Source organism: Doryrhamphus excisus, chromosome 18, assembly GCF_030265055.1.
Source record: "Doryrhamphus excisus isolate RoL2022-K1 chromosome 18, RoL_Dexc_1.0, whole genome shotgun sequence".
Classification (NCBI taxonomy): domain Eukaryota; kingdom Metazoa; phylum Chordata; class Actinopteri; order Syngnathiformes; family Syngnathidae; genus Doryrhamphus; species Doryrhamphus excisus.
The window spans coordinates 17,661,403-17,730,240 of NC_080483.1; the positions used below are offsets into that span (position 1 = coordinate 17,661,403).

At 44.8% G+C, this 68,838-nt stretch overlaps 6 protein-coding genes across 9 annotated transcripts; 2 read left to right on the top strand and 4 right to left on the bottom strand.

Annotated features, from left to right (window-relative positions):
• Positions 1-24,387: 24,387 nt before the first annotated feature.
• Positions 24,388-30,773, bottom strand: LOC131106152 (rac GTPase-activating protein 1-like). The gene is made up of 17 exons (XM_058054959.1): positions 30,626-30,773; positions 30,246-30,349; positions 29,685-29,887; positions 29,108-29,262; positions 28,893-28,962; positions 28,752-28,805; positions 28,301-28,375; positions 28,121-28,238; positions 27,872-28,020; positions 27,561-27,725; positions 27,384-27,479; positions 27,112-27,310; positions 26,923-27,028; positions 26,717-26,849; positions 26,065-26,173; positions 25,843-25,951; positions 24,388-25,420 (listed from the first exon to the last, which is right to left on the bottom strand). The coding sequence occupies exons 2-17, from the start codon at positions 30,328-30,330 to the stop codon at positions 25,351-25,353; spliced, it is 1,896 nt and encodes a 631-aa protein (XP_057910942.1). The 5' UTR covers positions 30,331-30,349; positions 30,626-30,773; the 3' UTR covers positions 24,388-25,350.
• Positions 30,774-31,313: 540 nt separating this feature from the next.
• On the bottom strand, positions 31,314-38,706 carry LOC131106198 (major intrinsically disordered Notch2-binding receptor 1-like). Of its 2 annotated transcripts, none has more exons than XM_058055042.1 (4): positions 38,471-38,706; positions 35,909-37,895; positions 34,012-34,230; positions 31,314-33,937 (listed from the first exon to the last, which is right to left on the bottom strand). In XM_058055042.1, exons 2-4 carry the CDS (start codon positions 37,883-37,885, stop codon positions 33,743-33,745), a joined length of 2,391 nt encoding a protein of 796 aa, XP_057911025.1. In that variant the 5' UTR covers positions 37,886-37,895; positions 38,471-38,706; the 3' UTR covers positions 31,314-33,742. The 2 variants fall into 2 exon arrangements, with proteins under 2 accessions (XP_057911025.1, XP_057911026.1); XM_058055043.1 differs by lacking the exon at positions 38,471-38,706 and adding an exon at positions 38,313-38,365.
• Positions 38,707-39,855: 1,149 nt separating this feature from the next.
• On the bottom strand, positions 39,856-46,367 carry LOC131106345 (evC complex member EVC). 2 transcript variants are annotated; one of them, XM_058055305.1, is made up of 20 exons: positions 45,958-46,367; positions 45,773-45,889; positions 45,619-45,705; positions 45,269-45,495; positions 45,089-45,173; positions 44,844-44,942; positions 44,042-44,170; positions 43,801-43,959; positions 43,508-43,724; positions 42,943-43,091; positions 42,693-42,791; positions 42,389-42,598; positions 41,971-42,080; positions 41,522-41,723; positions 41,012-41,236; positions 40,801-40,933; positions 40,575-40,677; positions 40,369-40,495; positions 40,196-40,292; positions 39,856-40,121 (listed from the first exon to the last, which is right to left on the bottom strand). In XM_058055305.1, the coding sequence occupies exons 1-20, from the start codon at positions 46,135-46,137 to the stop codon at positions 39,970-39,972; spliced, it is 2,907 nt and encodes a 968-aa protein (XP_057911288.1). In that variant the 5' UTR covers positions 46,138-46,367; the 3' UTR covers positions 39,856-39,969. The 2 variants fall into 2 exon arrangements, with proteins under 2 accessions (XP_057911288.1, XP_057911287.1); XM_058055304.1 differs by having other exon boundaries at positions 40,801-40,936.
• A 194-nt stretch (positions 46,368-46,561) lies between these two features.
• On the top strand, positions 46,562-56,563 carry LOC131106344 (limbin-like). 2 transcript variants are annotated; one of them, XM_058055303.1, is made up of 23 exons: positions 46,562-47,044; positions 47,138-47,207; positions 47,429-47,595; positions 47,689-47,745; positions 48,383-48,569; positions 48,658-48,755; positions 48,855-48,920; positions 48,999-49,133; positions 49,336-49,475; positions 49,643-49,967; positions 50,231-50,470; positions 50,773-50,948; positions 51,030-51,189; positions 51,994-52,170; positions 52,258-52,550; positions 52,627-52,801; positions 53,013-53,159; positions 53,377-53,604; positions 54,469-54,686; positions 54,767-54,854; positions 54,951-55,126; positions 55,921-56,010; positions 56,162-56,563. In XM_058055303.1, exons 1-23 carry the CDS (start codon positions 46,820-46,822, stop codon positions 56,544-56,546), a joined length of 4,023 nt encoding a protein of 1,340 aa, XP_057911286.1. In that variant the 5' UTR covers positions 46,562-46,819; the 3' UTR covers positions 56,547-56,563. The 2 variants fall into 2 exon arrangements, with proteins under 2 accessions (XP_057911286.1, XP_057911285.1); XM_058055302.1 differs by having other exon boundaries at positions 46,563-47,044; positions 48,655-48,755.
• An 888-nt stretch (positions 56,564-57,451) lies between these two features.
• On the top strand, positions 57,452-60,491 carry LOC131106346 (cytokine-like protein 1). Its single transcript, XM_058055306.1, has 4 exons — positions 57,452-57,594; positions 57,668-57,712; positions 58,472-58,618; positions 58,689-60,491. Exons 1-4 carry the CDS (start codon positions 57,454-57,456, stop codon positions 58,788-58,790), a joined length of 435 nt encoding a protein of 144 aa, XP_057911289.1. The 5' UTR covers positions 57,452-57,453; the 3' UTR covers positions 58,791-60,491.
• Positions 60,492-64,851: 4,360 nt separating this feature from the next.
• msx1a (muscle segment homeobox 1a) lies at positions 64,852-66,646 on the bottom strand. The gene is made up of 2 exons (XM_058055001.1): positions 66,144-66,646; positions 64,852-66,075 (listed from the first exon to the last, which is right to left on the bottom strand). The coding sequence occupies exons 1-2, from the start codon at positions 66,559-66,561 to the stop codon at positions 65,657-65,659; spliced, it is 837 nt and encodes a 278-aa protein (XP_057910984.1). The 5' UTR covers positions 66,562-66,646; the 3' UTR covers positions 64,852-65,656.
• Between the last annotated feature and the right edge of the window lie 2,192 nt (positions 66,647-68,838).

Genomic DNA, 68,838 nt, shown 5'->3' on the forward strand with positions numbered 1-68,838 from the left:
CTCCATTCAGATGTCTTCTCTTCTCTTGGCCATCATTTCTTTATTTAAGATCAAAGCAGGAAATAAAAACTAAGGATATTTTTTTATTAAAAACTCTTATACATCTCCTGTAACATCATATTTACCCATCTTGCCATCTCCAATGCAAGCGTGCATTCCTGTCTTGGTTCCTAACGAGATGCACAGCAGAACATCTCCACTCGGTTCTTTTGCTGATTGGCTGAAGTCTTAAGGATAAAAATAATGTTGACACTCTTGATGCACTCAACAATCTCGCTGTGTGAACTAATCAGTCGCTATGGTGGAGGATGAGGAAGGAGACGTAGGAATACATTACAGTAAGTACGCGTGGCTTCCATGGTGGCCATATTTAAATAGATGCACAGAAGGTCCGCTTGCTAGAGTTTCTCTTTGGTAAGTTGGAGATAAGATCTTTACTGCAGTGATGTGGGATACCACTGATTCCTTTACCATCCTATACTGCAGGGCTGAGCAAACTACGGCCCGGGGGCCACATCTGGCCCGCCAACTGTTTGAATACGGCCCACCTGTTCTTTTCAAAGTATTCATTCATTCATTCATTTTCTACCGCTTATCCTCATGAGGGTCATGGGGGTGCTGGAGCCTATGCCAGCTGTCTTGGGGGGTCCACCCTGGACTGGTTGCCAGCCAATCCCAGGGCACATATAGACAAACAACCATTCACACTCCCATTCATACCTATGGACAATTTGGAGTGGCTAATTAGCCTAGCATGTTAATTAACCCAACATGTGCCCATCCTTGCTTTACGGAGTAAAATTCAAGTTGGTATTGGTGGTACCCATCCAAAACTCCCCTACGACGCCAGAAAAAGTGTCTAGATTTGTGGCCAGTTGCTATGGGGGTTGGAATGTCGCCATGTGGAGATCAAATTGCCAAGTTGGGAACACTGGGACCGACTGACGGAGCACTGGGCTGCTGTGGTTATCCGTTACGGACTTGATGGATACGCACGGATGAAAAAGTAGTTCCCACCAGGTTTGGATTGTGAAGTCATGTGAGCATGAAGTATTAGTGTACTGTATGGATGTAGTACCAATGTGTACTGTACTGAGCTAGCGTTGATGATGATGATGATGATGATGACAGACATTCTTTTTCACTTTGCATCAAAAGTCATTGATTTTCTTTCGTACATAAATCAAGGACGACAAACTAGAGTGGTTTTGATTTTAATGAAGTCTCAGATGGGGTGTTTTAATTCACTGTGGGGGGGGGCGGGGGGGGGATGAGAAGAAGTGTTTTATTTATCTCCCATTACTGACAGTTGGATCCATCTGGATGGAACCATTTAGCCACAATAAAAGCCAGGACTTGAACAACACGTGTTTACAGCGTAACCCGCGTTTGATACTAAGTGTACTTACCAGCGAAGAGATCAAACCCTTGGGACATTGGAAAAGCCGTTTGTGTTCTTCCAACTCCATGTCACCATCATTTCCATATTCCCCCAAGCAGTTGAGAGACGACATCCCCTTTAATACTCTTTTATTAGCCAGCAGCCAAGAGGTGACATTCCTCCATCACAAACGTGCCTGGGGACCATGTTGACTTGCTTTTGACTTAAGGCTGCACAGGAAATAGAACCTACCCAAATGAGCTCCCTCAACTGCTGGCTTTTAATGCTAGCTTCTGTGGGCTCTAAGTCGCTAATAAATGGCGGCCTGGAGAGGGATCGACCCTCAACGTCCATGATGAGTGCACGGAGGAGACAGACAATAAGGTGGCTAATCTCGCCATCATCGTGGACGCCGTCTCACAAAGGACGAACAAGACCAGCAAAGGAAATGAAGAAAGTCCACCACGGCTATTCCGTAATTACTTGAGCCAACACCAGACTCAAAGAAAGACAGACGACGACTAGTGGAGTCGACATTTGTCATGATTGAACGTATCAGAAGAGCAGATACAAGAAACGTTGATGCATTTTCTGAATGTTTGACGTATCAGAGTGTGGACGCTCGTAAGTATTCGGCTGCGTGGACGGTCGTACAGTAAGCTCAGCAGGACGGGGATTTCATAGCCAGACCGATCACATGGTCCTGGTTGTTGTCAGATGAAGTGAGGAAGAGGAGGAGGAGAACATCAAAGAGCAGGCTGATTGATGGATGGACGCCATGTTTACATCACGGTCGGTTTAGCCTAGCGGGGCTGCCCAAGCATGACGTATTTCAGCCAAAAAAGGGAATTGGGAGAAATGAGGCGGAGGATAAAGTAACGCCACGGAGACGGAAGAGCAACGGGAGGCATTGGTCATGGAAAACGTATTGATTGTGTGGTTGGATGTGTGGTTGGATGTGTTGGTTGGATGTGTGGTTGGATGTGTGGTTGGATGTGTGGTTGGATGTGTGGTTGGATGTGTGGTTGGATGTGTGGTTGGATGTGTGGTTGGATGTGTTGGATGTGTGGTTGGATGTGTGGTTGGATGTGTGGTTGGATGTGTGGTTGGACGTGTGGTTGGACGTGTGGTTGGATGTGTGGTTGGATGTGTGGTTGGATGTGTGGTTGGATGTGTGGTTGGATGTGTTGGATTCATCAGCCAATGATGGAGGAGACCAGGCTGACTATCTGGGCTGTCAAAGTCAACACAAGTTTCCTTGAAATGTTTAGTCACATGATGAATGTGCGCACATCCTGTTTGATCCTGGCCAACGCTGCCGTTTGAGGAAGCGGAGCAGCGTGGCGGCTGATGAGAAGTACTTTTTATTGTCATTTGTACAGTGGTATTTTGGCATAGGAGTGTGTTTTTTTTAGATGCGAGCCGTCTCTTGGTGTGTTTTTGTTGAGGAGTCATCAATGCGGCTTGTTCCCATTGATCATTTATAGCGGAATGAGTCATTTCCTTATCATTGGAAGAATGAATACCCGTATATACCAGCATGTACAAATCATCATCAAACCCTAATTCCCACATAGTATCAGCATTTGTGACTAAAGAAAAAGCGGAAAAGTAAAGTAAAGGAAAAGTAAAGTAGTCTTACCTGTGCATTGGGGGAGAAGATGCAGTGCAAAGTTAAATGGTGCGTTCAAGGCCACTCAGATTACACGTGCAAAAAATGTGGTATTTCTAATTGTATATCATATTATTTTTTGAATAGAACGATGATCCATTTCTCCAAAATGTGTACCCCTTCACAAAAAATGATGTGTTTATTTTATTTGTATTTCATTTGTATTATTTTTTTAAGTCATCGCACCTGAATGTTTCCCGCGACCCGGTGATTGGGGACCCCTGCCTTATGGCATGCTTGGGGCCATGATGTGCTCGTTTACATATTTGGAATTACTATTAAAATGACACTATTATACAAGGCTTCATTATCTTATAACGTAAGATTACTGTCTACATCGACAAATGTATTCGTTGGCGGAAGTATCAATACTTCGGTAAGGAGTGAATCAAAATGGCAAACAAATATTTGGGGGTTCACTGTAGCGGAGGTTCGTCTCTCAGAGCTTTTCTAGGTTGCTGCTAAGATATTTTTAATTTACACATGCACAAGCGCAGCGGGGGTCTCGTTATAATTCAAATGTCTAGCAGTGCCCCCCCAGGCCATCCCATCACCTGGCAGCTACACCCCCACCAAGTCATCCATCAGCCATCGTTAGTTTTTAGTATTAATAGAACAAACATAATATACACGAGGACTTGACCAGCCGTATATTGCTCTGATGCTACTGTCAATAATTGCTAATTGATATGCTAGCATGGCGCTGCTAAAACCTCCCAGACACAACATGAATTACACCCAAGAGTCTGGTGTCCACTTTCCAGTTCTTAATGTGGTCTGGCCGAGGATGTTGGACTAGACTTTAAGTAGTTGGCTATTTAACAACGCAAAAAGATCATAGACGTCCGTCCATAAATAAAATATTATTATTATACGTGGACAACTTTATGTTCTTGCTGGCCTCCTCATCAGACGTGTACATTTTAATCTAACTACAGCTCCACGCAAATATTTATTATTATTAGTCAACATATTTTATGGTTTGGGCTTTTGGATCATTTCTGGACGTTGGTGCGTGTTTTCCCGTTGGCCAGACATACGAGTCAAGAGTCAAGAGTCAAGAGTCAAGAGTCAAGTCCATCAAGCTCGTTAGCATTGCTGTATAACACGTGTAAATATGTACAAGCGTAAAATATGCATGAGATACACCAGCACGGGCATCCCCCAAGGGTGTGTTCTCATCCCAATGCTCTTCTCCCTCTACACTAAGGACTGCACCTCAAGGGACCCTTTTGTGAAACTCATTGGTCTCATCTTGGACCTGGTCCTCTGGTGTGGCCGGAACCATCTGAGGCTGAACCCACTCAAGGCTGTGGAGAACAGTCATCATCCTCAAGTGTGGACACCTTCAGGTTCCTGGGAACTACAATCTCCCACGTAGACACTGTCCATAAAAAGGCTGAGCAGAGGTTGGACTTAACACGACAACTCAGGAAGTTCGGTCTGCCCAGGAGCTTCTGATCCGGTTCTACACCGCCGTTATGCAGTCTAGTCAGATCTACAGAAAGAATAATTGGAGCCCCAGGCCATCATGATCACCAACACCTGAACACATCAGTGTTGACACCTCCAAAAATCAGTTGGATGTAAATCCAGTATGGAAATATTAGATTATTGTCCTATGAATGCAGATAGTGTCCTGGTTTATTCATCACACACCCACTTACTGGAATTGCACTGTCCTTGTACTATTAGCCCTTTGCTAATTCAACCAAAGTCAAATTCCTTGTTTGTGTCGGCATACTTGGCCAATAAAGTTGATTCTAATGTCGACACGCAAAACTTTGTTTTCCTCAGAATGACCTGCAATGATTAGTCCAATTCTACACCGAAATTATTATTTGCCAGCGCGTACATAACCTTGCTGTCAATCATCATGTGACGAGACTGCAACGTCCAGACTCCACCCTCCACCAAGCTGAACTCCCTGCTTTTTGTCAACAATGATGTCCAGACTAGCAATGCAATTCATACAATTCATCATCCCAAAGAAAATGCTTTTTTATGCATTAAAATAAATTAAAAAAAACATCTTTACTCACATTTATCATGTTGATCAGCACCTGAAGCCATGGGTTACTACTTTGTATTTCACTGGCTGCCTCCCCAGCATCCCACTCACACCCCTCTTAGCAAATTAGAGCGTTTAATTGGGAAAAGCTCATTTGTATCAAAGCGTTTCCATAGTTCAAGGATGGCCTAATTGATTATTGTTGCCTGAGGATCTAGAAATAAATGACTTTATGGTACTTTATGGTACATAAGGTGTCTTATCACCATCTGATTGTTGGAAGTACTGCAAAGGTGCAGCGGCGGGAATCACAATAATAATCCACACTTTCTGTCTTTTATGTATTTTGTATTTATGGCAATTAGAGCGGCTTGTGCTATTGCTAATCTTTCTCTCAATCAAACACGCTGCTTCTCTCTGCGCTCTTAGCGCCTCTCTTAGCGCCTCTCTTAGCGCCTCTTAGCAAACTCTTGTGGTGACACACGCCATTCAATCATCTCCGTACGCCACAAAGTTCCTTGATGCCTTTCATGAAGCTCTACTTCGTGATCAAAAAGCCTTCCCAGCTACTTCCCCTCTGAGACTAATAAATGACCAGCTGACGAGGCCGCCCATTCAGCCTGGCACAAAGCGGGGCCAACGACGGCGAGCGGAGCCAACGGAGGCTTGGAGGAATACGGGATGAGGAGCATCCGAAAGGGAGCGGATCATCAGAGTTCAACCAACGGGACGAGGAGACGCCTTTCCCTTTCTATTCAGCAGATGTTCGCTAAAAAGATCTTAAATGACTCAATGAGATGGTTACCATGGCACCCCGTGGGGGGGGGGGTGTTTCCAATACTCGTCTTTCTTTTCATAGCTCTTGCTCGTTAATGGTATTTTGAAATAATTGCTTCCTAACAGGAAGACCAGTTGAAAGATGTTAAAAATATTAGCGTTAATTAAGTTTTTATGCCGAGGATAATAGGATGGGAAATGGATGGATGGGAAGTTTGGATGGAAAAACCTGGAAACCAGGAATAATAAAAGGCTAAAATAATATTCCAATAAGATCCATTAAAGTTGTCGTTTTGAGGAAAAATGTGAACTGAACTGATGAGGCCGAGCTGTCATTCAAATATTTGTCGTGTCATTCAACGAGTGACCCCACTGAGGAGTAAAGGAACCCAACACGTTAGCTCCTGCAGCGCTGCGGAAAGAAAGCGTTCCGATTCATGCACCTTAGAGCCCCCCCACCCTGACTGTCCTCCCCCCGAGGTATCTGAAAGCGAGATAGGAGGAGCTATCTAATGGAGGAACACTTCTCCACCTTTCTTCTTGTGAGCTGCTGTTGGCCTGAGCAGATCAGTGGAGGAGACTCAGGCCCACAAGCTGGAGAACTGAGCTGAGGAGGAAGTCAATGAGGTCTCCAACCGCTTTGGGATCCCCTCAGAGAGACTCGGGTGGAACCGGAGATGATAGAAGACCTGCAGAAGCACGAGTAATACACGTGCGTGTTGACGTATTGACCTCCAGCATACCCCCCCCCCCCAGTGATGAAAAGCAGCATAGAAGATGGCTGGATTACGCCATTGCTGGGGGGGCCTTAAGTGAATCGGTACTCAAGACTGAAATATCCAAATCGTATCGCAAATGAAAATCATAGAACTTCCATCCTCAGTGAAAAAAAGTATTTTGTGTAGTATATTTTTGTGTTTTTGAAAAGTGTCCATGGAACCCATGCCAGTACTGTTATGTAATGAGCGGTGAGCAAGTCCTGGCTTTGGGGCTCCGACAAGCAACAGGTGTGGTTTCTCTGTCCATCCTGGTTCTTTGTAGTCAAGACTACCAGCAGACCAGGTTGGTCTCCTCATTGGCATTCAGGCAATATTCAGTCAGCCGCTGTATGAAGGTCGATACTTTGAAGGAGGGCACGAGAGGAACCAGCCAATCAGAAGGCAGAGATGAGAGGAAACTGTGATTGACTGGCATGGGGGGGCGGAGGGGCGAGTGCACCTCATAGAATATGCATACCAACGAGGAGTCGGATAGATGGAAGGTCTTTGTTGCCATGGCAACACACCTGCCGTTGTGGCGTGTCGCTGGGCTTCATTGATTTGAGGCTTAAGACGCCATCGTCAGCCTAAAACCAGGCTGGGGAGGCCGACTGGGACTCAGCAACAAGTAGCTCATGGGCGGCCATTTTGGAAATAATTACCTCCCCCAAGAAGTCTGTTTGCTTGTGTTGGAGTTAGCAGGAAAAGTACCTAACCAAGTACCTAACCCAATAGTTTACAGTAATACCTCAAAACTACCAACTATGCCGCAGTCCCATCGCAAAGGATGTTTACCAAAACTTGCTTTAGTGGCCCTGAAATGACATCAAGTGATGTTTTCCACATGAGCGTGGAGCTTAAACGCTTCGGCCAAAAAGCCCAAAGACTCGGCTGCCGGCAACGAGGGCCTGATTCTATGCAAGCAGCGTCAGGCAGGAACTTCCTTTGCATGCAGGATCAACAGACAGATGACTTTTCATACGTAGAAGCAAATTCTTCAGCATACGAGAAGGACAACCACTGGAAAACGGAAAACGGGAAAGGTTGACTTTTTAAGAAACCAAGAGCTTGGTTATGTAACGCGTTACTAACGGTTACTGATGTTACTAACGGTTACTGATGTTACTAACGGTTACTAATGTAACCGTGCTCACTGATCAACCACCAATGAAATCAGTTGGCTCCATCCAACCTGTCTCCTGCATCTGTCTCAATGGTTTTTAGAGTTTATCCATATGTGCCCCGTGATTGGCTGGATCCCGCCTCTGGGGTAGGCTCCAGCATACCCTAGTGAGGATGTGGATGTATTTATGGTTTTATACAGGCTGTTTTTCCAGTGCATTCACATCATTAGCTGCTGTGTGTAAAAACGTGGAATTATCTGAGATTGGTTTCACTTGCTGTGCGGGAATGTTATCCAAAATGTTCTCCATATTCCGTTTTGATCCATATCTACATCAACAGAAGCGATGGCGATAGCCTGGTCAGCCCTAATACAGACGGATAAAAACCAGAGAAAAGGGGGGGGGGGCTTAAGATTGCTAGGAGATAGAAAGAGAGATATTAGGACAAATATTTCCCATATGGAGAAAAGGCCTCATAGTCCGACTCCCCCTTTTTACGTCTCCCCTTTTTACGCCTCCCCTCCTCTCTCCTTCTCTCATTTATTTCAATTTGTCATGCTTTACTTTCCCCTCAAGAGAGCACGCTAGCCCCATATAGGCCGCAAAATTGTGTCTGCGCTCAGGCTGTAATGAAACATTTAGATGCAGGAGGGAGCCATGGTTACGCATTAATGCAAGCGGCGGTGGCGGCGGCGGCGGCGGCGGCCATGCAAACCCGCGCTCCGAGCTCCCGGCTCGGCTGGCCACTCCAAACATCACCGTGGTGGCGAAGGGGTTCTCATCAGCTCCTTTTTCCCCGCCCAACTTTGGGTCAAGTGGTTTCCAGCGGTGCATGATGCTCGTGGGGGGGGGGGGGGGGGGACGTACACCGCACGAGCACAACTCCAAGCAAATTCCACTGAAAACACAACGTGGAAAGGAATGATTTCACAGTTAAAATCATTTGAAATTTTAGGCTATGAAAACACATTTGGGGATATTATTGAGTTTATTATATATTTATTATATTATTGATATTTGAGTCATCCCTTCTTCATCACGGTCTTCTTTATCCTCAACAGTAGTTGAGGATCATTTAAAAAAAGATTTAAACATTATTAGGGCCCTCAAGACATGAAACACCGCGTATTAACATCACCTTTACATTGTATTAGCCAATAGATTCAATATCTAGACATATTAAACATAAATAAGATAACATAAACTCACATGTTACAGTTCCTCATTTTGCTTTCTTGACAGCGAACTTCCTGCGGTGGCAGTTGTCTCGCCAATGTATTTTGATGGCGGCTTTAAAGTGGTATTACCCAATGTAGTACACATTAGAGTCCTGTTCATGAAGTGGACAGGAAGTGATGTCAGAGGTTCAGAGTTGAGTTTTAGCTTAGCTTAGCTTTAGTTATGGGTTGTGGTCCAACAGTAGCCTGTGTTATTATTATGATTATTAAGCTATTATTTTTATTATTGTGCCGTTGTAAGATCATTTAAACTTGCAATAAATGCCTTTTCTGGCGCTCAACATCGACACCTAGTGGCCAATGTGAAATACACTACTAAATACACAATTACGTTGCTTTATCTGCAATATTTGTATTTGAGTTAGTTTAAAATACTAACTTCAGGCCAAGAATAAGTACAATTTGCTTCAAAATGGAGTTCATAAAGGGCTGCACGATGGTCGAGTGGTTAGCGTGCAGGCCACTTGTCCGGTAGACCCGAGTGCCTTTCTGTCAGAATAGCCAGATCTCCATGTTTGATGGTTTTACGGCGGAGGACCTCCTTTGATAGAAGACTGGTCCTTGGTGCTGATCGTGAAGCAACGTCATCGATGAAAGCAAAGCCCACGTTCCATGACATATGCCACGCTTTCTATTCTTATACTCAATGTGTCAGTGCCGCCCCGCCACGTGTTGCCAGATACCAGATGCCGTAGCTTGCTAGGTATTTCAAAGCTGCATAATTGGGCTCGTTAAGGCGTTTGCATAAAGCAAGGCCTTGCCTCGGGTTGCTGGCGTTAAACAAAGAAACGGCTCATGCTCACTTATGTATGAGTGCCGTGCACACCGTGCACACCGTGCACACCGCGCACACCGTTTGTCATATGCAAATAGTCGCTCTCGTCTCGTTGTCTAGATCACATGGAGAAGCTGAAGCTCGGTGATCTTACACCTTCAACTGTTGGTTGGTTTCAACATGATCTACTGACCTGCAACGTTTGTCTTGGAGGTGAATGTACTCACCTTTGGATCTTTTTATGTTTCTTAGGAGTCATTTATTTCAATCCAGATTGATTGTGCACATTGTCCTAGGGTGCTCCATTGGATTTAACGCCAGCTTTCCTGGTTGCCGTTCTTCAGTCAACATTCCTGAAATGAAATCAAACACCAGAAATCCACGGAAGTTGACAGCATCCTTCTCTCTTTCTTATTGTGTGCCAAATCCTGGCTTCGGGCACGGCGCCCCTTCATCACGTGTACGCACGTATACGCACGTATACACATGTAAAACACGTATACACACGTATACACACGTATATGCGTATATGTATGTACAGCTCTGTGTGTGTGACATTGGAAGACAGGGACACAATACTGGTCTTGGATCTTGATCAAAGGAAAGGGTGTCATTGGGAAACCAAATGACTTTTAGCTGTAGCTACCAAAAGCAGACGTGCTTTATAGAAAAGGTCTTTATGGTCTGTTGAGCGACACAAGATTTCTTTATAAAAAAAAAAGGACACCATGTAAGAAAAGAAAAGATTTAAGAAGCCCTGTGATTGGCTGGCCACCAGTCCAGGGTGTACCCCGCCTTATGCCCGAAGACAGCTGGGATAGGCTCCAGCAAACCCCACGACCCTCGTGAGGAAAAAGCGGTAGAAAATGAATGAATGAATGAAGATTGAAGAAAATCTCCTAATCCTAATTTCCAGCCCTTCCAAATAGAACGTATGAAACAAAGGAATCAACCATCCTGCAGGATCATCGCTAGTGTGGGCGCCATGCCCCCCCGCCCCCCCCATGCTCTATCAGCTAATAAATGGCCTCGTAGCTTTCCCGAATCAATGGACGTCCATTCATTTACACGATGCAAGCAACGTATGACATAACCATCATGGACGCCATAATTAGTCTAAAATGAGTCTAATTAGTCAATAGTTCTAAAAAGAAAGACGGTAATGAATTGTTTCATTCCTTCCTTTTCCGGAGCGAGAGGAGCGTATTCCATACACGTGAACACGTGAACGTCGTGTCCTGTAAATGAGTGACGGACAAACGAAACCGGCATCGGGCGATGATGGCAGTCACACGAGCGTGCACGCATCTGGGGCCATTACTCTCCGTCACGTTGGCCCCGTCAGTCCGGGCTGGCCCTCAGGCAACCCGGGAGCACCGGTGTGAGGACCGCGGGTGGGAGCGCCTCAGGTCTTCCACTGAGCGCCCGTGCAGACCCTCCTGTCTGCTGGAGGGTGAAATGAGCCCAGGTAGAGCATACTGAGTAGGGGCTGCTGTGGCCAGACCAGATGGAAGACTCTTCCACCTTTAGCCCTCCTGCATGTTTTCCAGCTGATAAATTGCATATCTGCTCTGGGAGCGGGGGACGGGGGGGCGGGGGAGCGGGGGACGGGGGGAGCGGGGACAGTCTGTCATTTTTCTCTTTTTTTGGGGAGGGGATTTGATAGGCCCTCAGCTTGTGAGTGTAGGAAGCTCACACGGCGTTAATGTTTACTTGTGAGATGATCCTCATCCATCATCAACGGGTTATGGTCCTCACGTCTGATTGGTCAGGTTACAGGCTTTATGGAGCAGATACTGTGTTTGGAAATTGGAAATAATAATCATCTGAGGAAATGACAGTACTCAAATTGAGGCCAACATTGCGGTCCGAACATCACTCCCTCACTCTTCACTACGCGTCATGTCATGTGATATTAATCGGGGGGGCGGTGCGACCATTTCACTCCCACCTTGAAAATAGATGCTGTAAAAATGAAAAATAGACACTTTCAGCTTTTCATTTGCATTTTGCTCCTGAAATGAGTCCACATGAAGTGGAATAAAAGTCCGATTTTCACACATCTATATAAAAAGTCTCCTATAACTTTTCTTTGTTTACATCGGCAACTCTCGCATTGGCGCTCGATGACGTACAAGCTAGCTTGTGCAGCTGAAGCGCTGCAGGAACTTGGAAGTATTTCTTTCATGCATTTACTCATCAACAAGCGGTCACGAGAGGCTGGCGGCTGGAGCGCACCTCCACAAGCTCGGTGTCTGTGCATCGCTTTGGAAGCCTGTAGCCAGCCGCTGCCTGATAGGGCCACCAAAACACGGCATGGACACACTCCCCCCCTCCCTGTGAAAGATGGAAAACAAGGGTGACCAAAGTGCGGCCTGCGGGCCATTTCTGAACCACATGTCTTATGGTCCTGTAGAACTGGAAAACTGGAAAAATACAAAAAAAAAGCCTAAAGTAACAAAACGTCAGGGATCCTTTAGCTTACACAATACACTTGAGCAATGTGGCGTCAACAAATGATAATAGGAGTGTAAAGGTGACTATAGGGGTGTTGTTTAATGTCTACAGGGCTCTAAAAAGGTCATAGGTCATAATCATATTTACAAAGTCCTAAACAGTACAAAAATATAAATGTAATAATATGTAATGTATTAATATTGAATTCTACAGCGGAGAAACATGAAGCGCGCTAACGGGGGGCCGACTGCATCCCACCAAGCCAATGCATCAGAGCCAAAAGCCAAAGCAAAGCGTCATTTAGATGCAAATGGTGTACTCACGCTCGGTGTAAATGACACTTGTTTCCTATTTTCTCAGCCCCCCCCCCCCCAGACCATGCAGCCCCCCGCCTCCGATGAGCGCTGCTTTGCAAATGAAGTGGAGTGTTTGTGACGGCTCGACGCTGGCGGGAGGAAGAGAAAGTGGAGCTTTGGATTGCAAATGTTCCCTGGGGGGGGCCGGCCCCGGCTTGATGTCCTTAATAAACTTCAAATCCAACAGACTTTTTGCTTAGCTTTGAGGTCTGGGCCTTGGAGAAATAAGATAAGCTAAGATATGGCTTATTGTCGTACGCACAAGGAAAATCTTTCCTTACAATCAAACAATTCCTTTGCTTTCCAAACGGGAAAAGCTGTTGTGATGACAAATTGTGCTGAACCTTGGAGTCGGGGTCTCAAACCCAATTTACCTGGGGGCCGCCTGAGATAGGTGGGGTCTGCAGGAAGTATTGTATTGCAGGGAGTACTTCACGATGCAGTACGTTACACCATGCGTGGCTCGCAATAAGGACAATATGGATAAGGTTGTACTTTGTTGCATTGAACTGGGATAGGCTCCATCTTCACCATGACCTTAATGAGGACAAGGGGTACACAAAATGGGTGCAGCATATTTTAACCAGAATACACGCTGCATAAAATGCGTTTTAGTGCAGCTGGTGTGAACAGGCTTTTAGATCAGGGTTCTTGTCGTAGAGCCTTATTGGCTGTGTAGCCCTCAGCAGCAAAGTCAGTCAAATAATTATGAGCCAAAGCCTGGGACCGAGTTGGAATACAAGTGCTACCTTCCCTGTAAATCCTTCCTTCCTCCAAATGAAGGGAGTGAAAAATGGAATGAAAATCTTTGTCCAATAATAAAGAATGTGATGGGGGGGGGGGGGGGGGTAAAAACCGTAGTCTAGACTATTCTGACATATTCTCATAAGTCTCATGTCTCACATGCTGTCCATCCTATTTTTATGTCCAATTAACCAGAATGCACACGGCCAAATGTCCCTTGAAATCCCATTAACCAGAAAAGGAAAATGGCTCACGCTGCACCTCGGAATTTCCTGCCAAAATTCCCATGAGTTGCATCTTGACTGATGCCAGGGCTTTGGTTTCTCGAGGAGATGAGGGAGCCTGTTAAGACGAAACTGAACGTACATCGTCCAGCCCAAATAGAGCAAAAGACGGATGAAATGTGTATTGTGGAGTCTGAGCTGCTGTTGCTGATGTTAGGTCATCCAGCCACCTATGACCACCTATGACCACCTATGACCACCTATTACCACCTATTACCACCTATTAGCCACCTATTACCACCTATTACCACCTATTACCACCTATTACCACCTATTACCACCTATTAGCCACCTATTACCACCTATTACCACCTATTACCACCTATGACCACCTATTACCACCTATTACCACCTATTACCACCTATTACCACCTATGACCACCTATTACCACCTATTACCACCTATTACCACCTATTAGCCACCTACATATTACCACCTATTAGCCACCTATTAGCCAGTAGAAGTAGAAGGCAGTAGAAGGCAGTAGAGGAAGGCAGTAGAGGAAGGCAGTAGAAGGCAGTAGAAGGCAGTAGAAGGCAGTAGAAGGCAGTAGAAGGCAGTAGAGGAAGGCAGTAGAAGGCAGTAGAAGGCAGTAGAAGGCAGTAGAAGGCAGTAGAGGAAGGCAGTAGAGGGCAGTAGAAGGCAGTAGAAGGCAGTAGAAGGCAGTAGAAGGCAGTAGAAGGCAGTAGAAGGCAGTAGAAGGCAGTAGAGGAAGGCAGTAGAAGGCAGTAGAAGGCAGTAGAAGGCAGTAGAAGGCAGTAGAAGGCAGTAGAAGGCAGTAGAGGAAGGCAGTAGAAGGCAGTAGAGGAAGGCAGTAGAAGGCAGTAGAGGAAGGCAGTAGAAGGCAGTAGAAAGCAGTGTGCTTCGGTAGTGAGAAGCCCAGCATCCCCTAACAAGCCCCCATGGGGGCGTCAGCAGGTTGTCAGCAGAGAGAGAGAGATGAGAGAGAGATGAGAGAGAGATGAGAGAGAGATGAGAGAGAGATGAGAGAGAGATGAGAGAGAGATGAGAGAGAGATGAGAGAGAGATGAGAGAGAGATGAGAGAGAGATGAGAGAGAGATGAGAGAGAGATGAGAGAGAGATGAGAGAGAGATGAGAGAGAGATGAGAGAGAGATGAGAGAGAGATGAGAGAGAGATGAGAGAGAGATGAGAGAGAGATGAGAGAGAGATGGTCATATTGTTGGCCAAGGAACGGATGAAGGTAAGCGTTCGTTACAGAATTATGGAATATCTAACTAATGTCATACTCCATCCGAGTTAGTAGTTAGTAGTTAGTTAGTAGTTAGTAGTTAGTAGTTAGTAGTTAGTTAGTAGTTAGTGGTTAGTAGTTAGTAGTTAGTTAGTGGTTAGTAGTTAGTTAGTAGTTAGTGGTTAGTAGTTAGTAGTTAGTAGTTAGTTAGTAGTTAGTAGTTAGTTAGTAGTTAAGAGTTAGTAGTTAAGAGTTGGTTAGTAGTTAGTAGTTAGTAGTTAGTAGTTAGTAGTTAGTTAGTAGTTAGTTAGTAGTTAGTTGGTAGTTAGTTAGTAGTTAGTAGTTAGTAGTTAGGAGTTAGTAGTTAGTAGTTAGTTAGTAGTTAGGAGTTAGTAGTTAAGAGTTGGTTAGTAGTTAGTAGTTAGTAGTTAGTTAGTAGTTAGTTAGTAGTTAGTTGGTAGTTAGTTAGTAGTTAGTAGTTACTAGTTAGTAGTTAGTAGTTAGTAGTTAGTAGTTAGTAGTTAGTTAGTAGTTAGTTGGTAGTTAGTTAGTAGTTAGGAGTTAGGAGTTAGGAGTTAGTTAGTAGTTAGGAGTTAGTAGTTAAGAGTTGGTTAGTAGTTAGTAGTTAGTAGTTAGTTAGTAGTTAGTTAGTAGTTAGTTGGTAGTTAGTTGGTAGTTAGTTAGTAGTTAGTTAGTAGTTAGTTGGTAGTTAGTTAGTAGTTAGTAGTTAGGAGTTAGTAGTTAAGAGTTGGTTAGTAGTTAGTAGTTAGTAGTTAGTAGTTAGTAGTTAGTAGTTAGTAGTTAGTAGTTAGGAGTTAGGAGTTAGGAGTTAGGAGTTAGTAGTTAAGAGTTGGTTAGTAGTTAGTAGTTAGGAGTTAGTAGTTAGTTAGTAGTTAGTAGTTAGGAGTTAGGAGTTAGGAGTTAGGGGTTGGGAGTTAGTAGTATAGTTAGTATATAGTTCCAGCAGTGCGTACTTTATACATGGACATTCCGGTTGTGAAGGAAATGAACACGCATACATCTTGGTACATCTTTGAGTACTCTGAAAAGCACTATACAAATAAAATGTATTATTATTATACGAGTTACATTAGAACACATTACATATTACAATTCACAATCCCAAAAAGGAGTCGGAAGAAGCAAACATTTGTTCACTTTCTGTATTCTAAATATGCTGTTTGCCAATTTTGAAATCCATAAAAAACATGATAAGGCGTTATCAATTGTGTTTTTTTAGGAATAAAGGGTCCGTATGTTCTCTATGATGATTTTCCTAAGTGACCTTTTCTGTAGCAGTTGGAGACTGAAGTATACTTTTAGAGTTATGTCCCCATATCTCCACATAAGAACTAGGAACAATATAGTACAGAGTACAGAGTACGGAGTACGGAGTACGGAGTACGGAGTACAGAATACGGAGTACAGAGTACAGAGTGATTTGGCTTTGTTGAGTACATGAGGTATTTCCTGCCACGATGTTGCATATTGCATAGAAGGTGGTGGTTGACACGTACAACACAGGAAAAGGAGCCAAGCAGGAAGCGACTACAAAATAAGAGCATCCAAACAGAAACTAAAGCCCAAAGAAGGACCGTAAACAAGCTGTGGCACGGGAACCTACACAGGACGTGACACCAGCACCCCTAAAAAGGACCCCAGGCGTCCAGGGGACGAGGAGGACAGGAGGCATCTGCCATAGGTTCCTCCAACACGTTTTCCTCCTTGTCGACACGCGACACCCTCGCCGTGATCGCCAGGCGGGATGTCATCAGCTGCCTGGAATGGCGGCAGGCTTCCACATAATGAATTTCCTCGGAAGCTCGGTCCCTAAGCTGCTGAACCTCGTCCTTTCATTTTCTATCGGGTCCACGCATCTCCTGGCCTTCCAGCTTGTGATTCTGCTGCTGGGTTCTCAGGTCTTATCTGCGGCCCGGTCTTATCTCCACCTTGTCCCCGCAACCTGACTGCAGGAGGATTAGCTCCAGACCTTTTGTTGGTTTTAGAATTTTCCCTTCAGCGAAGACGGGACGAAGCCGAGAGTAATCTTTTGGTGAGGCTCCAGCCTCGTGTTGTCAGCGTTGCGGCAGATACGGTAAAGGTCACGCCATATTGGATTTCATCCTTCACTCCTCCAGATATTCCACTAAAACTAGGAGTACACTCAACCTGCCGGGCCGCATGGCTTCCTTAATGGCCGAGTATGAAATACGTGGGATCTCATCGGGTTCCTCATCAGGCTTGCGAGGGAAAGGAGGACAGTGACTTGTGTTAAATTGGTTATGATGAGGCGCACCGTGGATCCGGGTCAGGAACCGCCACCAGAAGAAGACCAAACAGAAAGTTGAAGGCTCTAATGATAGGACCTTCTGGGAGGAATTGCAAGCTCAGCCAATTAGCTGCTGAAACGCTAGAGATGACCTTTGACCTTGTCTGCTCTGCCTTCATTCTACAGAGAGTTCTGGTTTAGTTCATTAAGTCCAGAGTGGAGTACTTTCTGCCGTCTACGGCTGACGATTACACCGACATCACAGGACGCAAACGCTGCCGCTTCTACTCGGTACAGCGAGAGAGCGAGAGAGCGAGCGAGCGAGAGAGAGAGAGAGAGCGAGAGAGAGAGAGAGACGAACGGCGTTCCGCTGAGACGAAGAGCGGAAGGAATAAATTGCAAGTTCCCAGATATGAATTCTGACTTCTTGTAAACTGGGGGTGTCCAAAGCGCGGCTCAGTGCTCCATCTTTATTGAGCCCTGGGGGGTAAGAATAGTCTGTACATCAAATGAATCATTTCACATGACGAAGGAGGATTAGCATCATAGCGCAAAGAGAAAAAAATGAAATATTGGATCTTTGAACAAGATATCACACTAAACAATAATAATTATTAGGCATATCTTAACCATACTGGCTTGGTGTTAGCATGTTTCATTCATTCACTTTCTACCGCTTATCCTCACGAGGGTCACGGGCCTGCTGGAGCCTATCCCAGCTGTCTTGGGGGAGAGGCGGGGTACACCATGGACTGGTGGCCAGCCAATCCCAGGGCACATATAGACAAACAACCATTCACACTCACATTCATAGCTATGGACAATTTTTTTTTTTTTTTTTTGGGGGGGGGCAGGGGGTGCAATTAACCTAGCATGTTTTTGGAATGGGGGAGGAAACCGGAGTACCATGCATGCACGGGGAGAACATGCAAACTCCACACAGAGATGTCCAAGCGGAGATTCAAACCTTCCCCATCTCCTGACTGTGTGGCCAACATGCTAACCACTCGTCCACCGTGCGGCCCGACAAGCTGTAACGTAAAAATACACAAATAAACGTGGTGCTATATTGTACATTTAGGAAATACAATAATAAAGCGCTCTAATACACCACAAGGAAGCAGATCACAAAGAAACACATGCAAAATCAAAGGGCCAATTGTCTTTTGAATGCAACATTACTGACACCTAGCGGCCAGTATAGAATACTACATGTCACGTCATATCATGTGTTCTGTTCATGTTTTCATTCTGTACATTTTTTTTGCTTGAAAATGCTTATTTTTTAATTTGCTTAAATATGCATATTCTTTTACTAATAATAGGCGTTAGTCAACCACAAAAGCGACAATGTAGTCTGAAAAAGTGGTTGTTAGAAATGCATAGGACGTGTAACGGTATCATGTAACGGTATCGTGTTGCTAGTTGAATATTAAAGTACACGGTAAAAACCGTAAAAAGGAGCGAGATGAGGTAGGAGAAGAAGTAAAAGCAGAAGAAAACACTCATGTTTGCTTCCACCCACACTTCCGACTTGGAAGTGGAAACACTGAAAAGAAAGTGTCAAATGAAGTTTTAGCTGAAACGGCTGAGAGAAAAACACAATGGCGCTCAGAAGAATATGGCGTGGATACAATAGATATGAGTGAACCTAATTGGCCGTATTGTTGCCGTCTGAGTGTTCTTCTCGCCACTTCCACTGGAGGTATTATAGGCCCTCTTGTTGGGTTTCAGCCCCAGCTGACAGCAAGCCTTTCATTTGGGCTACGCTGGAAAGGTACCCTGCTGGATTTGAGTGTTTTTAGACTCAAGCGGTCTTTCATCCAACAAAAATGTATGCAAAATGCATGATTGCACGACACGACACGACACGACACAAAGTTATTTTCCTCCTTCAAAGTGTGGAATCTTTTCAGTGTCAAAGTCATTAACCCGACAGAAAGAAACAACATTTATTTGTGGTTTGCATGAGGGTCACCAAAGCAAACAGCCAGGACGCTTTTTACGCTCGAGGTTCTATTCTGAGAAAATAGATGATTGACAAGCAACAGCTGGGAAGGAGGATAAGACGAGGAGTCAGGTGTCAGTCATTAAAAAACAAAGCCTGCAGCGTTAGTTAGTGAAGATCTTATTCTCTCGTGTCTTTGACAAGTTAGCAGCTAAGGAAGACTGTTCACAATCAAAGCAGAATAAAACTCCCTCAAGTACACAACCGTAGTGTTGCTCCTGTACTAAAACTACATTTTATTGAGCCTCGTCGTAACGTAAGCGCTAGTTTACACGACCAGCGAGGCTTTTCACAGGGCAAATTCAGGAAGATATTTTTGGTAAATGATTGGAATCCTAAAGAAAATACTGTACATGAACTCCCAAGGACGTATTTATACGGACGCCCGATCCCAAGGACGTATTTATCCATCTTTTACATTGAGGTAATGATGCAACTACACAATAGAAGTGATCATGTCGGCGCCGTTTGAAACCATAAGGTGGCAGCAGCGCATTTTTATACGAGCTCAGCATGCATCTTTTCCATGCATTAAGCCTCCACACCAAGCAGGAAGTTGCAAAGCATGGAGGGATATTTGAACACATGCACACACCCGCTTCACTTCCAAATGTGCCATCATGGTGCTGCATTTGTAAATAATAAAAAATAATAAATTTGTGTTGTGACGTTATTGTTTAGACATGTTGGTTAAACATTGAAATGTTTGGTAGGAAGGTTTATATACGCTAGTCCAACAACACAATATTCTGTGTGCCTTGGAATAGATCCAAAATGGCTGATCTTTTGACAAATGATTGAATGAGTTAAAACGCATTTCGATGATGTTCTGCCTCACATCGATGCCTGCAAAAAACACAGCTGGACTCACAGATTATTAATAACAACAAGACGCACGCCATATTGTACGCTAACTGGGAAACGTATGTGAACCAAGGCAAAATCTTTGCGTACAGTATACACTAACCAGGGCATATGCTAACCAAGGTTTATTTCATGTGTAAAATATTACTATCCAATAGAGTAGATCATACGATGCCTGGATGGAGTACAGGGTGCAGCAGTACTTCCTAGCGGGAAGGAGTACAATTGTACGTGCGCATTGGTCCGGATGTTTTCTTAGTCTTTGTCTGGGACAAATGTTGTGGGACGGACAGGAAGTGGCAAAGGCTTTTGGTGTGGACCATCACTGTGGGAGAAATATACCACATCAGACGTAAACGCTAAGCTAACGTGACATAAGTCATTGCTAATGGCGAAGAAAAGTCACACTAACGAAAAGAGACGGCAAAAAATCAGATGATGGGATTTGGTACGTGTGTTTAAAGATATGAATATACGTATGTCATACATAAAAGGCTGTTTATGGCCGCAGAGACGACGGACACACATGCTAAGAAATATTCATATTCATGCACACTGCAGTGTTCCATCTCAGTCACATGACTGAGATGCAGTCATGGAAGAAGGAACACAACCCCCCCGTATGCTTATTGACATGTCATGTTTACATGTGCATGTGCACACGTGACAGACCGCTTTATGGAAACTGTTCATAATTCATCAAATAAAAAGCCCAAGTCCATAACCTTAGTGGATGCATGCCATACGATACGCAGCCAAACCGGGTCTCGTCCTTTCATGCCCACGTGGTCTCTGCTGGCCCGGTAGAGTCCAATACGGCCCAGTGGATACACAATCCCTTCCGTGACCCTGAGTCACGCTCTTCCTGGTTTTCATCCTGCTTGTTGAGTATGAAGTTCTACTGGTTATATAGTATATATATATATGATATAGTTATATATTAGACTGGTTATAAGAGTACGGGAATGACATTCCCTGGTACGGGAACGATATTCCCTGGTACGGGAATGACATTCCCTGGTACGGGAACGATATTCCCTGGTACGGGAACGACATTCCCTGGTACGGGAACGACATCTTGATAGGAGTACTCAGGTAGAACAAAAATTTAAAAAGGCATTTACTGTTTTTCTGACATTTGCTAAAATGTTTGTGTGGCATGTCCATAGAGCAATGAATTGGGGGTGTAGCTGGGGGGGGGGGGGGGGGGGGGTGCATATTAGAGTGAGCAAGTGCGGCGTGGAGCCCTGCACAGCAAATCTATTTATTCTGCACAATTTGGCATCAAACACAACAGCTGAGTACCTGCTACTGCTTACCATGGAACCTATTGCTGCCTTAGGAGCCCCCCCTCATTCGCCTCCTTACTTCTGTCTAGCCCCCCCCCCCAGACAAGTCGTCAGAGGCCCTCATTCCAACCAAAATGCCTCGGCATGAGGACGCCGGCATGCCCAACTCCTATTAGCCAATATAGTGGATATAATCAGACATTCGCCATAAATAAAACTTTATTTTGGTGAAACGATGGAGCTTTGAGTCATTAGAGGTGAAATGTGAAGACATAAGCATCTCTCATAATGATGCAGTGTCGTATTATGACAAGAACGGAAGGCCAGGCAGGCTAAAGGAAAACGTAGCAACAGATTGGATGACATCATTTTACTTCTCCAATCAATGGGGTGACATTGGGGGCACACATCATCATCAGCGTGACGCCCCGTTTCTCTTGGTTACTCTTAGTTTACGCTCGTAGTCGGAGAGCTTGGACCCAGGCTTGTATTGCGCCCATAAATCTCATCAGCCAATGATAAATTCATATTTAATGACCATGCTCATTGTCTGGAAAGAAGGAGCATTCTTTCATTAGCGCCTCCAACGCCTGCTGCTTGGTCCCCATAATTGATTCCTCCGTGGTAACAAGGTATCGACCACGCGCGGTCGGCGGCTAAGATGGCCGTTTGATTCACAGGCGTGGAGGAGTGGATGCATGTGTGTTTTTGTGTATGCTGGGGGGGGGGGGGGGGTAAGAGGAGCACGCCTATGAAGAGAGCACACTAAAAGCCAAACGAGCCACATAGTTATTTACGGTGAGTGTCAAGTATTTATATTTCACCAAAAAGCATATTGATCTCCCAATCTGTCACATTATTGACCGGGAAGCAGGAAAAATGTGAGGTACAGTACATTCCTAACCTGCACTGTACATTCCTGGCCTGCACTGTACATTCCTAACCTGTACAGCACATTCCTAACCGGCACTGTACATTCCTAGCCTGCACTGTACATTCCTGGCCTACACTGTACATTCCTAACCTGCACTGTACATTCCTAGCCTGCACTGTACATTCCTAGCCTACACTGTACATTCCTAGCCTGCACTGTACATTCCTAGCCTGCACTGTACATTCCTAGCCTACACTGTACATTCCTAGCCTGCACTGTACATTCCTAACCTGCACTGTACATTCCTGGCCTGCACTGTACATTCCTAACCTGCACTGTACATTCCTGGCCTGCACTGTACTTATATAGCAGTAGCCCTTATCTTTATACGTGGAGCGTGTTGTTGCATGGCTATAAAATACATAACTGCCCATTCGGCCTAGAAAGCATCAAATGCCAACTAAAGTAGCATGAAGTATATTCAGCATCATATTCATAGTCATCAGGTAATGTTTGCTGTTAATATGGCAGCATATTAGATATATATATGTTGGCGGCCGTGACTGACAGCTATTGAGTCACCACATCAGAGGTTGACGTTGTTGGCCCCCACCTGGAGCAGGCGGAGACGGCGTTAAGACTCTACTAAGCTGGCCAATGACCAACAGAATGCGATCCGCACACGTCAATAAGAGCAATAACTGAAGCTTAAGAATACAATATCGCATTGATTGCATCCAACTCGCAGAAACTGTAATAATACCGTGTGACCCCCCCCCCCCCCCCCCACATCATTGCTAGCTCACTATATTAACACTATGATGCTATGGACCAGGATGCTGCTGTTGTTGGTGTTGCTATGGTGCTACGATGCTACCGTTGTTGGGGTTGCTATATTGCTATGATGCTACCGTTGTTGGGGTTGCTATATTGCTACGATGCTACCGTTGTTGGGGTTGCTATATTGCTATGATGCTACCGTTGTTGGGGTTGCTATATTGCTACGATGCTACCGTTGTTGGGGTTGCTATATTGCTATGATGCTACCGTTGTTGGGGTTGCTATATTGCTACGATGCTACCGTTGTTGGGGTTGCTATATTGCTATGATGCTACCGTTGTTGGGGTTGCTATATTGCTATGATGCTACCGTTGTTGGGGTTGCTATATTGCTATGATGCTACCATGTTGGGGTTGCTATATTGCTACGATGCTACCGTTGTTGGGGTTGCTATATTGCTACGATGCTACCGTTGTTGGGGTTGCTATATCGCTACGATGCTACCGTTGTTGGGGTTGCTATATCGCTACGATGCTACCGTTGTTGGGGTTGCTATATTGCTACGATGCTACCGTTGTTGGGGTTGCTACGATGCTACCGTTGTTGGGGTTGCTACGATGCTACCGTTGTTGGGGTTGCTACGATGCTACCGTTGTTGGGGTTGCTATATTGCTATGATGCTACCGTTGTTGGGGTTGCTATATTGCTATGATGCTACCGTTGTTGGGGTTGCTATGATGCTACCGTTGTTGGTGTTGCTATATTGCTATGATGCTACCGTTGTTGGGGTTGCTATATTGCTACGATGCTACCGTTGTTGGAGTTGCTATATTGCTACGATGCTACCGTTGTTGGGGTTGCTGTGTTTACATGCTTACATTATTCGTCATTTATCCAAGCGCTCTTAATTGGACGAGTTACTGATTTGGCCCCGGTGGTCCCGCAGCAGAGGGGAGCTCCAACAGTACATTCTCAGGCTAGAATATGGCGGAGGCTACACACAGACAGCTGTTTGATGCCTGCAGCCACCGGCGTATGCTGCAGCGTACGCCATAAATAAACAGCATCCCCACATGGAGACATGGTTTGGGGCTAATCAACTATGAATGTTGATTTGAAATGCAAACATTTCTGATCTGCAAGAGAAAGATGGAGGAGTAAAAAAGGAGATTGACTGATCCATTGAATGTGGCTGGAGTGAATGCAAGCCCATGGCTCTGTCCTCGACAAGATCCATAAAGGAGGGATGATACCTGTGGAACTCCTCATAAATGTTGGTCATCGTTGGCCCACCCAGCTCTATAGATTATGGATTAATAGCTCATTATGATTGGAACAATGAGTCAAACCGCTTTACCGTGTCAGCCTGAGAATGGCACACATTTCCATTTTCACACATCTCCAATAATACTCAGTTTGGCACTTTGAGCACACACACAAGATAATAATAATAATAATAATAATAATGATGATAATAATAATGTAGTAAGTCCAAGACAGAAGACCCATCTTGAGTGGTTAAGTGGAGACCAGGAACCATTTGATGATTTATTTTTAGCACAAGTGTGGACTTTGTGTTTTGGTTGGAGTTCCATGGGAGTCCAATTTAAATGAATGAGATATCTGGTAGAAGCATCAGAAGCATCAGAAGACGGCCCCTCAGTCTGGTGTCCATTGGACACTTCCACTGCGTTGCCGTCACATCAAGTGTTTTGGAGCAGGATGGAAGTTAAGAAAAAACATGTAGGGCTAGACCCAAAATCGGGACTCGAGGAAAAATAACATTCCATTAGAAAAACAGAAGTAAAACATGAAAAAAGGCACAGGTTGGCATAAAACAGGTCAAGTTTAAAATACATAGAAATGCAGTAGAGTAAAAGTAATATTGCTATTCCCATTGTCAGAAGAATGATAGAAGCCATTTGTAGTGATTGGTTCATACTGCAATGAAAGGGCAGTCATGAATATGAACTGCCTGTGCTGGGACTATATTAATAATAATAATAACAATAATAATACAACAGCAGCCTCTAGTGGCAGACATTCATATAAAAGATCTAGTAGTTAGTTGCACAATACTGCATCATTCCCATTCAGTATCAGTGTTAATCTTATAGTCTTTCATACGTTTGCTAAATGCGTTAGCACGCAACAAAGAACTAACATGCTCCCTTTGGTCCAGTGCCGTATCCCATATTTGCCATCCTAGATGCTGCAGTAACAACCACAGATCCATCCAGGATGATACGTGTTGATCTTGGTGATCAACGCTTACAATCGCTTACGAGATACCAGAATTCAGAGAACGTCATTAGTAATCACAGGTACAAAAATTCTTCAACTGGTCACCGATTGTCTCATAGTTTTGCTAAATAATTCATAAAGCATAATGGAGTTAGACGCCTAAATTGCACATTAGTTTTACTCCTGTATATGTGAAGTATAGCTTATTATTGCAGAACATGATACATAGATCCTATACATCAGGAGCATCTGATCACTTCAGCTGCGGAGACTCAAAGAAGTTCCCACGGGCATGAGCAGATCCTTTGCTCTTGCTTGTGAATCTAAAGGATGGATTGTTGACAACAAATATGAGTGTTAGTTATTTGGAAAACTATATTACATTCCCTCAAATACTGGCCTCCATTAATGCGGCGAGGTAGCTTTCATTATTATTATTATTATAATTATTATAAGAAGCGATGTTTCCACCCAGTAGTCCACAGGTTGCATATCCAAAGGTTCTGACGTCTGTGTGGAGTTTCATAGGCCTAGCTTTGCCAGAACGCTCAGACTATCATATGACAGGAGCCCTTATGGAACCTTCAACAACCTCCAAACCACACAAGCACCTACACGTGCTCCACCAAGGTTCCACTGTACTGCAGTGGAGTACACGGCTAACCGTTGTATTTGAGGAAACACCAAATGATGAAGAATACTGCAACTGGGCCTTCAGTACGTATGAGACAGTACGCCAACTTACAAGATAGTGCTGGAGAGGGTCTGCATCATACGCTGTGACAGTGAGCCAGAGGAGGGGGTCTTGGTCATCATCTGCTGCTCAGGAGTGGTCACTGGTCCCAGTATGCTGACTGAAAAGGCAGACCAAGAGCGGCTCATTGCTAACTGCTAACTGCAGTTTGTTACATAGCAACCAAAGCGTCTTGAAATAGTTGTGCACGCTTCCATGCATGTTACACAGTACCTTTACGATTTGGAGTCTCTGTGTGGCGGCCATTGTCTGTGTCTAGATCGTCTGGATAGGCATACAGGCCCCAGTAGCTCGCCGGGATACTGAGCAAGCGCTCCACGACCTGACAACGACAGAAAATCAGGTCGGAAACTATTCTTCTGGTCGCTAATTGTGCTACAAACTATGGTGGATCAATTATCAGTATAAAATCGATATTATTGACATTGCTTTGAGACAATTGTCATTCATTCTTGTCCTGAGATGTAATTCCCATATGAACCACTAGATGGGACTCACGTATAGTGTACCTGTGTGAGCCACTTGTACTGTATGCATGTTCTTAAAATGGATGCCATACATGCCAAATTTAATTGTTGCATTTTTTGCAATGTAGCGAGCGACACTGTCTGTGAGCATGCACCATTTTGTTGATATTTACTTTGCTGACGCCTCAGAAAGTGTTGACTGGTCGGTAGTTTGTAGAGACGAGCAGATGAAAACACACGCATTCATGCACATGTCAATTTATCAAGGGTGTCATAATTAGAGATGTTTTTTTATCTTGGATGAATTGATTTATGGATTATGGTGACAGGCCTACTTATGACCAAAATGATGAATGCGTTAAGTAAGCAAGTCATTTGATAATGCACTGCTACGCTACCCGTGGCTGTCTGTGAGTGTCGTTTAGGAGAGTCATGTGGTCCGGATTGGGAACAGCATGGCCGACAAGCGTAGGTCCAAACACCCGGGCCAGGTTCACCACATCCATCTTGGTATCCAGACTTCGAGCCACCCTGCAGGGACAAAACAGAGGTTAGTCATGGCAGTGTCCACCTAAGACGCTGACAAGGCTAGAAATGGAGCTACTTCTGGAGGTGAATCATCAGGCAGGCCAGAGTGTCTCGGTTGGGTTGAGGGAGCCCATTGATGGTCTGGTACAGCACGGCTACGCTCTTCTCATCATCATGGATTTCTGAAACATTGGTCACAACCTTGGCTCGGTTTGGATCTCCGCCACTACAGGCTGTAAGCAACGACACCAGACTCAAAACTGACCAGCTGCCTCCATGAATGCTTTGTTCAGGCGGAAGGTGAGCAGCGGCTCTGGAAGGTTCCTCAGGAAGTCTTTGAGGACACCTGTGATGACGTTGATGTCTTCTACCTTGTTAAGTTGCGGCAGAGTCTTTCCTCTCATCAGCTTCTCTTTCAGATCTTTCACCTGACGCTCCTGGCCAGAAATTCTGTACAGGCCAACCTAGATGGAGAGGAGATGAAAATAAACAAGCGATGCCCCACCATGAAACACGATTAATAAGAGGGCATCTTACCTCGTGAAGCCCCCTGTGTTCTATCTCTCTGATGCAGTAGATGACCAAAGCTGGGATCCGTGGAGAAGTGACGGGAGCAAAGTCAGCCAGTGTGCTCTGCAAACACGTTATGCTAATTTATATGGACAAATATGGAGTGGAAATATGGCCGGAAACGTTGGGAAAAACATGCTGCACCTCTGCGGTCCTGACGGGAGTGCTGATGGCTGCGGGATTACAAGGAAGGGGGCAACCGTCCTGACACTCGGGATGGGTCACAATCCTGCAGTTCTGACAGCGAAGGTATATCTTGCCAAACTTTGTCCTCCTTCCACACGGTGCGCAGAACTCGGACTTGATCACCTTTGTGAAAAGGAGAACAAGATAGACGTTATGGTTCCGACCATGGGGGGTGTAGCCCGGCAACTGCTGGGGGTAATAGCCCAACACAAGGGCATGATGATGATGATGATGATGATGATGTAAACAAGGTCATAGCAATGTCTCACAGTTTTGGTGACGAACTGGTGCTGCTTCGCTCCTCCGTTGGCTTTGGCGTTTTGGGGGTGATTGGGGAGATCTGAGACCGGTGTGCTGGGTGCTTCACTGATGGCTTCAGATAGATCAGTTGAGGTGGTTTCAGGCCAGGATTGAGGAACTGTCGGGATCCCATCACCATACATTTAATAATCTTAAATCTTTTATAAGAACAAACAGTTTCCGTGCAGAATTACAAACGGTGAACCAAAACTGCTCACCACTCTTTTTCCTGCTGCGTGTGCAGTAGGGGACTCTTTCGATGGTGGACACGGCCTCCACGGTGCCACCGTTCACAGGTAAAGCAATGGTGGTTGTGGCAATTATGGACTCGTTTATCTGTAAACATCCCGTTTTAAAGAATAAAGAAATAATACTGAATAACAGTGAGGCAGACTTACTCGATCTGACGGCCGTCCAGTAGAGCGAGGTTTCTTCAGCATCTGCGAAGGAACCTCAAGTTTTCGGGAGGATCGCTGTGGATGAAAAATGTAAAACTAGTTGGCTTAAAAGTACTAAACCAAAAAATAATGCTGAGGTGAAACATTACATTTAATGGCAAAAGCAACTGTTTAGCTGGGTTTAGTCAACACATCCGCTGAGAGATAATAATAAAAAGTAATAAAAACATAATATTTTGCTAGGTCAATCCCATTTTGAGAATGTGTTGTGTGCTAATAAAAAAAAGCCACCAAGTGGCCTCGGGGCCACACTTTGGACACCCCTGCCCTACAGGATAGAATCGTTATTTCTACTAAAATGTTGCAATGACTTTTTCACATTGTGATCCGTCATCAAACAAAGATTCCAACAAGGACATTAGAGAACTATTTTATACATTTTAACACTTACTCGTTTCTGACGTTTCTGCAACCTTACGGTCTTCATCACAGAAGAATCCCATTCCTACAGGAAGAGGACAGGTTAAGTAGGTCTTATTGAATATAATGGAGTGGAGAAGCTAAGAAAAAAGAAATAGAAAAAGACATTTACCAGAGAGTCATCCGTTTGATCAAAACTGATGCCCGACAATATGGAGGCTGATTCATCAATTGGAGCTAGCCTGCAAGACAACCCACGTCAGTCTGAAGTACTTGTGGGGAGCTGCAGAGGAACATCACCCACATCCTTCCATTTACCCATGAAAGGCATGTTTGTCTGCAGAGACCTGGCATTCTGATCATTGGGGGAAGAATAAAAGAACGGACCTTCTGCTGGAGTTAAGGTTGGCTTTAGCTGCCTGCGCAGCCTGGGAGTGCGCGCTGAGGAAGGCCAAGGCCGAGCGTTGCTCCTCGCTGAGGTGGACACTGTTACCGTTGTTCTCCGATATCAGCACATCCCGGATCAGCTGGAGCTGACGCTCCTTTAGGGAAACACAATAACAATTAGGAGTGTGTGTGGTGGGGGGGGACATCAGCATCTAAAGTGTGTTTGCTTTGTCTATGGCTTTTTCATGACTTCCTGTACTTCAAAGGGCCCTATGTCAGCTGACTTCAAAGTGGCTTTTGCTTTAGAGCAGCTCATTTAAAAAACGTAAGCGCCCGCAGAGTTTGTTTGATGTGACTAAGAACCTCAGCGGACTTTCTGTGGCCGGTCTACGGCTGGAAAATCAGCACATCATACTCCTGACCGTGCGATTCTAGCATTTTTTGCCGTACGACTGGTTGACCTAGCCCCATATTCATTCCTCTTACATTATTTCCGATGTAGATTAGAAATTAGAGATCATTTGAACAACTTTGAAGGTTGCCCCAGGGTGGAGTTCCACGAAGCAGTGTCACCAACCAGCTTCTCATAGACAGCTTCAGCCTTCTGCCGCCGACGGATTTCCACATCGACTTGGTTGCGGGCATGTTTCAATCTGACCTCCAGAGCGCCCCTCTCAGTCTCTGCTTTAGCCAGCATCTCTTTGCAGGACAGCAGCTCCTCACCTGCCCGCAGCCACTTCTTACGGCAGTCCTCAAAGTTCACAGCCATCTGAAGGAACTCTGGATGACGAGGGAAAAGAGAAAGTAGCACCAGCCTGTGTTTATTTATCCTGTGATGGTTACGTTGGGACAAAATATCCTGCTCATTTTGGCTGTTTTAAAATGATATTGAATCCCAGTGGAGCGCTGCATGATATCTGCTTTTACACAATGTAAAATCTTTGTTGTGATTCATTTATAACAGATTCTATTTCATGGTTTGCACTTTTTAGTTTTTAAATGTGACTACGTGTTTTTCTATAAATGTGTACTTTGCTACTCTCTGCTGTGTACACTGTGTCATGTCTTGCTTTGCTGGTTTCTCCCCACTTAAATCTATATGGGAGTCAAATATTCAAGCCGAGTGGAAATAACTTACGTGGTTCAGAGCTCTCGTTCAGACAGTCCACCTGGGAACGTAAACTCTGGAACTGGTTGTACAAGTTCACCACGGTCGACTCCATTGCGTCTCGTCACGTTAGCCTTGATGAAAAACCTACGTTAGACAGGCTAAAGGAGGCTAAATCAGATGCCGTAAGCTCTGTGAAATTGTACATTGCTGCAAATTAATAAGGACACATAACACAAGCTTTGCAAACAAATCCACCTTCACTGTATTTCGATCCCGTTGAGCTATGTTACTGTAAAATAGGTCCCATTCATGCTAGGTTTAGCTAGCCGGTGAATATGCCTATCTCGCATTGAAGCGTTAGCATTGGTGCTAAATGTCACGGCTTTGTTTAAAAAGCGAAAAGGTACCTGTACAATATATTCCTTGTAAAAGTGTGATGGCATGGATCGACCCAGTCAGCGTCCGATGCCAGAGACGAAACGCACAAAACTCCACTGCGGTACTGCAGCAGAGCCGCACCTACTGGCAGCTTTCTTCCGCAAAGTTCAAAATCAGCGCCGTTTCGTCTTCTTCGTTGGTTGTATTGGAGTTTGTACTATACTGCCCCCACACGTTCAACGGTGGAACTGAAAAGTTCACCTGAATTACTATATCATATACTACATTCAAATGTACAGTATTCAATGTACAATGTACAGTATAAAATTACCATTGTTTTTATTTCAAAATGTAATATTGATGTATATTTGTGGAATTAATAACGATACATCTTTTTTGACTTCCTGTATTTTTTGAACATGTTTGACCAGTCATCAGATCATTCAATATACTGCAAAAATGCGTTTTATTCATATTTTATTCCCACAGGCAAATAAACTAATGTCCATTCATTTACAAAGCACTGCCAACCAACAACATGTGCCATAATATCTGCTCATAATTTTTCATTTACAAGAAGTGTCTATTTACCTGAGATGTCTAAATTTCCTAAAAGCATCTCGGGGGGGGGGGGGGGGGGGGGGGGGGGTAATAAGAGGCTCTAATGCACAGAAGTTTTGGAGAAAGCACCTGCATATTATGCTGACTACGTAGTTGAACCTCTTCAGTGGCAACATTGGTAATGGATCCTCAAACACCCTCATGGGGAACACATGGCAGATGTACATCCACTTAGGAGGATGCATTCAAGCAAAACACTCTCTCATTAGACCCTGTGTGGATTTGTGCACTCAAAACAGGATGAAAGGTTTTAGGTCCAGCTGGAGAAAACATGTTTTGGAAATATTCTCTCTCCAATATGTTGGATACTCCAAAAGTGGGAAAAACATCTGCAACATCAGATGTTTATACTGTAAAATGGTGTGAAATGGCCACTTATAAAGGATCTTCAATGTTCCTCAAGCATTTTTTATGGAAATAAGTTGAACTTTTGGGAGGCCGTGTGTCATTACATCATCTGGTGTAAAAGTATCATTTCAGAACGTCATAGCAGTAGTAAAACATGGTGGTGGTAGTGTGATGGTCTGGGGCTGTTTTGCTGCTTCAGGACCTGAAAGACTTGCTGTGATAAATGAAACCATCAATTCTGCTGTCTGAATGTCCTTCATAGTCGATAAAGGTGTATCCCAATGAAGAGCATTGTTAGCTAGCTCATATTAACGTTATCATGTTATAATGCACAGAAAAGGGAAAGAAATATGTGTTCATGTTTCTCCTAAGGATTGGGAATTATGGGCAAAATTCCAAAAAAAGAGCAGTTCCCCTTTAAAAAGGTGCTCCAATGTGGCTGAATTACAACAATTCTGCAAAGATGCCAACGTTCTCATGAAAAGTTATTGCAAATGTTTGATAGCAGTCGCTGCTAAAGGTGGTTCAGGGGGCCATCACTAGTGGATTTGGTAATAAACCGTTTCATTTAAAAAGTACATTTTGTGTTCAGGTGTGTAATATTAAGATGCGTTTGATGATGTGAAACATTAAAGTGTACCAAACATGGCCAAAAATAAGAAATGAGGAAGGAGGGCCGAGACTTGTTGACACCTGTGTGTGCGTGAACCACTTCCACTATTAGCAGCCTCCATCTCTTAGGGTAACAGGAAGGTTTTACAAAATGGAACCTCACACCACGGTCAAAACCGCATTGATCCCTGGGAGGGGAAGGTGAATGAAATCGTTATCGGCGGGGCGAGCCCAGCGAAACACTAATGTGCCAGGTAGGATGCACTCCAAACAGCCCATCAATTGAATTACAAGTGGAAACTCCCACTTAAAGAGTTTCCTGGAAAATGCTTCCTGTTCAGGTTATCTACTTGTCCATATCGCCAGCATCAGCAGCAGCAAGACGTGCCTTTCTGGAAAGCTGAGCCTTGATGAACAATCCATAATACTCATCCTTTGATTGCTTGGATGGAGTATAAGAATCATGAAAAGTACAAAATTGTATATTTCACATTCATGCTGATGGGACATGACAATTATCTTATGAGGAACAAATAGAACAGAAAACACGAGCCAGACCATCTTCATGTAACACAGGGGTGTCCAAACTTTTTCCAGCCTGGGCCACTTTCATATTTTGGACAGCAACGTAGCAGATACGTATGCTCAGAAATGAATATACTTCGAGAAAAAAACTGCATCTCAGTAAGGCATTTTATGAGGATGAATGTCGGTCTTTTGTCCCATTTTTGCACATTTTCAAAATGTTTCAAATTTCTTGAATAATCTTCTTAAACTTTCTATTTTTCCAAGTCGTGCAACTTTATTATGTTTAGATTTTTTTGTCATAATAATGTGAATTAAAAAATAACATTGAAAAAAATATATTTCAACTCCATGCTTCTAAAAAGATATTTTTTTCAGCATAATAGTAATATTATTACTAATATTGGGAGTTCATTCTTGTGAAATTGCAATTTTTATTTTTTATTTCTTCATTGCAACCAAATTTTTTTCCCGTTGGATTTTTGTTTTTAATATTTTGACTTCATTCTTGTAAAATTATTGCAGAATTTTCCATTTTTGCTGCTGCTTTTTTTAGTTTTCTACTTCAGTTCTATTTTTGGAATGTAAATGGCTGACCGGAGTCACTTTATATGACAATTACCATTGTAAATACACACTTCATGTTTGCACACAAAAAAAACAGCTCCCGGGCCGCACTTTGGACACCCCTGATTTAACAGTTTTTCTAAAAATGGCTGAGTACTTTTTCAATATGGATCTGTATGCAGCTAGTTTGTCATTTTAAACATCAGCATAACTAAACCATGAACATATATTTAAAAGAGCATTTACTGTGTGAAGACAAAAACAACTCGTGTAAAATAAGGCGTTGAATGAAGCTGAAGTTCAGACGATGATGCTTATTGCACTTCCCAAGTTTAGGCTTCTAGTGTCAAATCATCTCCACGAGGATGTCGGACTAGATGTCGTGCGAGTACAAGCTACAGAGCGTGGAAGTAGAAAATGTCATGAAACGACCCCATGACCCCATGACCTCATGACCTCACGACCTCACGACCTCACGACCTCATAGTGCAAATGGGAATGACCACAATAAGAATGATAGCCAGCGCGGCGCCAACCAGCGCCAGCAACTTGCAGACTTTGGCCCTGCGTAGGCCGGCCTCTTTCCGCCTGAGTAGAGCATCGTAACCCGGAGTGTAGATGTCGTCCATCCAGAACTCCATGTTGTTGGGGTTTAGAGAATCCCGGGCCTGCGGGTCGTCAACACTTCCTTTTAAAAGCACTTTCACAGCTTTCATGACCATATCTAGTTGGAATGTATTACCTGGGAATCGAAAGGCGATATGCGCGCCTCTCTGTCGTCAACAGTCCAGATGGGTCTTCCTCTCCCTTCAACCGGTCTGGGGTCCATAATCTTCCCAGAAGTTAGTCCACCAGTCAAGCTGCTTTCTTTGTTGCCGAACAAAGACGAGCCAAACACTTGTTCCACAAGGCTGGACGACTTCTGGGAGAGTAATTTTGCTGTTCTGCTCGACTGATCTGACTAGAAAAGGGAAGAATTTGCTGTAAGACGTTTGGAGGACAGCGTCCATCGACTTGGCTCTGCAGCCTTGCCATAAAAGCAAACACTTGTGGGACATTTTTACAATACATCCATCCATTTTCTAACGCTTATCCTCACCACGGTCGGGGGGGTGCTGGAGCCTATCCCAGCTGTCTTCTGACCAGAGGCGGGTTCCACCCTGGACTGGTGGCCAGCCAATCCCAGGGCACATATAGACAAACAACCATTCACACTCACATTCATACCTACCATGCATGTTTTTGGAATGGGGGAGGGAAAAGCCCCTCATGCACGGGGAGAACATCACAACAACAAGAAGAAGAAGAAAATTAGATGATTAGATGTTTGGCATGGTCTATTCCTGATGCTCCCACAATGCTTTGAGGAGGGGATAAAACACAGCAAAAATATGACCTCCTGACTTGCACGTTGCAGGGGAGGGAAATGCAACCCGAAAGCCGCAAGTTTGAATACCTTCATGCCTTCACCTTCATGTCATCATGCCAAACCTCAGCAATCCCTCGGGGCATCAACACAGCAAGCATTCGAGGATGAATTATGAGCGCTTGTTTTGGTTTGACTTTTTCATAACATTGAATTCAAAAATAGACAAGCCACATTTAAATAAATACTTTGGCCTCATACGGGCCTGTGTGCTTTTTCAGGTTCAGACATAAAAGTATTACGTATAAAAGTATTACGTTGTCTTGAACGTTTTACATTTTAGTGTTAAAAAACACAACCTGACTCATATTCACTTTGTCTTCTGTTTTTATAAACGTCATATCAAATATAAAGTGTTTAACTCATTTTACAGGGCTGTCAAATCACAGTTTGTAAATTAATCATGATTAATCACCATTTGCAACTATGCCCATTTTTACTGTATTTTACAACAGGAAGTATACTCCTTAACATAAGTGAAAATGGGGCTGCACGGTGGCCTCACAGCTAGGAGACCCGAGTTCAATTCCACCCACGGCCATCTCTGTGTGGAGTTTGCATGTTCTCCCCGTGTGTGTGTGGGTTTTCTCCGGGTACTCCGGTTTCCTCCCACATTCCAAAAACATGCTAGGTTAATTAGCCACTCCAAATTGTCCATAGGTATGAATGTGAGTGTGAATGGTTGTTTGTCTATATGTGCCCTGGGATTGGCTGGCCACCAGTCCAGGGTGGACAGCTGGGATAGGCTCCAGCACCCCTGCGACCCTCGTGAGGATAAGCGGTAGAAAATGAATGAATGAATGAATGAATGAATGGCTCTAAATTGAAGCTTTTGTTTTTTGTGTCTAAAATGGAGGATTCCTTGAATTAGCTTTTGTAGTTTTAGTTGCTTTTAGTTGTTGTATTGATGTTCAGAGTTCAGAATGTCCATGAAGGCACCTCACGGGAGAAAGTGTTGTTCCAAGGACCAAAGGAGAGATGTGTTTGTGAGTTGGTGACACATGATGGTGTCACCATGTTTGAGCACCGCAGTTGTTGACTGCATGCGTTACTTGGAGTAAAAACATTTAACGTGATGAATGAAATAAATGATTTACCGCTGTTGTTGTTGATTGCATACATTAGTTAGAGTAAAAACGTTTAACGTGATGAATGAAATACATGATTGACTGTATCGGCCACTCATGCATACAAAGTTAGAGCAATACTCCACCTGCCCAGTTTTTCCGTGGGAAGATTTTCCACCTTTAATTTTGGAGAAAGACACGGTCCAGTCTTTTGCAGCGGTCGCCACATTTGCTTGCTTGGAATCCTTGCCCCCTTTCTCTCCAGCCTCATTTTTTGAGCCCCGAAAAGACGCCGCATCTTTCCTCCCATCTTTGCTCGCCTTGGCATCACCGTGAGCCTTGCTGCTGTCAGGTCGCTCCTCGGGATTGTTCCATGTGTTCCAGTCCAGACTACTCGGGCTGGCTGCTGGGAAGAGGTGCCCCGACACAGACAGAGGCTGAGGTTCGGACGATTCGGAGGGAGTGATAGGATGGCTCATGAAGGAAGAGACGCCACTGAGGGGCTCCAGCCATCGGTCGCCCATCCCTTGTCCGCTGGCGACAGCCGGCTGCGGGATCTTTTCATCCAGACGCTGCAACGCCGACAACACCTGGGAAATCTCAGCCTTGACCTCGTTTAAGGACTCCAGTTGTCGCTCGATCTGGTTCATGCGCAGCAGGAGTCGACACACGCTGGCTTTGAGTCCATCATCGCTGCTTTCCAGGGAGTGAAAGAGCCGCTGAAGCTGGCCCAGGCGGCCCCGTCTGGCTTCTGGGGTGTCCTGGTTGAGACCTCCGGGTCCATCGTTTGGGTGCAGCACCCCCGTAGACCCGCACATGCTGATGTCATCTAAGAAGCGGAAGATGGCGCTGATGTCATCCTCGCAGAACTCGGGATCATCTAATGAGGTCATGAAGGACAGACGATCAGCATGGACGAGACTGCGGAGGCGCCTGGGATCCGGAGGATCGGTCTGGGTTCCTTGAGCCTTGACTCCATCAATTCCAGTATCGCCAATCTCACATCCCAGAGAGCCCCCCAGTTTGCTGATAGCGGGGCTCGATCGCCTCGGTTGTTGTACGCCACGGGACTCGGGTCCCAAGCCGGCGCTGGCCGGGTTGATCCGGTCCTCCAGACTGTGACTCTTGTTACTCCAGATGGGCCTCTGGCTCCTGGGGGGCTGTAGGTGCTTGGGAGACCGCTCGGGGGCCGATACAGGTCCAAAGTAAGTGGAGTCCTGCAAATCATCAAGACTTTCATGCTTAGTCCGGCGCTCGGGAGACTGTGGGAGCGGCGTGGGCGAGGGGTAGGGGTTGGGAATGGCGTCCGTCTGGTTGTCAAAGCCTTTGTCCCCTTTGGGACTGGGGGACTCGCTGTTGACGGTCACCTGCGGTATGTTGTGGAAGTCCTTCCGAAAGATGTTTCTCTTCTGGTCCACTGATGATTCCTGGTCCGCTTCAAACACCTCAGCGGGGGCCGAATCGCCGCTGGACTCGCTGTCCGTCTCCAACGGTAAGTAGATGCTCTTCATGATCTCGCTGGGGATCTGGCCACTGGGGTACAAAAGGGTGGTGTGGGGCAGGTCGAAAGACACAGCCCGAGTCCTGACCCGGGGAGGGGATACAAGCGAGACGGGATCGGGGGGAAGACTGGAGCGCTTGCGTGCCGAGTAGTTGGGATTGGGAAACAGCAAGTGCTGGTCAAGGCGGCTGCCGGTGGAGTCAGAGTGAGCCCGTGCTCTTTCCCGACCGGGAATGTTCAGTTGCTGGATTCCGGGCAAACCCGGGCCCGGAGAGCGGTCGACGGGGAGGACGGTCTGAGCTCTCATTGGCTGGCTCTCATCGCCGGCCCCGCCCGTCATTTGAATAAGATGGAATATGGTGACGATATCAGCAGCGACGCCTATGGGCGACAGGCCCTGTCCTCGGGAGGAAACGCGCTCCCGAAAAAGAGTGGCCGGGAAGCAGGGGTCCCGGCTGGCGGCAGCGAACAACAAACTCCGGAGCTCGGCGAGGTGTTCCAGGTCAAAGCGGGTGCTGACCATGCGGCAAAGGTCCTGGAAGGTCAACCACTGACGCATACTGGCCAGTTCCTCCAGGATCCCCAGGAGGACTCCGGGGTATTCCTGCTGCAGGTCGGCCATGGTTGCTCATCTGAGGGGACACGGACGTGGCGTGTCATCACAACGGCGATGCCAATCATATTTCTCATTATTATTTATTTGGTATGTTGTAAATAGAAAACATATTAGCAAAAAGTACCAGAAAGGGAAGATTCTAATAAAGTCATGAATGAATTAGCAAGCAAATTCCAAAATGTAAAAAGGTCAAGAATATTAAAGTACACCAATTCAACATTAACTGTACTTTAGCTGTAAGTTAGCATGTTCTCCCGATTTCCAATCCAGGAGTAAAAAGCCCTGGGAGTGGGAATTTGGAAAGCGACCTTATTTGGGGCCCTAAAATAACCTCATCTGACGTGTTTGAATCCCTTCCATTTCATCATTTTTTATTAACGGCATCATGAGCTACTTTATCTGGGTCAAAGTGGCTAATGGAGTCCACACTTACCTTATTATTCCACATTGGCCATAAAGATCCTTACGTATGCTACGTTGATGTTGTGTTACGTTTACGGGCAGTCAGACACGACGCTGTCGAGAGGAACGATGTAAACATCTAGAGCATGGAGGACTTAGCAGAGGCCACCGAGGAGCTTATTGACTCACCTGAATACGAATATCGAACAGTGACGTCAGACGCTCACGGATCCATCAAAAGTGTAAAAAAGAAATCCAACATAAAGACCACATAGATCCGGTCCGAACCATAGCGCCCTTCTCCTTCCGAGCCTCCTTGTGTTCGTAGCCGCGATGAGCCCAGCTCAGGCAGGAGAGAGAAAGAGAAACCAGGTCATCTTCCCACAAGTCCCCGCAGTCCCCTACGGGACCTCAACATACATCCAAAACGGTTTCCCCCACCGCCGAGGAGCCATTAGCTGAAGCTAGCTGCAGTCAGTGCAGACGTTCTCCTAGTGATGGAGGGACACAAAGTCTGGACCTGCAGCAGCAGCCCCTGTAAAGGTGCCATGCTGGGCATGGGGGCAGTTTGGGAATAGGACAGGATGAAACATTCATGTTTGCTAATTGGCACGCCTTCCACTCCAGACCGACAGTGGACCATCAATCCTGGGCAGATGCCTGCTGGATGGAGTGTCTCCCCTGCTCTTCACCATTACTCCACATTATCAGCCATAAAGGCTTGGACTTAAAAGCCCATTAGGACCAGAGAGGTCCGGCCTTTCATCTGAGTGCTCCACTCCACTCCAATCACGACTGACGCGTCTAATTTACCTGGAAAGTCAGAAGCACGTCCATCCTGGATGGCCTGGATGGGGATCGATGCAGTGGATGGGGGGTGGTGGTGGGGGGTTATGAAGGCAGCAGAAAGGCCGCCAACAAGAAAACATTAGATATCAGGTATGTTAACTCCTCCACGTTTACTACTCTTGCAACATAATTAATATTTTTGAAGCAAACATGCAACAAACTTTGCAAAATGTCAAGAAAAAAGAGGACCACAACCTTCCCAGCATGCCTTGCGACAGGAATGTATGAGTGTTTTCGTTGCATGGGTATTACATTACTCTGTATGCCAACATGTTGCCGTAGGTGGGGTCCTTTGTCCTCCGGCGTGGTGCGTCTACATGATGTAGTCTGGATGGCTTTTTAGACGACTTACACGTTGACTGACTTGACTTCACTGTACACAAGAATTATTCAGCAGCTATTTTGGGCGATGGATTACATGATTTGTCCAGGATTACTCTGTGAAACATAGAAAAAGAATCATTCCTGCACGTGTAACCAAACAGACAAATGATGGTTTCATTGTAGTTCAATAGCAAAGCATCGACTGTAAATACCTTTTAGCTATTTTGGTTAAACGGTATGCTAGACATACCATAACTATGGGAGGGGTTTTATTTACCTAAACAGAAGAGGATGGGGGCTGTTATTGCTGATATTTGAAAACTAACTTAACATATAACTAGTTAAAAAAAACTTTAATAATGATGTGGTGTGCATGAAAAAACAGAGAAGATAACGTAGGGTCTAGGACTACATCATTTTTATTTAAACAGCAACAGAAGCAGTGTTGTCAGGGGAGGAGATCGACGTTAGAAGATATACATTACAAGACATACGGTATAAAAAAGGATCTGCTGTCAACTGAGATGAGACTCGTGCTCCCTTTTCTTCTTCTTTGCTGGTTTCATGATGGCTGGAGCTACAACCGTTGGAGTCAGCGACGGATTCAAGGCCGGATCCAGCGCTGGGTTCCGGGCAAGAAGGTCCATGATAGAGGCGTTACCATCCCCTGTTGAATTATAAAACCAGGAAGTAGACCAGAAACAACAGCGTCCTTTTATGCTCCAAAGGACACGTCCTTACCTGTGTTGTCATCTTCATCGCTGGGTTCTGGGTCTGGACGGTGGAGAGAAACCCGAGCCAAGGCCGCCAGCTGGCTGATGAAGCTTCTTTCCGCCTCCTGATGGACACGACAACAATGCTGCTCACAGGAAGCAGCCAACATCTCCATCCTGAGCGCCTCCAGAAGAACCAACCTGAAGCTGCCCATTGATCCCTGCTAAGGTTTGATCCTGGGCTACTTTTCTCTGTCTCAGCTCCTGGCACACCACGTCCAGTTCCAGATCCCACTGCTCTAACACCTTCCTTTTATGGAGCTCAACTCTAGGCAGAGAAGTCACGTTTGTTGAAGCAGTTCTACAATAAAACCAGAAGGAAATAGAAATACAGTTTTTGGCCGTACCTCTGTTGAAACTTAGCAGAGTTGGGTTTCCTGCTCCAGTTCTCCAGCTCTCCGAGCAGAGCTTTGTTCAGCTCACCGCTTTTGGAGTTCTGCTCAGTCTCATCTGCACGGACATGAAATGACATAAATGACACACGTTGCTAACATGCTAACATGCTAAATGACGACACTCATACGTATAGAATAAAGTCATAAGTCATAATAACGTGTGCCGTGTTGGTCTCACCAAGGTTTGCGTTTGGCCGCCGTGGTTGCAGGTTTTTAGCGACATCCTGCATGTGAGAGTAGTAGCTCTGGACGAGAGCGGCCACAGAATCTTTGGTCACGTACACGCTTTCCGAGGCGCTCTCTGCGAGTTGCTGCTGCAAGGAAGCAAATGTTAAGAGGGGGGCAGCTACTCATTGGGGGGCTGTCGGAGGAATGAATTAACTCGGTACGTTCGAGCCGCCATCCTTTCTGGGGTTGTTCTGAGAGTCGGAGGCCTGGCCTTCCATCAGCTGCAGGATGGCGTGGCTGACGGCGTTCCCTAGCAGTCGCTGCGCGTGATCCTGAACCAGCTCGGTCCCGGTTTCCAGCTCAGACAGGAACTCTTGCTGGAAACTGTGGCTCACCAGTTGGCTCTCGGGACCCAGATGCCTCTCTGCTAGGCTGGCACTGCTGGTCTGGGATTAGGACGTGAGGAACTGTAGATTAGCATACTGACTGGAATAGAAGATGACCCTTTTTCCAAGACCTGTTTGTGAGACTTTTCAGGGTCTCCGTTTGTGGCTACTTCTCTGCTGGTCACAGGATCGTGTGAGTATTGGGAAAAAACCCTCCATTGGGCGCCATCCGTTGGTGTGTAAGTGTCTAGCATATCGTTTTCAACCTTTATATTCGGATCAATACACTAACGTCTTCTGATCTGAAAAGTATTTTAACGGCCAGTTTGTGTTTATTCTGCCTACCTTCAGCGTGGAATCAACACAGGACTGGACCGTGGCGGGATCCTGCATCAGCAGAGCTCGGAAGTCGGTCTGAGAGAGAACCTTCAGCTTGGCCAGCCTCATCTCTTTGAGCACGTGCACGCAGAAGTGTCTGGCCAGGAAGTGGCGTTGCACGGATGCCAGCAGGTGCTCATATTTCCTCTCCAGCAGCGTCCCTGCTTGGCTGACAGAAAGGTCACATTTCCCAATAACATGGAATGAAGGGCATTCAATCAAGACTGGCCACCAGCCTGGGCCTAAGACAGCTGGGATAGGCTCCAGCATACCCGTGACGCTCGTGAGGATAAGCGGCATAGAAAATGGATGGACAGATAATTGAGTGATAATTAACTGAAGTGGTATCATGCAGCAATCATGTTTGATCTGACAAATCTGAAGTAAGTTTGACCAGAGGGACTTGGGACTTGTACCTGCTAAGTGTGTAGCTCTGTCTGAGCACCATGATTCGCAGGATCTTCATCTGCTGGTTACTCAGACGACCGAGGCTGGCGTGCATCAAAGCCATTGATTCGGTCCATACCTATAAAGAATGTATTCAATCCAACTTCACCTGAAAACGGTCACAGACACAAGATGGAATGCTAGGCCTCGAGGGTTATTTTGGCATGGTATGGATAAATCATATTTCCTCATGTAGCGCCAAGCCTTTGTTTGAATGAAGATTCTATTTCAAACACAATCTGACGTTTGAGGGATGAGCTGCTGCCTCTCCGTCTCGGTCGATATTGCCATATTGGATATTGGTAAGAATATCTAGCATTGAAATGCCATGTCAAACATGTCTTCCACGAGTACAAAGCATGACGGCGTCATGGAGGCCGGACGTACCTGTCGCTCTTGTTCCAGCTGAGCCCGCATTTGATCCAGTTGCAATTTGGTGGTTCTCTCCAACTGCTGCTGCTGGGCAGCCAGCTGGTGCTGCACGTCCATCCACAGGCTGTGACAGCCGTCAGCAGACACCTTGGTCTTGCAAACGGACCTACAAAAGATGTCCTTGGATTTCTCCTCTAGCCTCTTTGACCAGTCACTGCGGAGCTTCTAGACAAGACATTTAATGGACGGATGTAGCACACACACACACACACACACAGCATGTATTCTAAATACAAATGATAGGATTTGAACGTCTCACGGTCCAAAGGTCACAGAGCTCTTCAGCCATGCGGTCATCCTGCAGCAGCTCCAAGTCCCAAAGCTGCTGGCGTTGTTTTAACAGCAGCTCCTGGTACTCCTGGTGCAAACACGCATGGTTCGCATTTTCAACATGAAAGTTTCTTTAACTCCATAAACGATGATCACGATACAAGTGACTGCATTGATGGTGATGTCACACAGCAGGTCGTCCGTATGCATCGTGGTAAAATGGCGTCCTACGGACTGACCTTTGACAGCTGCTGTGAGTCACTGCGAGCCCGTTTGGGCTCCAGCGTACGACTCCTCTCCTTTGCTTGGCTCCTACGAAGCTTCTTACGCTTGCCATCCGCTTTGCTGCATTTTTCCATCACCGACTCCTTTGTTTTGAGGGTGTAATCTGGATTGGAACCAAAAGCTATTAGGGGTGAGCCTGACCAGCCCAGGCTATATATACTGTCCCGCATGCATTACAGGTTTGGCCCCTTGCTCAGGAGCACCCTGGCAGTACAGCCGGTAAGCAGACTAGTTGCCAGTTATGTTTAAGTTACAAATGATAACTCCTTACACTTGCAGTCTGTAATTCAGCCATTGTCTAGGTCTTTCAACGAGTGTCCTATAAATGGCCTATGCTGAATGGAGATGTGTAACAATTAGCGATGATGTAACAAGCAGGACAATTACAGCCGTCCTGAAAAGACCTGACCTTATTTGAAAGGAAAAAATGAGACTAATTTAAGTAGACCAGCGAGGCGGGGAATTATTGTTGCATTATTCCGTGATATTGATACATAGCTAAGCAGATGATCATCTAACCCTCTCTGCACTGCTGAAGGCCCTCTGCGAGAGCGTGCTGCATCTCTGAGAGTATTGCGTCCATGCTGCTGAAGGTCAAAACGTCTTCACTGGTCAGCTGCTCCAGCGTTGTAGCCATCAAGCTTTGCCTCAGAAACACTTCCTGCCGCAGCAAGGCAGGCTGGGATTGGAGGAGCCCTGTCAGCTCCTCCCACCACAACAGCTTCTGGTGGATTTGCTGGAGAGGAAAGGCAACAAAGCATCGCTCAAGCCGTCCAATTCCTCAAATAATGGCCACGACGAGTCCTGCCCACCTTTAGTTCTGCGTCCTGTGCTTTCATTAGATGGTTTTCCATCACAAGCAGAGCTTGGCTGAGAGAGGCAGTAGCGTCATGGGCTTCCGTCACAGTGAAACTACTGCTGGTCTTCATCACGTGGCACAGTTCCTCCACCACCTTGCTAAAACCTCTGGACTATCAAGAAGATTCCACATTACTGTTAAACTCTGATCTGATACTTTAAATGCGATTCTCTGTATGCACTCTGGTCTTTTACCATTTGAAGGTTCCGTTCTAGGAAATCCTTTTGGGCTCTCTCCATTTCCTCCAGAGTACAAGGAGCATCAGCAGTGGCGTCGCTGGCAGCATGGCCGGATGACCACTGTTTCTTCAGCTCCTCCACTTCCTGCAGGGACAACATATGCTTGAAGATACACGGTGAACACTTCAAAATGATTCATACTCCCACAAATCTTAAGATCATGTTGTCTTTTAGCTGGAAATAAACACAAGACGGCGGCACTGCAAGATGTTTCTCCACAAACAGTTGTGGAAAAGTAAGTGACGAGCACCAGGACATTGCAGCTATGGAGAAAAGATATCAGGGAACGTGCTGGAACGTGGTCAATGGTCATGGATGATCCTGCTGCTGAGGACAAGACAAATACTGAATCCCAGGAACTTTGTTACTTTCAGGGTACTTTGGCTTGTTCTTCATAACCATTGTTCTTCATATTCCATCACCTGCCGTCTTAAGATATTTCTGGTTTATTTCTTGACAGATAAAGATGTTCAACCTTAATATTTTTAAGTCAGAATTAGTAATAAATTAGTAGAAATATTATTTTTAAGCAAAAAAGCCTAAATCTATTGTATAAACAGGTGTGATTTGGATGTGAAATATACAATATCATTAAATATCTTGAATTCTATAGCTAACCAGCACAGTTGATGAAATATAGATTTAAAGGCTAAATTAATATATTCTTAATTCCTTTAGTGAGAACGTGAACAGAATTAGGGCGACCTGAAAATTCCACATCTTTTAACACAACTAAGTAACATTTGTGAAAAATTACCTTTTGCTGCAATTGAAGAATGTGTTTGGAGAAGTCTGCATCATTTTTGTCTTTTGGAAAATGGCTGCAAAATATCTTTTTCACCATTTGAAGGTATAGCTACAACACAAAAAAGGTTCTAATTAGGGAAGTAAATGTCCCAATACCACCTGTTTGGCATTTTTAAAACAGTCAGTTGCCAGGTATTTCTTCTCTTTTTCCTCCACTGATGGTCCAGCCCAATCCAAGTAAAGGTAAAACCTCACAATGTATGTTTCCTCTTGAAGTTGAGAGTAAAGCTGCTGCACATCCTGCAGAGCCAAACAGTGGAGGTTGATCCTTGCTTCAAAGCTGGAGAGAAATACACAGATATAAAGCCGCTTTTAAAACTCTGAATCTCAGCCACACTGCAAGGTCATGGTGAGAAATCCCTGTGGGACACAGACCCTGTTTGTGTCAACGTGTATGGGTAACGGGAAACCCTAACAAAGCTCTGGTTCTGCAGGCTCTTGGGGACCATTGAGGAGGAGATGAACTGGCTGCTGTAGTCATTGTCCAGCTCCTGGCTCATTGAGTCTTCGTCTGAGGAGGACAAGGACGAGTCCTCCTTTGGTATGGTTGCTAACTTGGAGCACTCGTGCAGTGAAGGGTTGGAGGCTCCATCTGCTAAAGGCTGCAACACAAATTGACACATTACTGGAAAGTCGTCATCAGTGGTTAATTAAGCATTCGCCCATTGAGACATTGATGTACTTTGATGACTTTGTGTCCCATGATACATGGCTGATGGACTTACTCTGTATTTCTGGTTGATGGGGTACACCACTTTTGCTTTGGATGCAAATGCTGCCACATTGCTATTTATAGGCGCCCGTTTCTCCTCCTGGCCAATGAGATAGGGCCAATTTGATAACATTAAATAACAAACCACAATAGATTAGAGAAAATACTTTGTTGTTCTTCGTTGCGGCAATCGTCGCCTCCTTTCTGCTGTTGCTGGCATGATGACTGGTGTTGTTTTCCACGTCTCCATCATCGGGCTCAAGCAGCCTCCTTGCATTGTGACCCTGGTGGAAAGTTGGAAGGCGTCAGAGTCGAAAGGGACGTGTGGTGCATACAGATGGCGTTTGCTTACCTGTCTCGTCAAAATTAAAGTCTTCAGGCAGAACACGTACAAGAGGGCAGCAGCTAGTATTCCAGATAGTCCTCCACAAAGTGTGGCGACTGTCAGCAGTGCCGTGTTGACGTGCAGCGACTCACCAAAAGACACCAAAACATCAGCACCACATTCGCTTGCTAGCTCCTGCTCCGACATTTCCAAATCCCAGCATCAAGCATGATTTTCGGGAAAAGTTACAAGCTGCTGAAAGCCACAAATTCCTCGACAACAAAATGGCGATCGTCTCTGTCACCACTAACATACCACCACAGTTTTGTGTGTGCGTTTATAAGCATGTTAAACTATTTCAGAAGAATCTTCGTTAAAAAAAAAAAAAAGCATCTGCATCAAACAAATCAAAACTCGGGTAAGATTCCAACCAATCAGCGACAAGAATAAATTTGCTTTCAACATAAAAGTTGTAGCGTTGAAAAGAGACAAGAGTATACAGGTTTAAACTTACATGAATTAATAATAAATTAATTAAAACTTACATAATTGTGTTATTTACTGTGCAGTTTGACATTTTGTGTATGATAACTGAACTATTTTATCGGTGTGTTTTTTAAATTTGAAAACCTCATCCGGAAATAGAAACTGCACTCGATCTTTTCCAAAACTTTGTCATTTCCCAAAGTTCCCAACTTTTGGAAATACTTGCGGAAAAAGCAATAGATTTGAAATGGGCGCATTACTCTTTGGACGTATCTCGTTCTTTTAAAAATGTGAAAGGATTAATTTAGTTTTTTTCACGACAATACAAGTTGTTGGCTAGCAGCTCTCCCAAGTGAGAGCTGGCAGTGGCCAGCTAGCCAAAACAAAGCTTCTGGTACATTTGATGGCGATAAAAATCACAATATGCTGCGTTATTTTAGTCAAACTGCAAGTGTTGTGTTTTTCTCCCACAACTCCATCGTCCAGCTTGTGTCCTAATGGCTTTCGAGGTGAGTCGCCGGGCGTCGTTTGGGGGTTTATTACCGGCCCTCCAAGTCCATGTAACGGGATCTGTCAGTATCCGTGCTGGTTCTCCACACTGTCTACAACCATTGTATCCAACAACACAGTAAGTAGCCCATTCATTCATATAGTTTCTTGCTTAATATCGATCAACTGATTTCACTGCAATGCATTTATTGGATTGTTTTTCATTTTCCAGATCAACTCCAGCTTCCTTGAAACGAAACATACTGGAGGGAACTCAGCATGGCATCAGCTTCATAGACATTGTGTGTACAGCCCATGGAAGTGTTTACAATGTGCAACATATAGGCAAAAGTACTGCAATGCACATCTGGGTTGAAGTTCTTTCTCATGCCAAAACATACAGGATAATTCCATGTTCAAAAAGCCAGCGTTCCACATTCATAACATTCATATTTACTATATTCATATTTACCAGAGAACCTCGAATGTGTGCATGTGACATGTTTTTCTTTGTGTGACACAGGTACAATGGAATTTTATTCTTCCAAAAGGCCCGTTTCTTCATCTGCTGCTGCCGGCCCTTGGACGCACTCTTTTTACACCTCATTTAGCCACATCACCACCATTTTACACCTTCGAGAGCGCAGAAGCTCGCTAACCAGGTTCAATCCTGGCCGCAGCCTGCCCCAGGTAATGGTTGATTTGGAATTGAAGGTTTTCCTTAGTCTGTTATACGTTTCCAAAAGAAAGAACGTTGAAGGTTACTCTTGGATCTTTCTGCAGCTTCAGAGTTTGCCACCTCCGTCCACCTTTGGGGTCAAGTTCCACAAATGTGCACAGGTAAAGTACTGTAGTTGTAGCTGTTTCAAAGTAGCACACAGGAGGTCAAACTTTAGCGTAGCAGCATCAGCATCAAACGTTTTTTCAGTTTAGCAAAATAAGAAACCAACAAATTCAGCATATCATAAATTTGGGTGTGTTTCTTAAATTTTGAACCCTAATGCTCACACAGTGGTATGGATAATTTATGGCCAAATTCTAATCTTATGACATCTCAGATACTGCAGAACTACAATGAATTGTTTAAATTAGTTTAAAAAAAGAACTTTTTAAAGTTTTCCCATAAGGCATTGCGTCCGACCTGCAGTGACGTCAGCTCCCTCTTATTTGTTTTGGGCTCCAGGTCCTCTGGCTTCCTCTGGTGGACATAAGCAGCACTGCAGCGCTATTTTCTATGCTTTCTATGCTCTCCTCCAATGAAGTGACTTATGGGAACCCTTTAAAATGTTGTTTTTTTCATATTAAATGACATATAACTTTTGAGTGTTAGTTGCTGTGTGATTAGTTTAATGTTGTTTGTAAAATTAAACCGTGAGTCAGACTATATTTACTAACGACGTCCTGCAATTTCAAATGTGTTGACAAGCTTGTTGTGAGTTTACTCATATCTCATATATATCAGTCATTTGCCCCCCAGGTCTTGGCTGATGCGGACCCTCCACAGTTGACATTCTTTCTTCTGATTCACAACCTGAGTCCCATGGGTGGCACCAACCTGTCTCAGGTGGCCATTCGGGACTCCATATTTGGAATAGTGCCTCTAAGAAGTGAAGGCAGAGTTGTGGAACGAGGATACCAAATGTTTGCCGTTGATTCTATCGCTGGTATGTCTGGGTTTTGTTTTTTAAACATGTCCCATTTTAAATATTTCTATTTTCAGTAATATTAAAACATATTTGAACTTTTCAGCAGGATCCCAAATTATTGTCAATTATACCGCTCAAATAAGGAGTCATAAAAGCGGAGTTCTGGATCTTCCTGCTTTTCTCACCTTCTCTAATTTATCACAGGTAGGTTCTATTGATTAGTTGTTTTAAACTTTTCAAACCTTATGCATTATTATTATGGACACCACTACTCTACACTACACTTTCTCCAATTTCCCACAGAATGACGTCAGCATGTATGGTCCATTGACAGCTAATCTAACATTGAGGGTTAATTCCACCGACAGAGTAAGTTGTGCTACACAATGTTGTTTATGTATTCTAAACTTGTGAGCAATGTCATTTTCTTTTTCTTTTGTTTTGTAGATTCATCCAAATCATGGTGTGCACTTTGCTGGATTTGTCAGCGGGTTTTTTGTAACTTTGGTGCTACTGTTGCTTGGCTTTCTGGCCATGAACCTCGTAGGTCCCAGAACCAGACTGGGTCTTCTCCAGCAAAAGGTAATACCATGTGTGTTCTACTGTTACAAATAAACACGGTTCAACCGAGATGAATACCTGAAACAATATTTTAATTTAATACGCTGTATAATAATTTAAATAATATTTTATTGTGTCATGCTATGTACATTATACATGGTTTACATCAGTTTAATCTAATTTGCTACTTTCCTTTTCATGATATTTTTGACTTTATTCTCAGAAAAACAGAGGTGATCCAGATCCAGAGTATGCAGATTATGACATGAATGAGACCGCCAAAGATGAAGCAACGTTTGAGGACAAGATTGTTGACATCATGGTGCTGGAAGAGCCGCAGAACATGGACCAGGCTTTGGAAAAGTGAGCAGCTGATTGCAAACAATAATCTTTCAATACTTAAGCATGTTTTGGTTTCCTCCAGGAAGTACATTTTTACGGTGATATTTTCTAAATGTCTCATATGACAAATTCAAATAAAGTGTAACAATTAACATATGTTATCTATGCCGATGCATTGTCTTTTTTAGCCTTGAAATGTCCACGCTGCTGCACGCCACCAACAACCTGGAGGCCACGAGGATTCAGATTTATAAGGACTTGCTGTCTATCTTATTGGGCCGCCTGCGGTCTCGCGGCCAGGTCAGCGCCCAGGCCCAGCAGAGACTTCTCAGTGTTCTCCACGGGCAGCTGCTGGGTATGGAGGGTCGGCTGAAGGAGGAGCGAGGGGTCCGCATGGCTGCGCTTGCAGGCCAGTGTAACCTGGAGACCAGAGAGGAGATGGAAGCGGAGCATTGTAGGGTAGCTGCAGAGAAGGCCCAGGCTGAGCTGCTGTGTCACCGTGCAGATCAACAGGTCGTCCTAAAATAATGAGTAGACATGTTTTCGCTTTAAATCCTATATGTGAGTAGACAAGTTATGTGGCGTATTGCAACTATAATAATAATTTGGTACTTGGCTGTAATGCCTTAGTGCTCACTGTGTAAGGCCATAAAAAGTGTAGCTTAACTATCCTAATATTGATCTATCCTAATATTCCTTGTGCTTATTGGGCTGGTGAATATACAGAATCTACTATTAGATGTAGCCCTTAATGTAGACCCTGTTGACTCCTTTAGGAGCTCCTCCAGTATAGTGTTCTGCTGGAGAAATTGCACAAGCTGGGCCAGGCTCACCTGCAGCGCATCCTGTTGGTTCGCCACGAAGAAGCCTCTGCGAAGGTCCAGAGGCAGATCATTGAATGGCGTCGTGTGGAGCTTCATAAGATCTTCTCTGAGGAGCTGGAGGAGGCCACAAAGATGGGCGAGTTGGAAACAGACATAGCCCAGGTTCTTCAGCACAGCTACTTGGAGTGTCAGGTGAGCAACCAGTGAAGTCACGGTCACGTGCCGTATATGTCTTGCTCATGAATAATTGACTGTGTTTGTTGAATGGGAAATTGGTGAAAGACTCTCAAATTTAAAAAAACGCAATTATTATAGGAACCTGATTGTTCCTATAATAAGATGCCCAGTGGGAGACATTTCATTTGTAGTTGAAATGTTTTTTATTGGGATTTCTGGTACATAGACAGTAGGTACAGACGCTTTTACTTCAGCTTCCAACCTGAAAATCGCTGTTTACTTTGCAAGTGCATGATGTGACATTTCTCTGTGTCCAGGATCAGCTGGAGGAGATGCTGGATGTGGTCGTGGCCAACTGGCGTTATATACTAGCTGAGCGCCACGCCCAGAGGAAGTTCCTGTTGCACAGCCTCCACAGCCTCAATGGTCTTATTTCCGACACCTTCTCCAGCACCTCCTGCAATCTGGACAACTTGTTCGCACATGTCAAAAGGTTGCCGTGTTGTCATTTAATCATTTGCTGCTAAATATGGACGCTATTCAGTTGATCACATGTTGGTGTCTTCCCCACCAGAGGGAGCAGTGTGTCTGCTGAACAGCTCCATCAGCTCCAAGAGAAGGCCCAAAAGGATCTGATGACGGTGAGGCAGAGACTGGATGAGGCGCTTGGTCAAGAGAAGAGAGCCTTGCGATGTGGACTCATCAAGAAGAGGAGGGAGCTCATCGCTAACATGGTTAGGAACATTTACAGTCGTATTGTTACAACTCAGTACATGAATGGCATATTAGCTCTGCTTCTTAGCACACCCCGTGCTTGCACTACAAGAAGCTAAACATGATAAAAACGGTCTATTTAATAGACTTGGTCCTCTTCTAGGTACGCCTACTCTGCCGTGATTGGTCCCTCCCTAGCACTCCCGAGGACTTTTACTAAGTGCAGGCAATGTGACAGTAGAACTCCATCCATTTTCTCTGTCAAGTCAGTTCAGTGTTTGTATTATTTCAGTATTTGGTATGATCTCCCTACAACGTCTGGTCATGCTCCCGAAGAGCAATTCTAACAGGCTTCATTCTGATAACCCCTTAGTTAATGCAAGCAGAGGCAAGGACTTGGGCAAAGGTGTCTCAACACCACACGCCGTTATTCACTGCTGGCTCTTGTCTTTATGCCACAGCTAAAATGTGCATGCCATTCCCGAGGACTCCAAATTCAACTTTACAATGGAGAGCTCCACCAAACCTCCTTTTGGTCCCGAGAAACAGCTCTTGTGTCGGGTCCAAGACTGTGTCGGTATGCAGTCTCTGCAGTTGCACTCAAGCCTCATTGTAAATTATATTTACGGGTATATGCAAATTTGCCAAACTTGCAAATAGTTTGCAATAACCCAAGAAAACAGGTTCAATAACTCAGCAGATGTGATATGACAAATGGTCACATTTCATCCATTGAATGTTTGCGCCTTTCAGAAATAAATGTAATTTGCAACTGGGGTTGTATAAAATCACGTGCAATTAATGAGGTGTCCTACATTGTGCAGCTTAGGGTGCACATGCAGAGACAGAAGGACCTCTCTGGTCTGTCAAAAAATCAAGATGGGAGCATCGAAGTAGCCCGGCAGCTGCGCTGTTGGCAGGACCTACTCACGTCTTGTAGCTTGGAATTTGCTGAGCTTATCAATAACATGGACGAGGAGGCTGCAGCGGACATCCGCAAGGTGCAGTAGCAATATAAACACTCACCCAATGAAAAATACTCACAGGGCTACATACAACTATTTGGGCGTCCTCGCTCTTTTGTCCAGGTGACCATGCGTGTGATCCAGAGCTCCATGGCAGAGGTGAAAGCCATCCAGCCCTCTACAACGCAGACCCTGCTCACTCTCCTGCCTCCAGGCATGCAGCGCTCCCTGGTACAGGTAGAACCCGAGGCAGGCCAAGGAGGGAGCACACTCCTGCAGGGCCAAGAGAGGCTGCATCAGGAAGGCAAAGCAGCCTTACACACCCTCAGCTCTACCAGGGATAGCCTGCAGAAGGCCATGGAGGAGGAGCTGCAGGAGCAGAGGGAGCTCAGGGCTCACTGCAGAGCTTTCTTCAGGTCAGCGTGGGGATAGGATGGAATGACACCAGTTAGTCCTGCTAATCCTAACAGTCCTGTCGGGTTTTCTTCCCAGATGTTTGTGCTCATCCCAGTTGACTCTCTCTGATGACGAGCAGATAAGAATAAAAATGGAGTTCCAGAAGTGTCTTTCTGTGATGGACCGCTGCCTTATGCTGCCCCACGCCGTGTCCAGAACCAAAGTCCACTCATCCCTCTCAAATTGGAGGAAGGACAGCGAGCGACAAATGGTGAGCACATCCACCTCATGCATCATAAATTCGCTTCACTGTAATTTGCCCCTGAAGCCCCAGTGGCTTTGATGGTGATATGGTTGTGCCCCGCTGTGATATGACTCACTTATGAGACAAGTAGGCATTTTCATTTCTAATCACACTGGAACAGCAGGCTTGGATTCATTTCTAAACTCCATAGTGGACATTCTGTTCTTTTTTATTGCAGATAAATCCACATTTCAAGGGAAAACCCACTGAGGCCAGTCAGAAAACACAAGACACGGCTGACCTATTTCATGTGCACAAAAAGCTCAAAGAGCAGATAAAGCTGTTTGAGAAGGAGCGTGAGATGGAAAACATTGTTAAAGACAAGGTACGACACATAAGGGAAAGTCATTGTTACTGCGTTCAATATATCAGCCCTGTTTTTACATGTCAGCAACCTTCATTCATTTATATTGTATGGACAAAAGTCATGGAAATGGCTTAAGGAAGTGAAAATGGAAGAAAAACATAACTACTGTATGATTAATGGATAAATGGATGGTGAGGTGCTTGATCCGGCATGAATACTGCAATGCATCCTGCAGGTGGTGGAGGAGATGAGAAAGGAGAGAGAGGACTACTTGCGTTCTCAGGCCGACAGCCTGGCAATGCAGATGGCTGCCATTCACTGCCAGAAGGCTGAGAGGAGAACCAGAGTGTTGGATACGTCCAGAGCACTGCTCACGCTGCACAGCCTTCTCATTCATCACCTTCGAGAGACAAAGAGTCTGGACAGACGAGAAATGGCCCAAAGTATCCAGAAGCACTGTGCGGTAGGGGGGATTTTACTTCATCATTCCCGCCGCCAAGCGCAGCGCGAGGTTATGTTTTTGCCGGTGTTTATCTGTTTGGTTGTTTGTGTTCAAAATAACTTGAAATGTTCTGTATGGACTTGGAAGAAGTTTCCAAGAATTGTCGGAATTGGGCTTCGGAAGAACTGATTAAATTTAGGGCTGAGCCAGATCACCGTCTGGATCCAGGAATGTTTTAAATTATTATTTAACACTGCGAGATAGGACTATTTTAGGCATTTGTGCATATAGCTCTACAAATAAAAGTGGTCGGAGTATTTGTTCAGGACATTTAGCCTTCCTGGTAAATTGCGCTATCATGCTTGGTGTTCACATATTAGCATTGGTAGCATGTTAATGTTCGCGTACTAGATTTTTTTTTCTATTTTCATGGGTACACACCACTATCATAATAGGTGTTAGCATGCTAATGTTAGCATTGGTAAATTGCTAATGTTTGAATAGTAGTATTTTTAGCCATTTAATGGATAGACATACAGTGTTAGTATTCCGATATTAGCATGTTAGCATTGTGAGCATGCCAACATTAGCACAGTAGCATTATTAGCCATTTTCATGAATATAAAGACACTGAGAGCTGTCATGCTAGGTGTTGGCATGCTAACATCATTACATGAACATTTTTAGCATTTTCTGATATATGCACTTTGTGCAAAACAATTTTCAGACATTTGCACATGTACTGTATACCTAAAGTTTTGTCCAGTGGGTGTATAGTGGCCAAATGTCTTGCCAAAATAATCTATTCATATATGTTGTACTTAGTCGATTGCTTGAACTTCTCACTTTTAATGTGATTATTACCTTTTTGCTTCTTTGCTCCAGGGCTTGGAGGAAGCAGAACATCATTTACAGGACGAGATTGGAAAGCTGGACAGCTTAGAATCAGATCGTAGGTCAAGTCAAACACACACAGAGGATGCAGATGCTGAGGAGGACAACAAGGAGAACCTGTTTGGGGTGCAGCAGGAGAGTAGAATGTCATACATCCTCCAGGAGGCTCTCAATAAGTGCGATGAAGTCATTGCAAGACTGGCTCTGAGGTGGGCCTGCAGGTTGTCACTATCAGGGAAACACCGGAGGCTTTGTGTTCACCTACCAACTAATCAAAGTTATACATCAGCTTGCAGGAGATGACCACCAGCAATCAGGCAATGGAAGATTTAAGAGAACATATACAGCTCAAGAAACTTCATTCCAACTGTGATCAGGTTTTACACAAGCCTATGGATAGAATTCTACAGTATGTGGATGTGCTTCATTCACTTGGTATATTTAATCACCGTGTTGTCCTCTTTCTTTCTCAGGACCTAATGTTTGCATCTGAACTGATCAAACAGAGTCGGATATCTGTTGACATTCTCCTTGAGCTTCTACGGCTGCTCATGCCCACAATGCCTGAGAGTGAACTTTTGGGCATCACTGACGCCCTCTGCCCCAAGCAGCACCGTGGTTCATCCTCCACAGAGCAGGAGCCTTCTGGGTAAGGAGTGAATCACTGATGTCCTATTGACTTGCTTAATAAGTGCCTCTACACTGGGGGTGTACTTGTGCACACATATCATCTACAGTCGGTTTCGGTTGACTTGTGCGTGCACATGGCCCTGCAGCGTATGCGTCATAGATTGTATAACAATGTGAGGGCCAGTCACTTTGCACAGTATAAACAATGACTGAGTGAAATAAGCCCCAACGTTCATAAATACAGTGGTGTACTGTCTAATGAGAGCTGTGTAGAGCTGTGTGGCCTTAGTCATGAGGATAGATCAGTAATCTGTCTCGGAGAAAGTCATTAGTAAAGAATCATGGGAATCATGGGAACAATAAATGTTGTTTGAACAGTTCCACGAGGGTCATTTTCCCAAATCCAAGATGAAGAGATGAATGGTTTTAGCCATCATTTAGTCAAGTCTGGCCCCGGTTGAGTTGGGATTAAATTACTGCTGAATAATGTCCCACGCATGAGATCCTTTGGATCCGAGTGCAAACCGCTGAAGGGATGAAAATGATGCCAGTGTTTTTCTTTTCTTTCCCCCCCAACTCTTTTGCTTTCCTTTTTTGTATTTGGTTCCAGTTTACCACATACGGCATTTGTAAAGGCCTTCAGGCTGACATATTACGACAAAGGTGGCAAATGATTGTTTTGCTGTTGTCAAGGGAAGACAAAGTCTGTTATTATTATTATTATTGTGATATCCATATCTTTATCAAGAGTTTTCTTACACCTGATGGCTTGCATGACAGCCATCAAGTTGACATGAATGACTCTCTGAACAGGTCTAATCTGCTTCTTCCTGTCAAACTGAGGGAGGACCTTGTGCACAAGAGTATGCTAAACATGCCGAGTTGCTGTGCGGAAAGCATGAGGTGAGTAACCACAGCGCTCACCATCAGGCCCGGTCCGACCTCCAGTACTCATAAACACGGCTGGCCTCACCGGGATGCGTGAGGCATACTGTACTGTATACCAGGTACACATGTGAAGACTCCCTAAAACAGCAGCTCCTCTGTCATCTAGATCTCACAGACTCCAGGAAAAGAGGCAAAGCCTGATGGAAAGACTTCTCCCCTCTTCCGGCCCGCCACTTCCAACAGACGTTGCAGTAAAAGGGAAGACGGACAGCTTTACGAACGCAAAGCAGCATCCGTTTAAGCACGGCGAGGCTGCCAAACAAAGGAACACAGAGGCGGGGAACCAAACACTGCACAGCTCAGCAGAAGAAGAAGACGCGTTAGCGACCTCGGCCAACGTGGATGTGATCTGCCAGGCCACTGGTGAAAGGCTGTTTGTCTTTCGTGATCCACCTCAGTCCCACGTTAGTATTCCCTCCCCCAGGAGAAAAAAGAAACGGAACTTTCTGAATTTGAAGAAAGGCTTAGTCACTCCAACATCCCAAACCTGATCCTCACCCTTAATCATCCACCCATCCATTTGTTTTACACCGCTTCTTCTCTTTGGGGTGATGGGTGAGCTGGAGCTTTTCTCAAGCAGACTAGGGTGTGAAATGGGGTCACCAGCCAATTGCTCCACACAGATGCACCACATTTAATTAGCCATAATTATTATTATTTTTGAAACTAAGTGAGAAACAACAAATGTGTTTTTTAAAACTGTTTCAATTGCTTTTATTTCAAATAAAAAATACGGGATACGGCCGGATACTGGAGATCCCCACCAAGAGAGCTCCACCAGGGGCTTTATTGTAATGTCATGTAAGTTTTGATATATTCAATATACATATTCGCCTCTTCTGCATCTCCCAGTCAAGCCCCAACAACAATCGGCAAACGATGAAAAAAATGTAATCCCACCAGAGTTCACAAAAAAACACGAACTGCTGCTTGTCAACCGTGAAAACGTGTCATTGAACACACATTGGTAGACGGTCCCTGGACTGCTCAATCAATTTTAGTCAAACTGCCCACAAGACGGCTCGTTTTGATAAAAGCTGAGTTGTAGCTGTTTGTATGTGTTGCCACGGTTGGAAAGAGGTCATTTGCTATGTAACAACCTTTGGTTTGGGACCCCCCTAAAACAATGGTTCACACTGCTGTTTACGTGGGTGAAATGCACGACATCGTAAACGCTTTCATCTCCAAGTGACACTTCTCCACTGGACTGCAAAACACAGCAGCAGTAGCCGAACGTTTCCCTCCGTGTTGCCATGCGTCCACGTCATCTATCTTTTTTCTATCCCTCCATCATTTAAAGTTCAAGTCCTCCTCTTTACGACTTCAGTGAACGGATTCCATTTCGCAAGCCCTGCGCGCAGACTGACAGGCACGCAGAGCACTTCAACCACCACAAACATGAAGTTGGGATTAACCATCGTGTGCTTGAGCTTCGTGTGTCTGTCGCAGTGTGCGCCTCCGACGTGTTACTCAAGGGCACTCGGCCTCAGCAAAGAAGTGATGACCCTGCTGGATAAGATTCACACTTATCATCGCACGGTAAGACATTTCCTTCCGGCCCGTCGTCGATGGACTGTACGTTGTTTTCATTTGGCTTGTCTTGTTTTGCTAGAAAGCGTGTGCACGAGACCTGCCCGCCATCTTCCTCGACGTGCATGTAAGTTCCAACAGTTACCGGTCACAACATTAGGTACACCTTATGTGGAGCAAGTGAGCATACCAGAGAATATAATACGGTTGGGATCTCGCCTACCCACCAAAATGACTTTTACAGCATATTTTGTGGCGTTTTGTACAATAGGAATAGCAAAGATGTTTGTCGTTGATATAACCGAAGTTAAGGCTAGCATGCTCTACAAAACATGCTAACATGTCCTGGTTCGAGCTACGCTAGCCGGCTCCTCCTCAGATACCAAATCATTGTAACCTCAGGTCCAGTGTGAGCCCGGGGTAAGAGCAGCTGTATGAATAGGATCTAAAAATGGCCGACAGGAGTTCCCGCTGGAGGCCGTTAGCATTGTTTACTACTGTGGTTGCTCATGCTCGGGAAACCGCTGCCCCTGGCGTTTGGGTAAAGAATTGCAGGCCACACGCCCCGCTCTCCAACAGGATCAGACATAGACTATGTCGGTCGGGGTTGTATGTTAGAAACGTGTTTTTCTTCATTTTTCTCAAACCAGCGGGTCAAAGCTTGTTTCGGCCACTACAAGAGAAAAATAAGTCCAAATTCACATGTGCCACCTTCTTCCCCAAAGCCTTGGTCATACCACATTTGGCACATCCTCGTCTGTATCTCATGATTTCCACCTTTTATCTCACAATTATGACAGTGTAAACATAACGGATGAAAACTTTTTTCATTGCGGACCTTTTCTAGTGCCAGTCCAAACAACACAACGTGGCTTTGTCATTGTAGAACTCCTGCGTCACAACCAAGCTGCGTGACTTCCTGTACGTGGTTCTCAACCACCCCAGCCAGTACTGCAGGGAACGGCCCAGGATAGTGCTGCTCAAGCGGAAAATCCAAAACTTGTACTCCATCATCACCAGGATTTGCTATCGGGTGAGAGCATCTGGAATATCTGCCCCGGGTCTGACTCCAGCGTGACCTGGTCTCTTCATTGCTTTGGCAGGACCTGGTGTTTTTCACAGACGACTGTGAGGCCATCGATACCGGACACAGCAGGCCTCACTTTGCCGAGGACAGGCTTCAGCTTCTGCAGGAGGAGCGATAAGCAACACAGGGAGTAGCCCCGAATGGGCACCCAAATACCCAGCACCCACACCAGTACAATGCAGTGTAGTCATGCTAGCGGCTACGCATGCTTACATTCCTGCAATCAGGCACAACTTTCCACAGGAAATTTGCTGAATGCCAACCATGCCGACGCAAACCTTGAAATAATAAATGCTTGTGAGTCGGGCTAAGCCTCTGCTTACGCTAGCAGGGCTGATCAAAGCTTTGTGTGTCGTTGGAGAGAACGAGGCCGTGTTGCCATAACCCTGCTCTGACTCACATGTCCTAAAAGGAGCACTGTTGGCATCTCCAACGTGTCTTTTGGAGGGAGTAGGTACAGTAGCGTTGCTTCCAGTCATTGTTTGGATGGCTTGAAAGCAATATAGGTACTAAAATATCGTATTCGTCTAGATCAGGTTAACACTTTCATATTATTGTACTTACCCTATGCTTGCCTGTCTTCTATATATATATATATATATATATATATATATATATATATATTTTAACGCTTCCCTTTACACTATACACCAGAATAAACATTTGGTTTTGTCATGGTTTATTGATTATCTGTCTTTGTGATTTATTAGTGGCCACATCCTGACTTCCTTGCTAAAACACTTCGAGGGCGTACACTGCATTCATTCTCAATGGACAAAGCTGGTTTTTAACGTAGTATTTGTGTCACACATTGAATTAGTTATAGAAATAGTTCATGGGTTGCGGAATTAATATATAACTATATATATATATGTGTATATACTTCTACTGCATGTATTAAAAATAGCTTCCGACTAACCGGCCAGTCAGAAGTAAAGATCCTGTATCGCGTATAAAAACCTTGTGATGTCCATCCATCCTCTGTGCCACGTATCCTCACTCGCTGGGGTATGCTGGAGCCTATCCCAGCTGTACTGGTGGCCAGCCAATCACAGGGCACATATAGACAAACAACCATTCACACTCACATTCATACCTATGGACAATTTGGAGTGGCCAATTAACCTAGCATGTTTTTGGAATGTGGGAGGAAACCGGAGTACCCGGAAGAAAGCCACACATGCACGGGGAGAACATGCAAACTCCACACAGAGATGGCCAAGTGGAGAATTGAACCTGGCCTGTGTGACGTACCTAACCACTCCCCCACCATGCAGCCCCCTTGTGATGTCACAATACCTAATCAAACTTTGAGCCTATTCTTATCTAGAAGTATTGTTTCCATACACTTTAGTCGCCCGTTTGAGCCTATCCACATGCGTCACTATGGCAACCGCCACTGAGCAGGAACCTTTTTAAAAGTGCTCCAAATGTGTCAAATTGCAAGGGAATTGGTTGTGCACTCGCTGCCCCCATCAGGCTACTCCACAGACCTACAACGCGTCAATGTGAGTACTTTTTACTTTTGCATGTATATGTACAGTATTGCTTCCTGTGTGTTTTTTGTGTGTAAATAATGACCAGGATGTACAGTGTTGTTGTTGATGTGTGTTTGGGCATATAAAGTCACATGTAGTATACTGTACAACCCTAACTCACAGAAATTCTTGGAGATGACCCCCGGGTGTCCGCCATGCACCCGCCATGCATCCACCATGCATTCACCATGCATCCACCATGCATCCGCCATGCACCCACCATGCATCCACCATGCATCCGCCATGCACCCACCATGCATCCACCATGCACCCGCCATGTACCCACCATGCACCCACCATGTATCCGCCATGCACCCACCATGCATCCACCATGCACCCGCCATGCATCCACCATGCACCCGCCATGCAAGTTAATACAGAAAACAAACCACAGGTATTGGGGGTTTTGATATGCAATACCGCATTCTGCCACAAGATGGTACTGTTGGCCAACATTCTCCATCACATGACTTTCAAATAACTTAACCTGACTCAATTTATGGATCAGATGCACACTTGGCTCATCACAATTGTGGTTTTGCAACATTGATTAAATAATTTAGAAGAATTCTACATTTTACTGTGTAAAAATAATAAGTGTAATAATAAGTGTTCAGTTTATAACGTACTGTATTTCTTCAAGTCTGGTTCTATGGTGTTCTACTAATCCCAACTCATTTTATATACAGTACATCCATGCAGTCAGGTATCGGCTAGGTAGGATTTGGACAATACTTAAAACTTTTTCATCCAACACAATCAACATGTGACAAAAGTGTAGACTCAGTGGCTCAGCTCAGCGGCCATTAGTGTTGAAATAGACGACAACGTTACACCCTGGAGAAACTGGGCCTGGATGTGGCCAAATGTACACGGGTGGATATTCCTGCTGGTCAGACTGAAATGTTTCACATCATCATGACACTTTTTATGACCAAATATCCAAACCTACCTACCCTGTGGGAAAAAGTGATTGCCCCCCGAACCTAATAGCTGGTCGGGCCACCCTTAGCACCAACCACTGTAATTGCGTGTAGTTACTGTGTTTGCAATAACCTGCACATTTTGACCCACTCATCTTTGCAGAATTGTTGTCATTCAGCCACATTGGAGGCTTTTCCAGCATGAAGCGCCATTTTAAGGCCATGCCGCAGCATCTCAATAGGACTCAGGTCAGGACTTGGACTAGGTTGCTGTGTTTTGGATCATTGTCCTGCTGAAGAACCCAAGTTGCTTTCAGCTTGACGTCACAAACGGATGGGTGGACATTCTCCTTCAGGATTCTTTGGTAGATAGCAGAATTCATGGCTTCATTTATCACAGCAAGTCATCCAGCAGCCCCAGACCATCACACTACCACCACCATATTTTACTGTTGGTATGATGTTGTCAGATGTAATGGGACATGCACCTTCCAGAAATGTCAACTTCTGTCTCCTCACACCACAAAGTATTTTCCCAAAGGTTTTGTGGACAATAGTTGTTGTTGTGGGGTCTTTTGTGACCCCTTGGATGAGTCATAGCTGTGCTGTTGGGGTCGTTTTGGTTGGCCAGCCACTCATGGGAGGGTGAACCACTGTTTTTTGGTTTTGCCATTTGTGGATGACGGCTCTCACTGTGGTTTGCTGGATTCTTTCTTTATTGACGGTGTTGATGTAGCATTATCATCACATAAATCAGCGCCGACTTGGAGGGTAGGAGATCAAAATCCCAAATGGCAGGACCATTTATGCAGAGTAGCGTGTCTTCCTTTAAGACAAGCATGTTTTTTCTTCCCACTCCAGAAAATCTCCTTCAAATGCACTTTTGGACCACATGAAGGCCGTGAAGGCAGGTTGGTAAGGAACCGTGCAAAAGTCAAATGTTAGTCATCAGCATGCGGCCTGCTTCGAATGCTTTATTGCTGTTCTTCTCGATCATCATTATCATCATTAAAGCGCTTGAGAATTCACATTGTTTTCTATCATTAAATGCAAAATGAAAAGAAAACGAGGAGCCAGCAGGCGACCGGATAATTTCCCCATTTTATGTTCTGTGACCCTGCACCAAAAATGTTAAATGCTGCATCGTAAAAACTTGGCCCAGGGGGTGACAGTAATCATTCTCTACTTTGCTGAAAGAAATATGCTTGTAAAGCAGAGATCACAAACCTATTTACATGAAAGGCCTGGTGATGCGGTGTGTGATTCACTTTGCTTTATGGGCTTCTCAGGCAATTTTCCATCACATTAAGCACTTTTTATGACACCTTAAAAGACGTGTTGCCTCATTAGTCAACATAAGAAAATGTTTCCCCACTTAAAGTACATGTTTGGAACATTCCGCACACTAGTTATGCTGCTTAGTGAATGCGGCTACATAAAGTTGCCAGTGTTATGGACTTGACTAAAGCTTTCTTAGAAATGCTATAACGGTAAACTAATAGTTCCCTTATTTGTACGTGGGAGTCATTAGGCAGTTGAGGGTCAGACGACAAACGCTGCATAATAGACATCTGAGAGCAGTTAGGCATTCTTCTCATCATTAAAAGTACTCGCAGTGTTGTTTGTTGCCCTGACTGCAGTTAATGACCAGCATTGCTGCCCTTCACCGCCCTCGTGTGGCCGCTCTCGGTCACTGCGGGAAAATAGAGACGTTTTCACCCGTCCATCGCCTGGAAGGCCCAGATGGCAGATAGAAGATAGAAGATAGCAGATAGCAGATAGCAGATAGCAGATAGTAGATAGCAGATAGCAGATAGTAGATAGCAGATAGCAGATAGCGTACATCCAATAGATGTCACCGGTACACGAGGCTGACCAATGGATCAAATGGAAAGATGGGGGTACCATCATTGGTACTTTACTCTTCCTGTTGGAGAACAGCTGCTTTTCTTGGATGGATCTTTGGGTAGCTGCAAGAAACCACTGCTGGTCATCATTAGCAGGTGATGAAGATGATTTATATATTTTAACTGCAGGCTTCGTTCATAATAGTAGCAGGGCACGCAACACAAATATGAAAACATGCTTGAAAGGTTTCATATGAAGGATTTATCATCTTTTGACAAGTCCAAATGCTGAGGGGGTTTTGTATTGGAATTTGAAAATCAACAGCCCTCGACTGTCATAAAATGAAGTTAATATGTAATCTGCAGGTAAGTGGTCAGATACTTTTCATAAATGTTGCAAAACAGCAATTATGGATTTGATTGATGGATTCTGACAGTCAGAGAAATCCCAAGTGTGGCACTCATGGAAAAAAAAAACTTTTTCTCTAACGTGGAAAAATAAACATCAGCTTGGCAGCAGTTGATGTGATGTGACAGCCTTGATGACGTTTATTTCATGATTTCATGATTTCATGATTTCATTGCTGACCTAAAAAGTGCTGGAGACAATTTAGCAATATTTATTTTTCTTTTTAGCGTTTTTCTTTTTGCCGATATTATCCAACTCTCAAAATCCGATCATATAATAATAATCCGATACCGGTAATACGACATATCTCCTGGTGGAATGGACACCTTATATGTTTATTTAAATATGGATCATTTTTTATATATCTGATTTGTATGCTGATATCCCTAAACTAGGATCAACATACTCCAACACTTGTTGATAATTGCTTCAAACCTGAAACATTATTATAAATGCAGACATATTGTCCTATATTATATTTCTGCAGCACAATAAACTACAGTATACCATTTTTACAAATATCTAATATTTCATTTCTATAAGTGCAACCTAATTCTAGTTCCGGGAATGAAATATTGACTAGCAGTCAATGAAAGCCAGTTGAAGACTAAAAACGAGAGTCAAAGAAAGGATGAATGCTTGAATGACAGCAAACACTTTGTTCCGAGGATGAAGAGGATGAAGAGGATTGTGGGGTCAAACAGCAACCTGCTCCTCAGATCTTCTGATCTTCTGATCTTCTGGCTCATGTCAACAATTGCTGAGCATTTGTGCTGCAGGCCACAACCACAGACAAAAGAATTCCAACTGAGAGAACGGAGCCTTTTCCACCAAAGCAGAGACTTCGGCTCGTCTTGGATTCCCGGAGCTGCAGGAAAAGGGAAGAAAGTGTGGATGCTTCCTGTTTGGAAGACTTTCAGGACAGCGGCTCGTCATCATGGGAGGACACCACCGCAGCAGAGCGTCCCAGTCCCCCGGTGACACTTTAGGAATGATAAAAGTTCCGCCTTGCCTGGAGCTACAGCCTCTCTGGAGCCACTGGAGCCGGCCTCCATCTTCTGGCTCATACCAACCATCTTACTCCTATGGAGGGACGCCCCCCCCCCCCCCCCTTTACTGCAAGTCATGCACTGCTCTGTAATTTGGAAATGTTCTCTTCCATAATGGCTTGTCACCCCCCCCCCCCCCCCCCCCATAATGACATAGTGGACCTCCTTACAAGCTCCAGTATTTATCAGCGACTTTAAGTGGGTGCAACTGGTTTGTCAACCCCCCCCCCCCCCCCCCCCAACCCCCCCCCCTAAACTCTGCTGGCGCCAACAGATCTAGGTTAGTGGTCTCATTCTCAAAGCAATGGGCAGCAGCTGGAGCAATAGTCCTCTAGGTTGCCCTTCTTGGACTTGGACCAAGGCTGCCTTGCTCAACGTGAAGTTACGGCCACAAAAAGGAATCTACCAACAAATGCAAAAGAATAAAGCATTTATTAAGTTATGTCACAAATATATTGATAATATAAATGAGGATATTTTTTCCAAATATACAGAATTTTACAGTCCACCGTCCCTCGCCAAGGGAAGCCGTCCAACAACAGTGCTGTTGTTTGTCATATTTAATATGTTTGGCATATTTAATATGTTTGGCATATTTACTAATATGTTTGTCATATTTACCAATATGTGTGTCATATTTACCAATATGTGTGTCATATTTACCAATATGTTTGTCATATTTACTAATATGTTTGTCATATTTACCAATATGTTTGTCATATTTACCAATATGTTTGTCATATTTACTAATATGTTTGTCATATTTACTAATATGTTTGTCATATTTACTAATATGTTTGTCATATTTACCAATATGTGTGTCATATTCACTAATATGTGTGTCATATTTACTTATGTTTGTCATATTTACCAATATGTTTGTCATATTTACCAATATGTGTGTCATATTTACCAATATGTGTGTCATATTTACCAATATGTTTATCATATTTACCAATATGTTTATCATATTTACCAATATGTTTGTCATATTTACCAATATGTTTATCATATTTACCAATATGTTTATCATATTTACCAAGTATCGGCGACGCTGACGCGAATGCAAAATGACGACAAACCCGCAGCGCTATCGGCCCTAAAGAGAAGATGCGCCCCGGCCCAGCTGACGTCTTTTGGCGACGACTTAGGAGCGAAGTGACGGCAAACCTCGGGGTCCCCCACCGCTCCCCAAAAGGAGTCCGGGTCCGGCGTCCGTCAAGCCAGGTGGTACATGCCGTATCCGACGTGTGCGGCGTACAGTCCCACCGGGGAGACCGGAAGCGAGTGCCTCTGGAAGGCGTGCGAGCCCCCGTAGGACGCCGGGACGTGAGCGCCGAGCGGGAAGGAAATCCCAAAAGCGGGGGGCAACATGGGCTTGGCTGCCATTTTCAGTTTCTCCAGTTCCGCCTCCTGAAGTCTCTTGGCTTTGGCTCTCCGGTTCTGGAACCAGATCTTGACCTGGGTCTCCGTCAGGTTCAGGGAGCTGGAGAACTCGGCGCGCTCGGCGATGGAGAGGTACTGCTTCTGGCGGAACTTCCTCTCCAGGGCCAGCAGCTGGGAGGTCGTGAACGGGGTACGGGGCTTCCGGTTGGTCTTGTGCTTCCGCAGCGGGCACGCCGGAGGACTCAGCCTTCCTGTTCAGAGAAAGACACTTTTATTGAGAACGGGACGGCCCGACCCGGAAGCGACCGATCGGACTTACGAGGAGGCGTCGGGGAGAAACGAGGACTCTGGATCCACGAAGTCCTCTCGTGGCTGTCCGGACTCTCGGGTTTGATCAGCACGTCGTCCTGCATGGTCATCAGGTCGCCCACCGAAAAAGAGGAGCTCATGGGGACCGGGGGGTCCAAAACCCCAAACGGACCCGTTCGAACCCCCTTCCCGAGGGACTGGGACGTCCCGGCTCCGGAGGCGCAGTCGGGTGAAGGCGCCTCTCTGCTCGGCCGCCTGTCGGCCATCAGAGCCTCGACGCTGAAGGGCAGGATGGCCGCTTTGGGCTTCCCGGCGTCCTCCGCGGGACTCGGGCCGGTCTGCATGTCGGCTCCGGTGACGAGCACCGAGCGTGGGGACGGATCTTCACCTCGGCCCGAAGATGACATCCAGACCGACGATGGGGCCATGCGGGTCCGACCGTGGCACCGCGGGGCTGGGGAGGTGACGCTGACCGAGGCTGGGGGGGGAACAAGCCGGCACGTCAACGTGTCGACGTCCTCATGTTTAAGTGAGCCGAGGGGGGAGTCCGGCTTTAAGGCAGGCTTGGGGAGGCAGGCGACCAATCCCAGACGACTTGGGCTGGACCCAACGCCGATGGGAGCCATTATTATATTAACGATATCGGCGCTTTTTCACTTCCAAAAAAGCAAATAAACACCAAGACAACAAAAATGGACCATTGGTGGTCTCGTGGTCCCTTTTTATTAGAAATATAGAATTGCCTCTTTTTATTAGAAATATCATCGTAGTCTCTTTTTATTATAAATATTGTCACAGTCCCTTTTTGTTATAAACGTTATCATAGCCCATTTTTATTATAAATATTATCATAGTCCCTTTTTTATTATAAACATCACCATAGTCCCTTTTTATTATAAATATTGTCACAGTCCCTTTTTGTTATAAACGTTATCATAGCCCCTTTTTATTATAAACATCACCATAGCCCATTTTATTATAAATATTATCATAGTCCCTTTTTATTATAAACATCACGATAGCCCCTTTTTATTATAAATATTATCATAGTCCCTTTTATTATAAATATTATCATAGTCCCTTTTTATTATAAACATCACCATAGCCCATTTTTATTATAAATATTATCCTAGTCCCTTTTTATTATAAATATTGTCCTAGTCCCTTTTTATTATGAATATGATCATTGCCTCTTTTTATTATAAACATCCCCCTTTTGTTGTTTTATTACAAACATATGCCCCCCATCGTCATATCATCATTTATTTACAATAACCCTCCGAAATACTACATTAAATAAATACATTAAATAACTGCACTTTATAGGTAAAATGATGCTATATAGAATGTAAATATAGATGTAGATATGTAACATATTCACACAGCATCACCCCTTTATGCTATAAAGATTCACACACTTTTTAATAATTGTGAGCTTATAAAAATCATTCAAATGTGCAGAAATATTCCAATGTATTGATCCTGTATTCATACATTTCAATACAGTAGTACAGTATCAGAAAGGGGAATTATGATGATATCATAATAATAATAATAATAATGGCTTTTGTTTTTATTTCAATATTACACAAGAACGTCCTGTGTTCTGCCCTGGTTTTTAACCCTCAACCCCTTGCTGTTTATTGATGGCTGCAGGGCTCTAATCAGATTGCAGCTCACAGGCCTTTGCAGTCATTTACGGCTGATTATCGGCCTGGGGGGGGGGGGGGGGCTTTGACTATACGTCCATTAAAAATGATGGGGGGGGGGGTAACCATGCAGTACTGGCTTTGGTTTACCTGCTATTATCCCCTCCAAGGCATTTATTATGAATATTCTATGACATTGGCATTGACATTTGGTCATATTTTTAGGTTAATTTAAAAAGATAAAAATGCATTTTTTTCATTTTAAGCACGTGGCCTCCACGCGCCGTCAATCACGTGGAATAAGAATGCAAGCAACGTTCATTCGTTCATTTTCTACTGGGGGTGGGGGGGGTGCTGGAGCCTATCCCAGCTGTCCACCCTGGCCTTAACATGTATCGTTAATTACGTGTTTAGTATGAATATGTATCATTAATTATTAATATGTATCAATTTTCATGTTAAGAATTCATAAAGCAATAACCACAATAATAAAAACGTTATTGTTTTTAATATATTGAAAAATCAATAGTTCTAAAGCATTTTCGATGTTAACTTATCAAGAATAGATGTCCAGCTCTACCTAATGAAGCTCATTTTTAATTAGATGTGCACTCAATAATGCAGAGGTTCAAACAGGTTTTTTAAAAGCCCCCCCCCCCCCCCTGCATGCCGAGCTTGTTGTGCATCCAAGTGAGCTGTCAGTAATGCTAATTAGCAAGCATAAACAATCTGTCACCATTTGTCAGCCTCCTTAATGGCAGACAAGTTATGTTGTTTTTAGGCGCCAGCAGACCCGATCAAAGGGCTCGAACCTCGGGAGACTAAAGACGAACACCTCCTCCTTCTCCTCCTTCTCCTCCTTCTCCTCCTCCTTCCTCGCCCGGGGACACTGAGCCATTCAGCCTGAAAAATTGGCCTTTTGTCAGCCCATCGCCGCCGCTTCCACCATTCCGATGAAGAAAGGGCCGCCCGGCTCTTGTTTCCCGGGGCCGTGAAGAGACCATTTGGAGGTGACACGCGGGTGGCGTCGCCTGTCAAGTCGCCCGGTGAGCTCGT

What these genes read in the sequence shown, in the direction of transcription:
- msx1a (XM_058055001.1), bottom strand. Translation starts at nt 66,561, where the DNA reads ATGGCCCCATCGTCGGTCTGGATGTCATCTTCGGGCCGAGGTGAAGAT. An exon ending in TTTCTCCCCGACGCCTCCTC is followed by an intron (nt 66,076 to 66,143) that starts GTAAGTCCGATC and finishes TTCTCTGAACAG; the next exon opens with GAAGGCTGAGTCCTCCGGCG.
- LOC131106345 (XM_058055304.1), bottom strand. Translation starts at nt 46,137, where the DNA reads ATGTCGGAGCAGGAGCTAGCAAGCGAATGTGGTGCTGATGTTTTGGTG. An exon ending in AGCTCTGTGACCTTTGGACC is followed by an intron (nt 42,599 to 42,692) that starts GTGAGACGTTCA and finishes TGTCTTGTCTAG; the next exon opens with AAGCTCCGCAGTGACTGGTC. An exon ending in AGCTGGAACAAGAGCGACAG is followed by an intron (nt 42,081 to 42,388) that starts GTACGTCCGGCC and finishes CATTCTTTATAG; the next exon opens with GTATGGACCGAATCAATGGC.
- LOC131106346 (XM_058055306.1), top strand. Translation starts at nt 57,454, where the DNA reads ATGAAGTTGGGATTAACCATCGTGTGCTTGAGCTTCGTGTGTCTGTCG. An exon ending in CCATCTTCCTCGACGTGCAT is followed by an intron (nt 57,713 to 58,471) that starts GTAAGTTCCAAC and finishes TTGTCATTGTAG; the next exon opens with AACTCCTGCGTCACAACCAA. An exon ending in TCACCAGGATTTGCTATCGG is followed by an intron (nt 58,619 to 58,688) that starts GTGAGAGCATCT and finishes TTGCTTTGGCAG; the next exon opens with GACCTGGTGTTTTTCACAGA.
- LOC131106344 (XM_058055302.1), top strand. Translation starts at nt 46,820, where the DNA reads ATGGCGATAAAAATCACAATATGCTGCGTTATTTTAGTCAAACTGCAA. An exon ending in ATGGACCAGGCTTTGGAAAA is followed by an intron (nt 49,476 to 49,642) that starts GTGAGCAGCTGA and finishes TGTCTTTTTTAG; the next exon opens with CCTTGAAATGTCCACGCTGC. An exon ending in ACAGAGCAGGAGCCTTCTGG is followed by an intron (nt 55,127 to 55,920) that starts GTAAGGAGTGAA and finishes CTCTCTGAACAG; the next exon opens with GTCTAATCTGCTTCTTCCTG.
- LOC131106152 (XM_058054959.1), bottom strand. Translation starts at nt 30,330, where the DNA reads ATGGAGTCGACCGTGGTGAACTTGTACAACCAGTTCCAGAGTTTACGT. An exon ending in CTGATGATTCACCTCCAGAA is followed by an intron (nt 26,850 to 26,922) that starts GTAGCTCCATTT and finishes TTGTCCCTGCAG; the next exon opens with GGTGGCTCGAAGTCTGGATA. An exon ending in ACCCTCTCCAGCACTATCTT is followed by an intron (nt 25,421 to 25,842) that starts GTAAGTTGGCGT and finishes TCCATCCTTTAG; the next exon opens with ATTCACAAGCAAGAGCAAAG.
- LOC131106198 (XM_058055042.1), bottom strand. Translation starts at nt 37,885, where the DNA reads ATGGCCGACCTGCAGCAGGAATACCCCGGAGTCCTCCTGGGGATCCTG. An exon ending in CCCACGGAAAAACTGGGCAG is followed by an intron (nt 34,231 to 35,908) that starts GTGGAGTATTGC and finishes TCCCTTTTCTAG; the next exon opens with TCAGATCAGTCGAGCAGAAC. An exon ending in TATCGCCTTTCGATTCCCAG is followed by an intron (nt 33,938 to 34,011) that starts GTAATACATTCC and finishes GACGACCCGCAG; the next exon opens with GCCCGGGATTCTCTAAACCC.